The sequence below is a fragment of the Sycon ciliatum genome, unplaced genomic scaffold (assembly GCF_964019385.1).
Source record: "Sycon ciliatum unplaced genomic scaffold, ocSycCili1.1 SCAFFOLD_162, whole genome shotgun sequence".
Lineage (NCBI taxonomy): Eukaryota > Metazoa > Porifera > Calcarea > Leucosolenida > Sycettidae > Sycon > Sycon ciliatum.
In genome coordinates this window covers 10,775-82,863 of record NW_027044871.1, presented here as the reverse complement: position 1 = coordinate 82,863, position 72,089 = coordinate 10,775, and the positions used below count along the sequence as shown (strand labels likewise).

The 72,089-nt window shown below is 46.6% G+C and overlaps 3 protein-coding genes and 1 long non-coding RNA gene across 5 annotated transcripts; all 4 read left to right on the top strand.

Moving 5' to 3' along the window:
- The first annotated feature begins 40,280 nt into the window (after nt 1-40,280).
- LOC135830686 (homeobox protein Nkx-2.5-like) lies at nt 40,281-41,234 on the top strand. Its single transcript, XM_065342913.1, is given in 2 exon segments — nt 40,281-40,835; nt 41,043-41,234. Coding segments are annotated over 2 exon segments (747 nt in total).
- A 5,015-nt stretch (nt 41,235-46,249) lies between these two features.
- On the top strand, nt 46,250-51,260 carry LOC135830683 (homeobox protein HMX2-like). Of its 2 annotated transcripts, none has more exons than XM_065342908.1 (2): nt 46,250-46,590; nt 49,804-51,260. In XM_065342908.1, exons 1-2 carry the CDS (start codon nt 46,392-46,394, stop codon nt 50,646-50,648), a joined length of 1,044 nt encoding a protein of 347 aa, XP_065198980.1. In that variant the 5' UTR covers nt 46,250-46,391; the 3' UTR covers nt 50,649-51,260. The 2 variants fall into 2 exon arrangements, with proteins under 2 accessions (XP_065198980.1, XP_065198979.1); XM_065342907.1 differs by having other exon boundaries at nt 49,801-51,260.
- Nucleotides 51,261-57,420: 6,160 nt separating this feature from the next.
- LOC135830681 (homeobox protein Nkx-2.2-like) lies at nt 57,421-65,916 on the top strand. The gene is made up of 2 exons (XM_065342906.1): nt 57,421-57,809; nt 64,242-65,916. Exons 1-2 carry the CDS (start codon nt 57,530-57,532, stop codon nt 64,847-64,849), a joined length of 888 nt encoding a protein of 295 aa, XP_065198978.1. The 5' UTR covers nt 57,421-57,529; the 3' UTR covers nt 64,850-65,916.
- Nucleotides 58,188-59,598, top strand: LOC135830682 (uncharacterized). Its single transcript, XR_010556089.1, has 2 exons — nt 58,188-58,333; nt 58,485-59,598. It is a non-coding gene; the product is annotated as an uncharacterized LOC135830682 (long non-coding RNA).
- Nucleotides 65,917-72,089: the final 6,173 nt, after the last annotated feature.

Genomic DNA, 72,089 nt, shown 5'->3' with positions numbered 1-72,089 from the left:
GCCTAATTGGCTGGACTTTATACAGGGGGTGTTGTCCACATAAAGACTCTTTATAGTTGATTTCAAAGTTTGGACTCCGTACAGTTGATTTTGGACCAATGGACTCTATATAGGGGTGAAGCCAATTGGCTGGACTCTATACAGGGAGTGATGTCCATCGAAACTTTGAGCTCACAGTTGATTCCAAGTTTGGACTCTGTACAGTGGATTTTGGACCAATGGACTCTATATAGGGGTTGGACATCATATAGGGGCTGGACGCTCTACTGAGTCCAACATATATATTTATATATATACTCAATCTGCGGACACAACTGTATCGTCCTTTGTGGACTCGTCAGCGCAGCACAGAGGAAATAAGGCCGAACCTGATAGCAATGGAAATAAAACTTTCCAATCAGGCCCAAACGTACCTTGCCAGAGTGCTCAAACTGACAAGTCAGTGAGCTCTGCATAAAGCAAACAGCAAAGGCACTACCCCACGCAAGAGTGCTCAACTGCTACAAGAGCAGGAGCGAAATACTCAATCTGCGGACAGCATGCTGTTTCGTTCTTTTTGAACTCATCAGCGCAGCACAGAGGAAATGAGGCCGAACCTGATAGCAATGGAAATAAAAATTTCCAATCAGTATAAATATCCTGCTGTCCGCAGATTGAGTATATAATATATATCCATATAAAAATCGCTCTGTGAGCGGTTCTGAAAAACCTTTACTGGTACTGCCCCGTCGTAAAAGTAAGAAATTAGAACTGGCCCATTGTCCCCCCAAATGCGAACTGATCCACCTAAATCGCGAATGACGGGACCCGAACGCACCAGTAGCACGAGGTCGGGAGGGCACAGGATCACGGCAATTATCATAGGGTAACACCAGTAGTAGTAGTTGTAGAATTTATTATTTTGATAGGGAAGCCTACCGCTAGTATAGTACAGGACATGGCCTATGGTCCGGACCAACGTCCCCATCTGCATCCACAGGTAGGAACCTCGTGCTACTGGTGCGTTCGGGTCCCGTCATTCGCGATTTAGGTGGATCAGTTCGCATTTGGGGGGACAATGGGCCAGTTCTAATTTCTTACTTTTACGACGGGGCAGTACCAGTAAAGGTTTTTTAGAACCGCTCACAGAGCGATTTTTATATGGATAATTTCAGCTCTTTTTCCGTTCCCTCCCCACCCCAACCCCGAAGGGAAACATGATGACCACACGCGCGATGTACTGTATGTAGCCATGCGACTGCAATAACACACTGATACATACCAGCCCTCCCCGCCTCGCTACCCCGCACACAGATACACAAACATGTGTATGCACACGGCACACACACGTGGCCACGCACACATACGCACATGCACACGACACAAACAGGAAATTCTTCATGTATAATGCCATGCAAAGCAGTGGCCACCGTACTTGAGGAAGTCAGTTGTGAAACAAAAATAATTCAACTACAGCGTGTAGACAAGCTGACGGCCAAAGCACAACATAGCAAACATGACATTTGCCCAAGGATTGCAGTTTGCAGACCATGCCATATGGCCATGGAAGCAGCGAATACAGAATGTAATATCATACAAAGGGACAAGCAAGGACGTGGCCATCATACACCAGAAACTTGCAGAAAGTCACATATCCAACAGATAGAGAAGTGAACAGCAATCTGAAACAGCCCACACAGGACAAAGCGGACCTGATACTCGTCCCAGGATCGCAAGTGGCAAACCCTTTTCAATGCATAACATGCAGGTGTACGTTAGACGCATGAACATCTGACCGTGTCGCCAGCATACAATGTCATCACATGTTTACCCCACAAGTTACACACATGCACAGTAGAAGCACAATGAAAGCAATGGAAAAGTACGATGTGGTTGCTGAAGCATCTTCACACTTCAAATTCAGACTTCAATGTGGTCGTCACGGGATGATATACCTGCAAGATACAAGTGATGAAGAAAGAAAGCAGAAGGTCGTGAGGTAGGCTATGAGACACCACACCACAAACGGTTCACCTACATGTCTGTTCAGGGCCAGTGCACTCACACGGAGAATTGTCATAATCGAGCATTTCCCAAACTGAGAAGTGCAATGAAATCCACTTGCATGCACAGGAGCAATTTTGCAATAATTATTATGATGCGCAATTCGACACGATCTGCGATGCTGCGTGCGATGTGCCCTGCTGTCATGATAGTGACAGTCACCGCGGTATATTTTGTCAACGTCGCCCGTGCACTCTTCTGTCAAGTCCAAAGTGCTCACATATTTGGCAATGTTTTTGCAGTGATTAACTTTTATCCTAGTTATGTCACGGGTAACTTTAATGAAGTACCCGCAGGCCGTGTCGATCTGCACATCGTCCACTCTCTCATGTACTTGGCCTGCTTTGTCTGTGTATCCATTTCATGTGCGATCCACAAAATCGACTAGACAGTGGGTGCAATACGCTCTCTACCTGAAGACGTTCTTCTGGCGACATCTCGCCATGTACTTGGCCTGGCTTTGTCTGTGTATCCATTTCATGTTCGATCAACAAAATCTCAATGCACTACAGAGACTAGACAGTGGGTGCAATACGCTCTCTATCTGAAGACGTGAACCATTAATTTTTTTGGAAAAGTTATACGTACACCTGAAACGTAATGAAGTACAGGAATAGAGAGAGTGACTACAATACGCTCTCGACCTGATATAGTGATAACGTGAGTACAAGACACTCTCCACCTGATAACGTGTTAGAAGGTAACATGTCTACAGTCCCACCGTACCCTTCCGACACGACTGTGGACCATTAAATTTTTTTGAGAAGTTATACGTACACCTTAAACGTAATGAAGTACAGGAATAGAGAGAGCGACTACAATACGCTCTCGACCTGATAACGTGAGTACAAGACACTCTCCACCTGATAACGTGTTAGTAGAAGGTAACAGGTCTACAGTCCCACCGTACCCTTCATCATTCCTCATTCACCATCGCGCGATACCCTGGCACACACCGGCAACATATCAATGGGGTGCCTTACCGTCGTCTAGAGGAGACGTCTTCGCAGCAATATTTTCCCTCCTGCGCATTCAGTAGCCGACGCGACAGCGTTCACGGGGCCGTTCCAGTTGCGGAAGACATTCGATTCATCGGGCCAATTCAGAAACAGGGCCGTGGACACACAGGGGGCAGAGGAGAGACATTGTTAGTGGACAAGAAATATGCATTGGCAAGTGGCGAGTGCCGCATGGGTGTCATGTTGTCATGCACAATTCAGCTATTACTTACGGTCCAGCTAGTCCTGCCATTGCTCGCTCGTCCTGGTTCCTCCTCGTTCGTCTTCCTGCACGTCTGCACTTCTCCTTCCCCACCGTTGGCTTTGCGGTACGGGGGTGCCGGAAGGAATTCCCACCATGTATCCATGTACATGAAGTCCCACCATGACTCTCCATGTACATGTCCACGGCCACGTCAGCAGTTTGTATAGTACCGGAAGGAGTTCCCACGATGTCTCCAAAGGCCTAGAGCGGACGTCTTTGCAGCAATTCTTTTCGCCCTGCGCATTCAGTTCGCCGACGATGTCTCCAAAGGCAAAGGCCTAGAGCCTAGTAGAGGGGACGTCTTTGCAGCAATTCTTTTCACCCTAGTACCCTGCACATTCACTCCCCCGACACGACAGCGTTTACGGGGCCGTTCCAGGTGCAAAAAGGTCCACGTCAGCAGTTCTCAACTATTTCGCGTACGAGATAGTCGCCGCGACAGCGTTTAAGGGGTCGTTCCAGGTGCAAAAGGTATCCATCAATGGCACTTTGCAGTATGGGGTACGGAAAAAGGGGCCTCCTCGTTCGACTTCGTCAACTTCTGCAGTTCTCCTTCCCGTCAGGGGTACCGAAAGGGGCCTCCTCGCAGTTGTCCTTGCCGTCAGGTGAACGTCATGCAGTTCTCAACTATTTCGCGTACGGGATAGTCGTCTTTGTCGTACGCGACATCGGCGTTTACCGAGTGGCATTGGCACAAAGCAGACCGTTGACGGGGTCACGTGTCAAAAAAGTATCAACAAAGTGTCGACTACGTGTCGACCACGTGTATAGCGGTACACTCAGCGGTACACTAATTCTCGTGCCATTCTCGTGTCACAAAACTGGAACATCGAGTACCAGTATGGAAAGGCTTCAGACAGGAAGCCTTTCCAATATGGCTGGGAGCTCGGCCAATTTAGCTCGTAGCTGTACTGATGAGGCCTTTATGGCCGAAGCAGCTTGCTGTCTACAGCATTGGGTATCACGCTCCTCGGTTTTCGCCTTGTTGAGCACTCTCAGTAGGCTGCTCTAGGGCTGCTGCATCGCGCAATACCCGCTACTTTTTGTAGTTTGAGCACTTTGGCGCTAGAGCGACGAGGTATCTTAATGTCTATGGTGCCTCCTTTGCACCATGGCTGGTAGCTCGGCCTATTATTTTAGCTCGCAGCTGTACTGATGAGGCCTTTATGGCCGAAACAGCTTGCTGTCTACAGCATTGGGTATATTATATTATATACCCAATGCTATATATACCCAATGCTGTAGACAGCAAGCTGTTTCGGCCATAAAGACCTCATCAGTACAGCTACGAGCTAAATAGGCCGAGCTACCAGCCATGGTGCAAAGGAGGCACCACAGACATTCACAGTACGGAAGTACCGAGCCAGCGGAATACACAACAGGAACGTGAGACGAGGGACGGGAGGAGACGGGACCTGATTGCTCCAAGGCAGGACGTCGTTGAGGAGGATTCGGCCAGTGAGTCCGGTGAGTGGGAGAGCGAGAATGATTGTGTGAGTAAGAGTGGGTGCGAGCATGTGTTTTCTAGTAGGAAGTCATCAGTGTATAAGCATCTTGTATCTCGTCCTGATTGGTGCAAGGTTTACTCTGATTTTTTTTTTCTGTTTTGTGCCGTGCTCGTCATGGTTATAAGTTGCATTTGACTGTGTTAGAAGCTGTTTGTCAACGTATTCATAAGCCTAATCTGTGTGTCCTGAAGGACAGCATTATTCGTTTGAAATTGTTTTAGTAGCAGCTTGTTCTGTTTGTTTGGCCCTGGTTGGCCATGGTGTCATATCTTGTGTCACAGTATACTAGTAGTCCTTACAAGTTCGTTAAGTGCTTTCGCAGTTTTTCCTGTTATTACCTTAGTGCTAGGATTATCATTTTCATAGGTGTTTCTTCTCACTCCATTTCTCTGGATTGTTTTTCATTAGTACAACGTAGCTTCCTGAGGAGTGTTGTGCGAAAACTAGTTCGAAGTAAAACAATTTTGTTCATCATTTCTTCCATATCACATTTTTTCTTTCTTCCATGTTCTTCACTGCCTTCGTATTCTCTCTGGTTTTTATAATACAATAAAAGCCTTTGTGAAATGTCGGTTCAGCTCGTTCTGTTGATCGCAATTCTAAAATTATTTAATTCAAATAATCGACGTAGAGACAACAATTTTATAATAGCAATAAAGAGAACAAATTCTGCAGTCATCGCCACACTACAACGATGTCATGAAAGTGTTAGGTACCTCCTCCCGTACCTTTTCTAGCTGGCCTGCATGCACTTACGTACTCACCTTTTCTCTCCTTTTGTTCCGTTGGCCTGGGTAGCTACTTGCGCGCCCATATTTGCCATAGCTACCCAGGCCCTTTATCTTGCCGTTCAGACTTGATCTCTCTGTCTCTCTCTTTTCTCACTCGTCGATAATCACCATGCAATCGTTTCGTTCGTCTTGGTCTCTTGTCTCGTCGTCTATAATAAATGTCGTTCCCAATCCCAACCTACCTGTTCCCTTTGTAATGTCTGGATAATGTGTCGTCAGTCGTCCTGTTTCGAACTCAACATTGGCGCCCGATTATTGATCGACCCACGATCCTGAGATCATCCCATGCCCAGGCGTCCTCAATCGCCATTCGTCTCGTCTATGTCAACCTCGTCTCGTCCATGTCAGTCTCGTCTCTCCTACGCCAACCTCGTCTCGTCTCTATCAACCTCGTCTCTCCTACGCCAACCTCGTCTAGTCTCGTACAAGCCATGCAGGTCAGCTTTCTCTTTTTTTTTTTGTATGCGTTCCTTCTTCGTCAAATTTATTTTCGTGAATTTTTTTGTAGTGTGTGCGCGCGTGTATTCATAAAACATTACCAAGTTAGGGGTCCGATCATGGTGAGCCACGCTCTAATTTTTTGATGTTTAGCAAAAGTGTAACTAGGCTGTATTAGCTGTGCAAAATACTAGTAATTCACCTTCCTCGTCAAACTCCAATAGTTATTACACACTATAAGTAGTACAGGAATGATCTGTAGTGCATTTTTAGTATATACTTTCGTGAGATCCGTGCGCGCGCGCAGTATGTGTGTGTGTGTGTGTGTGTTTTCTCCTCCAGTTCATTTTTTAAAATCTTTTTCTCTCTTTTTTTTCTCTCCGCGAGGACGCGGGATTTTTTTCATGGAGGGGTGGTATGTTAAGTACCTCCTCCCGTACCTTTTCTAGCTGGCCTGCATGCACTTACGTACTCACCTTTTGTCTCCTTTTGTTCCGTTGGCCTGGGTAGCTACTTGCGCGCCCATATTTGCCATAGCTACCCAGCCCCTTTATCTTGCCGTTCAGACTTGATCTCTCTGTCTCTCTCTTTTCTCACTCGTCAATAATCACCATGTAGTCGTTTCGTTCGTCTTGGTCTCTTGTCTCGTCGTCTATAATAAATGTCGTTCCCAATCCCAACCTACCTGTTCCCGTTGTAATGTCTGGATAATGTGTCGTCAGTCGTCCTGTTTCGAACTCAACAAAAGTTTACCAGAATTGATTTTCTTCTCACATTCATCAGTGGAAAGTCCTGACTGAAGAGTAACCATGCTGAACAATGATTAAATATACATTCAATGATGTGTTACGAGAACAAAATACAGTGCCAAAATAGAATGAGGGAAGGTGAGACAATAGAAGTGAAGTGAGAGCTAAGTGCAACGGCGGGTGAGAAACTAATAATTATAGCGCTAAAACTGTGTAGTGAGACAAACAATCATGCTCTGCACCTACGAAAACAATTTTAACGCAACTACATGTTTCTTCTGCTTACAGAGATCAGGCTTATGCAAACGAATACAAACAGCCTCAAGTACTTTCAACTGACTAGCATACCGTGCACGACAAAGAACAGAAAAACTAAAATCATCATACACCTGTGACTTAGGGTGAGACAACAAGTGAAGAAAAACGGCAGACCTCTTATGATCACAATCACCATCTGATTCCTCGTCTCCAACAACCGCAACCTCGTCCTCCGTCTCATCTCCCACCTCGTCCTCAGTGTCGTCCTCCGTGTCATTCTCCTCATCAACACTGATCGGTCCCAGGCTCGCTTCATGTTGTTTAACCTCTGTTCGTTGACTCCTCCTTTGATCTTGATGGTAAATTGTTACCATTGTTGTTGTTGCTGTTGTTAAATCTTGTGTTCCCAGTGTCCTCTCCGGTGCTTGATCTCCAGTACGGTAATAATTAATTGAATAATTAGCCGTTGATCGTCTAGGTCTTTGAACGTTGATTGTGTTACTTTCTTTGTTGAATTCCGTTCCCTTCAGCCTTCTTTCTCGTTGTTCACGTTCAGTGCTTGCCTCATACATATATGCACGTGCCACCGACACCACAGACTCAGTCCCAGCACCGCCGATGATAGATGTAGGTGGCGGTTCTGGGGGAGGCAACGGCAAAGACGGCGATGAGGGCATTACCTCATCACAGCGTCCACTTTGGTCTTGAGCTGAATGTTGTTGTGGTGTGTTATCTTGTGTTGTTATGGTGCATTGTGTTGTGGTGACAATATGCCCATTACCCGACTCCAAGGCTCTCGATACGGGTAATGGAGGCACAATTGCCGATGACGGAAATTGTGCTAACGATGGCTGTGGCCGAGGGTTCTGCAGTGGCCTGGCGCGTTTGGGTCGCAGTGCCCGAGCCAGTCAGCATATGCAGTGGGACGTGCTGCTTGATACGTGCGTTCAGATGTTGAAGAGTCCTACCAACGTACCGACTACCGCATTGTCGGCACTCAAATTGGTATACCAATTTAGATGCAAGTTGGGTTGGTAGGACATCCTTCCTCACCGTGAACGCACGTACAGTTGTGAAAACGGGTACAAAATGTACCGCGTAGTAAGTTTGCTGTACAATTTTCCGTACCACGCGACTCATGGATAATGAGAGGTTACCTTTCCAGGGGAGAGAAAGATACGTGGGACATTTGTCCGGGCCAAAACGTTATTCCTTTTTATCCAGCCTTTCGCTCATGAGTTCCTTCAATAGATCGTCGGGGTACCCATTCTTTAGAAAAACGGACTTAAGGAAGTCCAGTTCCTCAGCTAGTTTGGAAGAGGAGCAAATACGCTCTGCTCGATCCACCAAGTTACGCACCAAATTCACCTTGTATTGGTACGAACAATACGAGTCAAACATTATGTACTGGCCTGTGAATGTAGGCTTTCTGTACACAGATGTTACGGTACCCTGACTAGACTTTTCCACAAGGACGTCTAGAAAGGGAAGTTTGTTCGCTTGTTCGTGTTCACACGTAAAACGTATGGAAGGATGTAGGTCATTTAGAATACCAAGAAAGATTTGGCTATCTTCAACAGAATCAAACCAGGTGAAGGAATCATCAACAAAACGAACGTACAATGCTGGCCACAACTGTTCTGCAATCAGTGACTCGCAGTAACCAACGAACACATTCGCTAAAACTGGACCCAATGGAGAGCCCATGGCTACCCCATCAACCTGCCTGTACATAATGTCAACGAAGGAAAACTCCACACCAGTCGTCACGAGCAACATCAGTTCCCGGAACGCCGTCTCCGATATCCATGGCGTGTCAACTTCATCATTTCGGTACAACACATCTAGGCAAATATTGATAGTCTCTTCTAACGGGACGTTCGTGAACAGACTCACAACATCAAACGAGCACATATGCGCGGAGGCCGGAACTGGGTGGGAGCGAAGGTCGTAAATGAATTCGAAGGTGTCTTTAACTGTATGTTTGCAATAGAACGTTTGCACGATGTCAAGCCAACCACACAGCCATTTAGAGATATTATATTGCGGTGATGCAACCATGGATAATATGGGGCGCAACGGACAGTTCGGTTTATGTATTTTTGGTAGCCCATAGAGACGTGGCCGGACGGAACCAATGGGCCGCATTTTGAAGAACTCTTCCTCCGATATCTGTTTATTTTCTTCAGTCTCTTGAGAAAACTATTCAACTTTTTCTCTACTCAAACTGTGTTGTCATGAGTAGATACCGGACCGAGTTGGACAAACTTACTCGTGTTCTCAAGGATGACCGCCATTTTCGTATTGTACTCTTGTGTGCTGATAATAACTGTAGCTTGACCCTTGTCTGGTCTTGCGATTCTAATATCGTTGTTGTTCGTAAGATGACGTCGAGCCTTAAAAGGTGTTCTCTGGATAATGAAAATGTGCTTCGGTCTGGAGATTTTTCTGCGTGTTCTTCGGCGATGGCTCGAAGATTAGCCGTACAGATAGCACGCTGATTTTCAGACACTGGTGTAAAATCCTTCATGTGTTTTTTGTGGAACATTTCGAATTGCGTAAGAACTATTTCCTTTCTGTTGTTAGAAGGAGGAATACCAAACTCCGTTCCCCGGCAAAGTAATTCCTTTTGCACAGGGATAGTTCGATGTTGGCCAGATTAATAATCGTGTCCATGTTGGGCTTAAAGGAGCCATACCGCTTTGCACGCAGCCATTTGATGTTTTTCTCGTACTTGGCGAGGAGTTTGACTTGCTGTTTGCTGTCATTCTCGGCCAGTAGTGTACTGAATCTGAGGTAGTCGTGATAGGAAAGGAACGAACGAGCCGAACTATACAGACGTTTAAATTGAGACTTAACAGAACATAATGTGTCACTAGAGCGCGCAATGTCGTCTTTGAGGAATACTCTTTCTATTGCTAATGAGTGATAAGCACGGGCTTTGTGCGTCCGATTCTGGATGGAAGTAGGCCACACTCCATTTTCCTTACAGCGCTTCAAAAAGATAATATTATGTGAGATGTTTCTAGCCAAGTAGCGTTTGCGCAGAGCATCATTCAGGGTTTCAACCTGACTCCTAGAGTATCTCCGTTTAAAATATGCAAATAATCGACGTGTTGTTTTCGTAGGTGCACAGCATGATTGTTTGTCTCACTACACAGTTTTAGCGTTATAATTATTTCTCACCCGCCGTTGCACTTAGCTCTCACTTCACTTCTATTGTCTCACCTTCCCTCATTCTATTTTGGCACTATATTTTGTTCTCGTAACACATCATTGAATGTATATTTATTCATTGTTCAGCATCGTTACTCTTCAGTCAGGACTTTCCACTGATGAATGTGACAAGAAAATCAATTCTGGTAAACTTTCATGACTTCGTTGTAGTGTGGCGATGACTGCAGAATTTGTTGTCTTTATTGCTTTCATAAAATTATTATTATTATTAATTTATACAAAGGAGAAAGACCAAGGAACTACAAGTTACGCTATACTGTCCACTAACACCACCAGTTACTAAACAATCAGGTCATGCGATAACATTGCACGAAACTGACCGACGGTACTGACGTTCTACAACTAACTGGCTAACAGCTCTAGCACATCTTGGATGCGCACTCCAACAGCCTTCCAACTTGGAAGGTTCAAAGTTATAGAAATAACATAAGGAGGGGAAGGTGAGCGCAAGCAAGATAAGCACGAGCTGAAAGTCTCAGCTGTGAAGGACGTTGGCGGATGTTCATGCATGTCGATGACGATACTGGCAAGACCATTGGACAATACGGTCAAACCACGATTCCAGAACGCAAAGCAACATCCCACACAACGTGTGTGGCTCAAGAGATGCGAAGATCAATAAAAGGGGAAGCTATGCGAACAAGAATCATGAAAAAACGAACACCTCAGTAAAACAGCACTGTACTTCGACTATGACAATTTAGATGGACAATAAGCAGCGGTAACAAGCAGCAGTTTCACACGACGATCGTTTCGCCGTATAGATAAAGACGGCTCATCAGGTGTGCAGGAATGTACTCAGATGGAGAGCCAAGGTTTAATTTATACAAAAGAGAAAGACCAAGGAACTACAAGTTACGCTATACTGTCCACTAACACCACCAGTTACTAAACAATCAGCTCATGCGATAACATTGCACGACACTGACCGACGGTACTGACGTTCTAAAACTAACTGGCTAACAGCTCTAGCACATCTTGGATGCGCACTCCAACAGCCTTCCAACTTGGAAGGTTCTAAGTTATAGAAATTACATAACATTGTTAGCCAGTTAGTTGTAGAACGTCAGTACCGTCGCTCAGTGTCCTGCAATGTTATCGCATGAGCTGATTGTTTAGTACCTGGTGGTGTTAGTGGACAGTATAGCGTAACTTATAGTTCCTTGGTCTTTCTCTTTTGTATAAATTAAACCTTGGCTCTCCATCTGAGTACATTTTGATTAATATTTACGAAATAGAGGTTGCGACTTCGGCGATGATTTTGTTTAGGAATGGGCTTGCTCCCACACTGGAGCTCGCGCTATTCCGCCGACGACTTGACACTTGACTGACTCACGACTGCCATCCAGAAAACACGAGAAGTCCATCGAACCTTCGACTCGGCAAACCTGCAAGAAAGCACCACTCCCTGCTCAATACACAGTGTTTCGGGGAATTCACCCCTCATCAGTTGAGCTTGAGTAGGCTGAGGAAGATTGTGCCCGAAGAGCACCACTTATATAGTGTTGTCCAGGCACAAACATCACCAGGGGTACAAACTTATAGAGACACTCCGTTTCCAACGCGACAAACACCTTGTGAACACCAGATAGCAGCGTGAGTCAGTTATCGCTCCTGGACGGTGAGAACAGACGTAGAGGACCCTCGGTCATTCACAACGCTGTCACCTCCAAACCAGCTAGTCGCACGCCCACGCTGGGCACAACAGTACGAAGTAGATGTTGCGACTTCGGCGATGATTTTGTTTAGGAATGGGTTTGCTCCCACACTGGACCTCGCGCTATTCCGCCGACGACTTGACACTTGACTGACTCACGACTGCCATCCAGAAAACACGAGAAGTCCATCGAACCTTCGACTCGGCAAACCTGCAAGAAAGCACCACTCCCTGCTCAATACACAGTGTTTCGGGGATTTCACCCCTCATCAGTTGAGCTTGAGTAGGCTTAGGAAGATTGTGCCTGAAGAGCACCACTTATATAGTGCTGTCCAGGCACGAACATCACCAAGGATACAAGAGAGAGAGAGAGAGAGCCCGAGAGAGAGAGACACACAGAGAGAGAGAGAGAGAGAGAGAGAGAGAGAGAGAGAGAGAGAGAGAGAGAGAGAGAGAGAGAGAGAGAGAGAGAGAGAGAGAGAGAGAGAGAGAGAGAGAGAGAGAGAGAGAGAGAGAGAGAGAGAGAGAGAGAGAGAGAGAGAGAGAGAGAGAGAGAGAGAGAGAGAGAGAGAGAGAGAGAGAGAGAGGTGATCTTAGGGTGCAGACATTTCCAGAGGGTGCTGTATTTATGGAAAAAGAGATTTGAACAGCGCGGTCCATGGTTTGTCAATATCAGCTTATTGGGACGTCGTGCACTGGTTGTGATATGTATACCAAAATTAGATAAGTAGAAGGGATAGACATTTTAAAATGTACTTGAAGAGAAGGACAAGAGAGATGTGTTGCCTTGTATAATGCAAAGACTCTAGAAAACATAGCTTATTAAGATTTTCCTTTGTTTCATGGTTGTCAAACTGAACCGCTTTCTTCCGCAAAAAGGCGCGGCATACCTTAGCCTGCAGAACATCCAATTCTGAAAGTTGCTGTGCAGTCATGCGGCAATGCCAGCCCGGAATTGCATATTCTAACGCAGGCCGAACATACTGTTTGTATAGCAATAATGTTATATATGGTGGTAGAGACCGTGCCATGAAGCATAGCAGATGCACTCTCCTCGAGAAAGAGGTGTGTAAGGAAGGTGTCGTAGTGGGCATCAAACTGCAGCACCGACGTCAGCTGCACACTTTTGGGCGATGTTTAGGTGCTTGGGCGTTATTTAGTCACTGATATGTTCAGTTTGTCCTTTTTGTACCAGTACAATCATACGCCGCTTACTTTTGCTGGGAATGGTGTGATGCTACTGGTTGGTTGGGGGGGGGGAGCGGGGATTATTATTATTATTATTTAAATTTTGAATAGGGCAATGCCCGCAGGCCTAAGGACTTTTTACAGGGTACCCTATGTGATCACGTACAGATTTGCGGAATAGTGAAAGCGAGGAGCAAGAGCGAATGTCAGCTGGAAGAGAATTCCAGGGGTCAGAAGCCAGAATGCTCAAAGCGAATAAGCCATAACGATTGCGTGCTTTAGGCAGAGGAAGTGCATCTATGGACTGGGAACGTGTACGGGCAGTTGTGTGTGTTGTGGCAGAACGAAGGCAGAAGCAATCAGAGAGCAGAGTGCTACACATGCCTCTTAGGGCCCGAAAGACAAGAATATACAGTTTAAGCTGATAGCGCAGTGCAATAGGAGCAAGGCCATATCTGGTGTGTAAGACTGAAACATCATAGTGCCAAAGGAAACCAAAAACAATCCTAACAGCGCGGTTAGCAATACGAGTTGGTTTATCATGTTGCGTGGTGTGAAGGCAGTGTACTAACGCATTAGAACCATCCTCAAGGTGTGCTTGAATAAATGAGCAGTAGAAGGTCTTTCTCGCAGCTGGTGTCAGATTGTCCCTGATCTTGCGGAACATGGCAAGTTTTGTTCCGACCTTTTACTCAACTTCAGTGACATATGAGGAGAAGGATAGATGTTCGTTAATGGTGAGACCAAGATACTTCACCGTTGGTGTTGGGGATATGAGGACATCGCCGAGCCGAGGGCAGATGTTAGGAGGACCACATTTTTTTGTCTTATGATGAAATTGAGTCTTGTAGTCATTAAGTTTGAGAGCTCGGTCACTTAGGTACTCTCTGATGACAGATATGTCAGCAGAGAGATCATCAGTGAGTTGCTGCAAGTTCCTGCCTGCCTTATACAATAGACACGTCCTCTGCAAACTGCCGAACCTTGCTCGTGATGGTACATGATGGCAGAGCTCGGACGGACAGGTTAAAGAGGACAGGACCCAGGATTGCAATGTTCTAGCCTGCTTCGTGTGTTTTTACTGCTCTTGTTGCGGCTTATGCTGCTGCTCTTGCTGCTTATGCTGCTGCTGTTGCTGCTGGTTTTGTTCGCGCTCTCTATTTCTTTTGGTGCTATTTTCCCATCGTTTTTGTCAGATATAATAACCATAGTCTTTGTTCTGGAATTATTCTTCCTGAAGATGGGCCTGGCCCGAAAATTTGGATTTTATTATTTTTGGAAGAATTTGTAGCCAAGAGACCGCCTTCGAGTACTGGTGTATAACTGTGTAAAATACCACTGTACATGACTGTACATTTATTGGTATGTACATAACTGCATTGCTACATACAGCGGACAAAGTGCTAAATGTGTTACGTGTCCACAAAGTCCTGTACGTACCCGTACAATGCGTTGCACTTACAGCTGCACCTTTTCAAGACCAGATGAGGGTCGGATCTCATGAGTTATGACTTCATGTAGCCTGTAATAACAATAATAGTTACAGTTCGCATGTCATTCTTGGTAGGATCCATGGGCTTAACCCATCTGTCAACGAAATCCAGGCAGAAGAGCCAACAAAAGGCATCTCATTATTGTTAGAACGTATCGCAGTAAGAACAACTACGCAAGCGCACCACATTTTTTCACAAGCATCAGCCATTTTCCCTTGTCTAGAGCCAGTTCAAAACAGTCAGAAATATCAATATTTGCGTGCTTTAGATCATTTTTTATACTTTCAGTCCATCTGAGATGGGGTCGGCGACGTGGGCGCTTGATGTCCCGGGTATTAATTGCCATTTCCAGTGCTTGGTATGACGCTGAGTTACGTCCTTCGCGAACAATATGGCCCAGCCAGAGCAGCCGACGTCTGCAACAGGTAGTGCTGACTGGGTCTTGTCGCGTTGAGGAGTACACCGTAGCATTCGACATGTGGTGAGGGTACAGAACACCAAGCAGGTATCGCAATTTTCTTTGGTACCATGCGTCCAGCCGATTACTGAGTTGCTGTGTCAGTTCCCACAGTCCGCAGTTATACAACAGGATAGGCAGAATGAGGGCAGAGAACATACAAAGCCTGGAGCTCAGTTTGTGACGCTCTATTCGCAGCACCTATTCTTGCCTGAATAATGAAGCCTATCCTCCTCATCATCATCATGTGACCAAGCCGCTTTTACGGGCAACAACATTATGAATATAAAACGCAAGGTATTGTAAGAGCAATTTTCTGAAAATAATGTTAAAACACGAAATATAAAAATGCATTATCACACCGTAGCCATTTTTTTGGGCAAATTCCAATACAAGGCAATAAGAAAACGAGGATGAAGTTAACCTTTTAACCCAAAGAAAAGACAAAAGATGTCAACAATAGAACTACAAATATAAAAAACAAACATCAGGTCATAAAAACTACTTTAAAACTTAACCAAATGACAGCAAAGCATGAAGAATGAGATTGACTTACAAAACAAAAGTAGTCCTACTATGCTTACAAAACAGAATCTACCTACACCACTAAAGAAGAAACGTTAAATGATTGCAGTCTCACAAACACCGGCCGCTATCTAACGACCCATCAAACAATAACTCCTGAAATTCTTGACGGACTTTTTCTGGTAGGAGCTACGGCAGCCACGAAAACATCATCATCATCATCATCATCATCATCATCATGTGACCAAGCCGCTTTTACGGGCAACAATATTTAGAATATAAAACGCAAGGTATTGTAAGAGCAATTTTCTGAAAATAATGTTAAAAACCGAAATATAAAAATGCATCATCATCATCATCATCATGTGGCCAAGCCGCTTTTACGGGCAACAATATTATGAATATGAAACGCAAGGTATTGTAAGAGCAATTTTCTGAAAATAATGTTAAAACACGAAATAATTTATAGAAATGCATTATCACACCGTAGCCACTTTTATGGGCAAATTCCAATACAAGGCAATAGGAACACGAGGATGAAGTTAACCTTTTAAAACCCAAAGAAAAGACAAAAGATGTCAACAATAGAACTACAAATATAAAAAACAAACATCAGGTCATAAAAACTACTTTAAAACATAACCAAAAGACAGCAAAGCGTGGAGAATGAGATTGACTTACAAAACAAAAGTAGTCCTACTATGCTTACAAAACAGAATCTACCTACACCACTAAGGAAGAAACATTAAATGATTGCAGTCTCACAAACACCGGCCTCTATCTAACGACCCATCAAACAATAGCTCCTGAAATTCTTGACTGACTTTTTCTGGTAGGAGCTACGGCAGCCGCGAAAACAGGTCACTGCCCAACGGAGTAAAGTGAACGAGAGCAGGCACCGCAATCGACCCATAACCAGCGAGTAGGCCAAGTCACTGTGTTTATCGACATACTGGGCTGCAAGACACTTGAGAAAGCGGTCTGCCTCCCGGCCACACATGCCATTCGTGGCGAAAACCAACGGGGTGAATGTGCCTCGGTCTATATTCACAACACGCGCTGATCATCATCATCATCATCATCATCATCATCATCATCTGCAGATGACTCGGCAGCTGCCGGAGGGCTCTCCCCATTGCGAAAGTGGTACAACCTCCTTAAGGAAGAGGGCCAAAAATACGGCTACAACATCAACGAAACAAAAACGCAACTACTCGTCAAGCCTGGCTTTGAGTCCTTGGCTGCCGAGACTTTTGGTGACACAACTATCCACGTCAAGTCTCGTGGCGTACAGTATCTGGGCGCTGCTATCGGGACTGAGGCATTCCTCGGAGAATTCAAAGAGACAAAAGTAGAAGAGTGGGTGAAACATACAGAGATTTTGGCAAATTATGCCGCATCAGAGCCGCATGCAGCATACTCTGCGTTGACCCATGGCTTAGTCAACAGATGGAACTATGTGTTTCGAACTATGTCTGTTTCTGCGGAGGACTTGGCGCCGTTGGAGCGGGAGCTTCACTCCTCACTTCTACCGGAGCTCGTGGGACAACCGAGCGTGCCTCTGAAAGACATTGATATTCTAAAGCTCCCGACACGGGATGGTGGGATGGCCCTTCCGGACCTCACGACTCGACCACGGTTTGAGCACCAGGGCTCCAAGCAAGTGTCCGGACCTATGGTGAAGGAGGTTCTGGGCGATTTCGCTAAGGATAGCGATCCAATTTCTCTCGCTGGAGATGTGCCGGCTTCTGCAGATACTGCTGACCGTGGTGGAGCGTCTCCCACTCCCACGATGACGGCAACGGAGGTGCAGCCGCGGGAGGTCGCTGGCAACTCAAACCCTGGACCGGATGTGGCTGCTGATGTTGCTGGTGCTGGTACCCCCTTTCAGAGGATGATCGATGAAATGCGTCACAAAAAGCGTGTCGTCCACACCGAAAACCGGGAGCGCGCAAAGGCAGCCAGGAACAAAATAGTGGACACGAGCGATGAGATGACGAAGCGACGAATAGAAGAACACACGGAGAAAGGATCATCCTCATGGCTGAGCGTGCTGCCCCTGGCGGAGCATGGCTTTCGTCTCACCAAGCGTGACTTCCGGGATGCTCTGGCATTGAGATATGCATGGCCGCTAGCCAATACACCAGCAACCTGTGTGTGTGGTGAGCTGTTCTCAGTTGAGCATCAGCTATGTTGCGCCAGGGGCGGCTTCCCGACACTTCGTCATAACGAGATACGTGACCTGCTGGCGAGGGAATTGACTGAAGTCTGCACTGCCGTTTCGACAGAACCAGCGCTGCAACCTCTTTCTGGTGAGAGGTTTCCTCTTCGGTCAACGAACCGCCGAGAGGATGCGCGCCTGGACATAGCCGCTCGAGGGTTTTGGACCCGTGGGGAGGAAGCTTTTTTTGATGTAAGGGTATTTTGCCCAGATGCTCCTTCCTACGGGTCCAGAACCCTTCCTGCATTGTACCAGCAGCACGAGCGGCGTAAGTGGAACGAATATGGGCCAAGAGTCACAAATGTAGAAAGAGCCGCTTTCACACCTCTCGTGTTCTCTGTGCATGGTGGTTGTGGGAGGCTGTGCAATGTGTTCCTCAAGAGACTGTGCCAGATGCAGGCCGAGTCATCGGGATCTCACTATTCCCAGGTCATTGGTTTACTCCGCTGTCGGCTGTCTTTTGCTTTGCTGCGTGCTGCTGTGTTGTGCATACGTGGGGCTCGGTCACGGTACCACCATCCGGCGAGATGTTTTCATGATGTCTCGATTGCCGTGGCCGAGTCAGGTCTAGTTTGTTAAGTATCGTGCTGTGTCCTGACTGTGCATGCGGGATTGGTATGGCGCTTACCCTTTTGTTGCTGTTTTGTTGCTTTCATGCCTTTAAGCATGTAATTAAGCATGTAATTGTGTTCAATTGTTGTATTTCATGGAAAAACGATCTTTGCGTTGGATTCATTTAAACTATTATTTGTGTAGGGTTCCACTCCTTCATCTTGGGAAATTGTGTTTTGTTTGCCCAAAAAAAAAAAAAAAAAAAAAAAAAAAAATCATCATCATCATCATGCCTGTGCCAGATGCAGGCCGAGTCATCGGGATCTCACTATTCCCAGGTCATTGGTTTGCTCCGCTGTCGGCTGTCTTTTGCTTTGCTGCGTGCTGCTGTGTTGTGCATACGTGGGGCTCGGTCACGGTACCACCATCCGGCGAGATGTTTTCATGATGTCTCGATTGCCGTGGCCGAGTCAGGTCTAGTTTGTTAAGTATCGTGCTGTGTCCTGACTGTGCATGCGGGATTGGTATGGCGCTTACCCTTTTGTTGCTGTTTTGTTGCTTTCATGCCTTTAAGCACGTAATGGTGTTCATTTGTTGTATTTCATGGAAAAACGATCTTTGCGTTGGATTCATTTAAACTATTATTTGTGTAGGGTTCCACTCCTTCATCTTGGGAAATTGTGTTTTGTTTGCCCAAAAATCATCATCATCATCATCATCATCATCATCATCATCATCATCATCATCATGAGAAAAGCCTCTTTTACGGGCAAAGCAAATGTATATCATTACAATATGTAAAGTGAACAGGGGAAATCAACACAAAACCAACCGGAAAATGATGAAACACAAAAGCAGTCAAGGAAGTAAATCAATACAAAAACAAGCAATGAACACAGAGTAATAAAAGGGGAAAAACCAAATAGCATTATATTAAGTTGAGGCCAAAGGCAGCACCCTACTCCGCCTGGCGGCACTGGGCCAGAAATGAGTTCGGCTGTCGCCTCTTGCCGTACGAACCGCGGCAACCGCGGAAGCAGGTGACTGCCCATCGCAGCAAGCAGAAAGACAAACGGGTGCGTAGTATGCCCATTACTAGTGGGTACTTCAGTTCAGTATGGCGCTCAACAAACAGGGAGGCCAATGATTTCAGGAATTGAGTAGTTTCTGGGCCACTAAAGCCGTACGTCGAGAACACAAGTGGCGTGAAGGAGCCGCGCTCCACGTTAACCACACGGCTGGCGTATTGATTTTTCTTGTTTCGCTCGTGAGACTTCAGCTGACTCAGGGCTTGTGATCGAGACAACACAGACGCTGCGGGATGAGTGATCCGCACATCAAAGTAAGCGTCCTGTTGCCACGACCAAAAGCCGCGATCATCATCATCATCATCATCATCATCATCATCATGTGACCAAGCCGCTTTTACGGGCAACAATATTATGAATATAAAACGCAAGGTATTGTAAGAGCAATTTTCTGAAAATAATGTTAAAACACGAAATATTAAAATGCATTATCACACCGTAGCCACTTTTATGGGCAAATTCCAATACAAGGCAATAAGAAAACGAGGATGAAGTTAACCTTTTAACCAAAAGAAAAGACAAAAGATGTCAACAATAGAACTACAAATATAAAAAACAAACATCAGGTCATAAAAACTACTTTAAAACATAACCAAATGACAGCAAAGCGTGGAGAATGAGATTGACTTACAAAACAAAAGTAGTCCTACTATGCTTACAAAACAGAATCTACCTACACCACTGAGGAAGAAACATTAAATGATTGCAGTCTCACAAACACCGGCCTCTATCTAACGACCCATCAAACAATAACTCCTGAAATTCTTGACTGACTTTTTCTGGTAGGAGCTACGGCAGCCACGAAAACAGGTCACTGCCCAACGGAGCAAAGTGAATGAGAGCAGGCACCGCAATCGACCCATAACCAGCGAGTAGGCCAAGTCACTGTGTTTATCGACATACTGGGCTGCAAGACACTTGAGAAAGCGGTCTGCCTCCCGGCCACACATGCCATTCGTGGCGAAAACCAACGGGGTGAACGTGCCTCGGTCTATATTCACAACACGCGCTCCGTATTCCCGCTTTTTCATGCCTTCATGCTTTTGGAGATGGCGCTGGACTTCTGGACGCGACAGCAGGTTTGGCTTTGGGTGAGTCACCCGAACATCAAAAAAAGCCTCCTGCTGCGTGGACCAGAAACCCCGCGCCCTCACATCGAGGCGAGCTTCGGATTTCCTGTTGGCTGTACGATGGGGAAGATCCTCCCCATCAAATGGCGCTAGCACTGGCTCCACCTCCACGTCAGGCAATACCTCCGACAGTACACCCGCCAGCAAATCGCGAACATCATTATGGCGTGCGATGGTGTAGCCGCCAGTAGGACAAGCCATTGCATGCTCAGTGGTTAGAGTTGCTCCACAAACACAAGTCTCAGGGAGGCCATCCAGCTCCAAACCGTATCGGAAGCAGAGAGCATCCCGGAAATCAGATTTATTGAGTATGGTTACTGGCTGATTGTATGACGGTTGGGCGGTCAGCCAGCTGGAGGTGCCTTTCTCACCCGCTGTTTCTAACAGTAGCCGCTGGCACGGAGACAATCCAGGGCCAATCTCTGCCTGCACACCACGCGAAATCTGGTCCCGCTGTGCTCTCACCTGGCGCAGCCCAGCACGCACCGCAGCAACAGCCTCAGCGACACCACACGGACCACTAGGATTAGTCTCGCCAGGCTCTTCGACGCCTAATCCCACGGCAACAGGCTCCGCACGCAGCGCAGAGAACGATACGGCATCAGGTAGTTGGTCAAGATCAGGCGGAGGCGGACCCGCAGGTGGAGGCGACAATGCGCCAGCATAATCAGGCGGAGGCGGTCGCACATGTGGCTGGTCTAGACCAGGCGGAGGCAGCGATGCACGAGCACAGTCAGGCAGAGGCGGTTCCGCAGGCGGAGGCAGTGACACGGCAGCACGGTCAGGCGAAGGCAGTCGCACCGGCGGTTTGTCTAAGCCAGGTAGGGGCCGTCCCACAGGTGGAGGCAGCGACGCACCAGCACAGTCAGGCGGAGGCGGCCGCGGAGGCCGAGGCAGCGACGCATCAGCACAGGCAGGCAAAGGCGACCCAGCAGGCAGAGGCGGTGACATATTAGCACAATGATGCGGGGGTGGTCCCATAGGTGGTTGGTTAAGATGACGCAGAGGCGGTCCCGCAGGCGGAGGCAGTGACGCACCAGCACAGTCAGGCGAAGGCGATGATAGCGCAAGCTGAACCAGAGGATCAGTGGCACTGACAGAGGCCTGATGTTCCCCAGCCGCCGTCTTCGACAATATGGGGACGGCGAGGCCCCCATGTCGGACAGGCAAAGCCATTAGCCGACGTTGGCGGCTGGCCTGCGCAATTCCATGACCCAGCAAAGCCGGCAGGAAATGGTCACTGAGGATCTCATCCAAGGCCTCCAAAACGCCTGTCGAGAACGGCATTGAGCGCAAGTGGTAAGTCCACCGTGATGACAGGGCCTTGGAGAAGACGGTATACGCCGCATGAGGTTGAGTCTGGGCGATCTCACACAAGGTGCGCAGGTCACCAGCCCATCTATCCGCCAACTGCCCCATATAAGAGCGGCAGAAATCTTCTGACCCTAGTGCGCCCCCGAGGAATCGGCCGCTAGCGGCGGTAATCTGGATGCCACTGTCGAAGAAGATTTCCCTGGCCCTATCCAGATGCTCTGGCTTTGTGATCAGAACAGTTTTGGACGCGTTCGGGTAGTAACCATAACCAGGGCCAATGGCCCGGAGTTCATCCCAGTAATTCCGAAGGCGAGCCAGAAGACCTGCACCCGAGTCATCATCCGCGAACCAAGATTGGACAACACTGGGGCATGTCGCAGCCAGGCGCCTGACCAGTGGCATGATCGCCACAGCATAGGCTGCCATAGCCAGTGGGTCGCCCTGAGCCGTGCCTTCACGCGATTCGATTTCACCTCCACCAGACACAAACAGGCGGGAAACTGATCCATACGTGTTACGAAACACCGTTGCAAGCGGGGGGCAGAGACGTGGAATGTTGTGTAGCGCAGCCTGCCTATTCAATGCATTAAATGCATTGGAGGCGTCCACAAGCAATACACCCTCAACACCCGGGCCAGCGAACAGACGAGACATTGTGTGTACGGCGGCTTCGCAGGCAGATGGAACGCCCACACAGAGTTGGACAGGAGCTGTTACACTCAGCACATCACTTTCCACTACTGACATCACGGCACGACCAATGATACGTTGGTACACTTCGCCCACAGCGATGGGGCGCACGCCAGGTTTCTTATCGAGGGGTATTAGGCGAGCGGATGTAAATCCAATCATCGCGCAACCGGCAAGGCGCTCGGTACATATGCACCTCCCCGCGGCAGCAAGGGATGAACACAAACGCCTTGACGAGGCGTCATAGCACGTCAGCATTCGGCACCACGCCTCAGCGCCCACGCCAGACGGTCCGGAGGAACCCTGCATGCCTCGACCGATTTTCTTTATTAGCTCAGGGGTTATTTGTTGAAAGATGACCTGGTTGACAATCTCGGGATCACCCGGCAAGAGAGCCGAGGCAGGCGGTGTAACAGATGGCGGATGCTTTTTCAACAGGGCGTCACGGACCGTCTCTCCCGTGGTATCATCCACAATGTCGTTCATGGAAAGGACTCCACCAGAAGCGTTTGGCGCCAGGTAGCGAACAGCAGAAGAAATCTTTCCGTTAAAAACGAGATTAGCGAACACCACGTCACTCTTCTCCTGTGAGGCGGGCCTGGGAGAGCCACCGCCCGGCGCCGGCAAGTGCGCCTGGATACAAAGGCACTCGCTCAGTAACTGTGGAATGTCGCAATCTCTCCACAGCACGAGACGTCTGCGAAGATGCTCACTATGGTTTTTCATTATCTTTGATTTGTGTGGTTTTTGCAAGAGAAGGTGACAAGCAACGCACACAGCTCTCCATGCGACATCTCTTTTACCGGAGTCATCCGCAAACCCAAGGATCAAAGACGCGAGCTCGTCAACAAAGGCTGCACCAGCGGATCCATGGGGTATAATGAACAGATTGCGTCTCCAGCCTACCACGACCTCGTAGGCATCAATGATTCTCGCGGAAAACGGATCCCTGGCTACGCTCGCAACTCCACTACCGGCATCCGCTGGGCTGGGGATAGGCCTCGACCGTGCCTGAGCGGTTGATTCCACATCCACCTGGCCGACACCAGCGCGGTGCTCCGTATTCATTCCACAATCCTCGGAGCTGTCAAGCACACTGCTTGGCTGGCTGCCACCGAGATCAGCCAGGAGCCGGGTATCCTCTCCAGGACCAGAGGGTAGGGTGGCACTTTGATTAACCGTGGCAAGGTGTGGGGAGCACTCATCACCCTCCTCGCCATTCTCACTAGAGCCGGAGACATTCTCACTAGAGCCGCCATCACCCTCCTGGCTGCTAATAACAGAGGCATCAAAAGCACTTGCCACGGTGAGAGGAGGTGCCAAATCCCGAGAGACAGAATGAACAACTGGAGGCCGCGACTGTAGACTTGCACCATCCACACCACAAGAGAGAGCTGGGTCCACACCAGCACTGGCGATAGATGGTGGTTGGCTGCGTAGCACTCCTGCAGCAGCTGCAGACACATTACAGCAAGTGCTGGGCGTAGACCTACTCGGGTAGCAATCGCTACAAACTCTCCCAGCCTTTACACACGAACATCGTGTACATGCTCTGCCCGTCTGGCACCTACAGCAAGGCATCAGGCCAACCACCCAGTCAGCGCGGAACACGGATAGCGCAGACCCCTGGCGACAGCCCGGCAAGGCAAGTGCCACGACCTGGACCAGCAACAGCAGGAGAAACATCCGTCACCAATAAGCGCCCATGAGTGGTGCAAGAACTTCACTTCAGCGCGTAATGCAGCGATGTAGGTAATCCAGGTAATCCAGCTTGGCGCAACGCACGACTCAGCCCTTGCGCTAAGGATCGAAGGATTCGACCACACCATGAGACTTCATCCAATGGCAGGACACTGCCAACCTAGCCAACTTGAAGAACTTGAAGATATAACAGCTGCTCCAGTCAACTCCAGACCAAACAGCAATCAAGCAGCTCAGCAGCCAAGCAAGCTTCTTCCTCCAACCAGAGCAGCCAAAAGTCCAACCGATCTCCGCAAGCGCATCCGAATCATGATCATCATCATCATCATCATCATCATGAGAAAAGCCTCTTTTACGGGCAAAGCAAATGTATATCATTACAATATGTAAAGTGAACAGGGGAAATCAACACAAAACCAACCGGAAAATGATGAAACACAAAAGCAGTCAAGGAAGTAAATCAATACAAAAACAAGCAATGAACACAGAGTAATAAAAGGGGAAAAAACCAAAATAGCATTATATTAAGTTGAGGCCAAAGGCAGCACCCTACTCCGCCTGGCGGCACTGGGCCAGAAATGAGTTCGGCTGTCGCCTCTTGCCGTACGAACCGCGGCAACCGCGGAAGCAGGTGACTGCCCATCGCAGCAAGCAGAAAGACAAACGGGTGCGTAGTATGCCCATTACTAGTGGGTACTTCAGTTCAGTATGGCGCTCAACAAACAGGGAGGCCAATGATTTCAGGAATTGAGTAGTTTCATCATCATCATCATCATCATCATCATCATCATCATCATCATGTGACCAAGCCGCTTTTACGGGCAACAATATTATGAATATAAAACGCAAGGTATTGTAAGAGCAATTTTCTGAAAATAATGTTAAAACACGAAATATTAAAATGCATTATCACACCGTAGCCACTTTTATGGGCAAATTCCAATACAAGGCAATAAGAAAACGAGGATGAAGTTAACCTTTTAACCCAAAGAAAAGACAAAAGATGTCAACAATAGAACTACAAATATAAAAAACAAACATCAGGTCATAAAAACTACTTTAAAACATAACGAAATGACAGCAAAGCGTGGAGAATGAGATTGACTTACAAAACAAAAGTAGTCCTACTACATGTATGCTTACAAAACAGAATCTACCTACACCACTGAGGAAGAAACATTAAATGATTGCAGTCTCACAAACACCGGCCTCTATCTAACGACCCATCAAACAATAACTCCTGAAATTCTTGACTGCATCATCATCATCATCATGAGACTGATCATCATCATCATCATCATCATCATCATCTGAACAGCCTCTTCTACGGGCAAGCAAAAACGCAATACATCAAAATTCAAATAGAATGAAAAAAGAGAGGAAAATGAACACAAAGTGCACTGGAACTCAATATAAAAAGGAACGCAAAGTGCAGTTGAACACAATGAGCATGGGGCATGGGGCCACCAATCGGAGAAGACCGGCTCATGATGGAAAATAAAAGAACAAACATAAGACACCCGTACACATCAACGTGCTCTAAGGGTATGGCAGCTTGTTAAAAAGCTGTGGCGCTGGCGCTTGTATGATGCCCGCGAACCACGTATGCAGGTAATACACCACCGGAGCAAACACAGCGACAATACAGATCGAAGTTGTCCCATGACTACAGAATAATGTAACTCAGGATTTTTCTCAACAACAAGCGATACCTAATTTTTCAAAAAACGAGACCCCTCTGGCCCACACATGCCTGAAGTTGAAAAAACTAACGGTGTAAATGATGCTCTCTCTCTCTACAATATTTACACGGGCACAATATTCTCTCTTTTTGGCCTGTTCATGGGTCTTCAGCTGACGCAGGACGTCTGTACGCGACAGCAGGCTTGCCTTCGGGTGTGTTACCCGTACATCAAAAAAGGCATCCTGCTGCCGGGTCCAGAAGCCCCGCGCCCTGATATCCAGACGCGCCTCCAAAGACCGGTTCGCAGTTCGATGTGGTAGTGTTTCTCCTTCGAACGGCTTGATGATGATCATCATCATCATCATCATTTGAACAGCCTCTTCTACGGGCAAGCAAAAACGCAATACATCAAAATTCAAATAGAATGAAAAAAGAGAGAAAAATGAACACAAAGTGCACTGGAACTCAATATAAAAAGGAACGCAAAGTGCAGTTGAACACAATGAGCATGGGGCACGGGGCCACCAATCGGAGAAGACCGGCTCATAATGGAAAATAAAAGAACAAACATAAGACATCCGTACACATCAACGTGCTCTAAGGGTATGGCAGCTTGTTAAAAAGCTGTGGCGCTGGCGCTTGTATGATGCCCGCGAACCACGTATGCAGGTAATACACCAGCGGAGCAAACACAGCGACAATACAGATCGAAGTTGTCCCATGACTACAGAATAATGTAACTCAGGATTTTTCTCAACAACAAGCGATACCAAATTTTTCAAAAAACGAGACCCCTCTGGTCCACACATGCCTGAAGTTGAAAAAACTAACGGTGTAAATGATGCTCTCTCTACAATATTTACACGGGCACAATATTCTCTCTTTTTGGCCTGTTCATGGGTCTTCAGCTGACGCAGGACGTCTGTACGCGACAGCAGGCTTGCCTTCGGGTGTGTTACCCGTACATCAAAAAGGCATCCTGCTGCCGGGTCCAGAAGCCCCGCGCCCTGATATCCAGACGCGCCTCCAAAGACCGGTTCGCAGTTCGATGTGGTAGTGTTTCTCCTTCAAACGGGTTGAGAAGAGGCTCCTTCTCCACATCTGGTAGTATTTCCCGAATAGCTTCTGACAGAATGTCCCGGATCTCGTTATGTCTTGCAATTGGGTAACCACCCGCCGGGCAACTCATGGCATGATCTATTGTCATGTCTTGCCCACAAATACAGGAACTAGACACTCCCTCCAATGACAAACCATATCGAATACAAACAGCATCACGAAAATCTGATTTGTTCAGGATTGAACTGGGCGTTATGAAAGACGGCATGGAGGATAACCAATTTGAAACACCCTTCTCACCAGCCGTTTCCAACAAAAGCTGTTGCGCCGGCGGTAGCATGGGGCGCAACTGTGCCACTCTTTCATCCTGTTTCTTTTGCCGCTGCTGACGTGACTGACATGCCCGCTGCCGAACATCCGCGATGGCATCAAGGGTAACATCTGCGCCCGAGCCTCCGGCTGCGTCATCCAGGTTAGTGATCCCCGGCCGTGGTACAGGATGTAGGCGGAAATCATCGGGTAGAGATGACGATAAAATCAACCCGGGAGAATGGCCCCGAACGTTGTGAGGCTGTTCCGCGCCCGCAACGGTCAGAGGCTGTGTGGAGGACTGGTATGGAGCAGCAGGTGCCTCTTCTGGAGGCGTTAATGTATCTGGCGGTACAATCAGGCGCACGAACGGCTCAGTGATCTTTGTTGAGGCCGCATACTCCACAGGCGCCAGGGAAGGCAGAATCGGCACAGCAAGACCACCACATCTCGTTGGCAGAGAGAGAAGCTCCCGCTATGAGCTATTGGGGTCGAACTCATGGCCCAGGAGAGCTGGCAAAAGCTCCGAATCGATAACCTGGCCAGGTACCTGAAGAACCTCAGGGCTGTGCTGTGTGGCACGGAGATGGTATTGCCACCGGCCAGCCAGACCCTTGGTTAACACCACGTATGCCGCGTGTGGCTGGGTCCTCGCCAGTCCAGCCAGAGACTTGAGTTCTTGTGCCCAGCAACGCGACTTTGCGGATATACATTCTTCGGTATACCTGGCCGATCCCAGCACACCGCCCAAGTATCGGGCTCCTTCGGCTGATATAGTCACCCCGGTACCGTCAAACACCTCTCTCGCTCGATCGAGGTGCTCTGGCTTCGTAACGAGGATGGTCTTGGCTGCATTGGCGTGGTAACCATATCCGCGGCCAGCCTGTTCCAGAGTATCCCAGTACTGTCGGAGCTGCAGGAGTCTATCCGCCGCCGCATCGTCATCTGCATACAGAGCGAGGACTGATTCTGAATGAGAAGAAGAGTCAAGTTCTCACAGTCTTTCCTGGTAGAGACGCTGGACTCCGGGTCACAGTCCTCTGTCGCAGCCAAGCTCTGCCGACAGTCACCAGCGCGAAGTACCTTGGCGTCATCATTGACGAGGGGCTGAACTTTCAGCAGCACCTGAAAGCCATTGCAGCAAAGGTGTCCCGCAAAGTAGGTGCCCTCTGGCGGACTCGGAGATGCTTGAGCCTGGCGGCCCGAGTCACCTACTTGAAGTCCGTGGTGATGCCGGATCTGACCTACGCATCAAGTTGTTTCTTGTTCTGTCTAACTGCCCAGCAAGCAACGGATCTCCAGACGCTGGAGAACAAAGCGGTTCGCGCAGTTTTTGGCGCTCGGCCATACGACTCTGCTCAACCTCTGCTCCAAAGGGTGGAACTCTACCGAATCTCAGAGTTACACAAGCAAAAGGCGCTATTGCTCACCTGGCGATGCATCCACGGCATTGCGGGGAACCGGCTCTGTGGACTGATTTCAAGGTCACCAGATCGGCGTACCCGCTTGCAGAAGGACATCGGAGCGCACATACCACCCGCCGCAAGCCGCGCTGGTCAGGCTAGGTTCTCTGTTGCCGCTCCCAAGCTGTGGAACGCACTACCCAGCGACATCCGCACCATCCCCCAACGCAGTGTGTTCAAGATGTCAGTCATCCCACATACGCTCGCTCCATGAAACGTATCACCCATTATTCCAGTCACTGTTGCTGTCGCATCCACTCGTATGTCGCATCCACTCGTAGTCCACGTCCACTGATGTCGACCGAGGTAGCTCTCTTGCTACTGTGTAATAGTGACATGTACCCAGGTAATGTCTCTGCTTCGTTCAGGGAATTCAGAATAGGAAGTCTGCTGTACCACCCGCTCTTTTCTTTTTACTTTTAAAAGCGATTATTTGTAACATGGAAATTTGTTCCTTGGCTCACCATCTGAGTTCTTAAAGCTATTATTCATTTTCTGCTGCCCCCGGTTATTTCTTTTATTAGTAATATTTTCTTTGCCTTCGCTTTCTTGTTATTGGGCAACTTGCCCGTTAGAATCTGCGAAGTAAAATAAACAACAACAACAACAACAACATACCAGGACTGGACGACCGACGGGCAAGCCGCTGCCAGGTGCTTCACCAGAGGTGCTGTGGCAACAGCATACACTGCCATTGCCAATGGGTCCCCTTGGCATGTCCCTTCCTGTGACAATATCTCACCGCCACCCGCAACGAAAAGGCGAATTGGCGAGCTGTAGGTGTTGGCAAACACTTTGCCTAGAGCAGGGCAAATGCGGGGAACGTTATGGAGTGCGGCCTGACGATTAAGCGAGTTGAATGCATTTGATGCGTCGACCAACAATACTCCTTCCGTATTTGGTCCAGCGAACATGGACGTCATTGCGTGAACTGAGGCTTCGCAGGCTGATGGAACACCAACACATGTCTGGTGGGGGGCAGTTACGCGGAGGACGTCGTGTTCCGTGATCCTCGCAATAGCTCTGCAGATCAGTCTCCTATGCACCTCACCGACCGCGATTGGGCGCACACCTGGTTGTTTGTCGAGTGGAATCAGGCGAGCCGATGTAAACCCCAACATTGATTCTGGCTCCACGGTCACCGTGCACAGACATTGTGCGGCAGCAGCCAATGCAGAGCAGAGAGTATCTGAAGCCTTCTTAAAACACGTCAGCATTCTACACCATGCATCAGAATCCAGGCCGGACGGGCCCGACGATCCGTGCATCCGCCCGCTTAATTTACGAATCAGCTCCGGTGTGATTCTCTGGAACAAGATGTTGCTGGCCCCGGCCGGATCACCAGGAAGGAGGACATCTTCGGAAGGCTGAGTCGCGATGGGGTGCTTCTCCAGCAATACCTCACGAACTGTAGCACCTGTGGACGGATTCCCAATTTCATCCATTCCCAGAACCCTTCCAGAGGATGCCGGGTCCAGATACGTGATGGCTGAATGGATGCGTCCTGAGAACACCAGCCTGCTGAACTTGACGTCATCCAGTTCCTCTGGGCGGTCCGGTGCCGTAGGGACACGCCTGGGAAGATGAGCCTGAATGCAGGCACACTCCTCGACTAGTTCCTTGATGGCTCCTCGTTGCCATAGACCCATACGGCGGCGCAGATGATCCGCCTGATTGCATTGCAGTCTCGAGTCGTGTGGCTGCTGTAGCAGGAGGTGGCAGGCAACTGATACAGCTCTCCAGGCCACACATCGTATATCTGAGCCATCAGCAAAACAATTAATGAGCCGAGACAATTCCCCAACAAATAGAATGCCAGCCGAGCCATGAGGAACAATGAATAGGTTGCGCCTCCACGTGACCACTACCTCATATGCTGCCTTCACCGACTGCACGAAATGGTCCCTTACACTTGCATCCTCCAAGCGCGATGTTGCATTCACTGGGCGTTGACTGTCAGCAAGACCAGCCAAGAACAATGTATCACCTCCAGGAGATTCATGCTCTGCCCCGACCGCAGAGATATTGGCAGGAGGTGGTGATGTCACATCTATTCCGTGAGGACGATCAGGGGTCGCACTTTGATTGACCGTGGCAAGGTGTGGGGAGCACTCATCACCCTCCTCGCCATTCTCACTAGAGCCGGAGGCTCTAGAGCAGGAGGCATTCTCACTAGAGCCGCCATCACCTTCCTGGCTGCTACTAACAGAGGCATCAAAAGCACTTGCCACGGTGAGAGGAGGTGCCAAATCCCGAGAGACAGAATGAATAACTGGAGGCCGCGACTGTAGACTTGCACCATCCACACCACAAGAGAGAGCTGGGTCCACACCAGCACTGGCGATAGGCGGTGGTTGGCTGCGTAGCACTCTGGCAGCTGCAGACACATTACAGCAAGTGCTGGGCGTAGACCTACTCGGGTAGCAATCGCTACAAACTCTCCCAGCCTTCACACACGAACATCGTGTACATGCTCTGCCCGTCTGGCACCTACAGCAAGGCATCAGGCCAACCACCCAGTCAGCGCGGAACACGGATAGCGCAGACCCCTGGTGACAGCCCGGCAAGGCAAGTGCCACGACCTGGACCAGCAACAGCAGGAGAAACATCCGTCACTAATAAGCGCCCATGAGTGGCGCAAGCACTTCACCTCAGCGCGTGATGCAGCGTGATGCAGCGATGTAGCTAATCCAGCTTGGCGCAACGCACGACTCAGCCCTTGCGCTAAGGATTCGACCAGACCTGGACCAGGAGACTTCATCCAATGGCATCATCATCATCATCATCATTGGAAACGGCCTCTTGTACGGGCTTGAAACGGTGATAACCGAGATTATGTGCAAAAATCGTGATAGATATTCAGGTAAAATATGACATTTAACAGTTGAATGATTAGTACCAAATAGATATTCAAATGCTGATTATTTTACCAGATCATCATCATCATCATCATCATGGTGCATGGTGGTTGTGGGAGGCTGTGCAATGTGTTCCTCAAGAGACTGTGCCAGATGCAGGCCGAGTCATCGGGATCTCACTATTCCCAGGTCATTGGTTTACTCCGCTGTCGGCTGTCTTTTGCTTTGCTGCGTGCTGCTGTGTTGTGCATACGTGGGGCTCGGTCACGGTACCACCATCCGGCGAGATGTTTTCATGATGTCTCGATTGCCGTGGCCGAGTCAGGTCTAGTTTGTTAAGTATCGTGCTGTGTCCTGACTGTGCATGCGGGATTGGTATGGCGCTTACCCTTTTGTTGCTGTTTTGTTGCTTTCATGCCTTTAAGCATGTAATTGTGTTCATTTGTTGTATTTCATGGAAAAACGATCTTTGCGTTGGATTCATTTAAACTATTATTTGTGTAGGGTTCCACTCCTTCATCTTGGGAAATTGTGTTTTGTTTGCCCAAAGAAGTGGCTTCATCATCATCAAAAAAAAAATCATCATCATCATCATCATGTGACCAAGCCGCTTTTACGGGCAACAATATTATGAATATAAACGCAAGGTGTTGTAAGAGCAATTTTCTGAAAATAATGTTAAAACACGAAATATTAAAATGCATTATCACACCGTAGCCACTTTTATGGGCAAATTCCAATACAAGGCAATAAGAAAACGAGGATGAAGTTAACCTTTTAACCCAAAGAAAAGACAAAAAGATGTCAACAATAGAACTACAAATATAAAAAACAAACATCAGGTCATAAAAACTACTTTAAAACATAACCAAATGACAGCAAAGCGTGGAGAATGAGATTGACTTACAAAACAAAAGTAGTCCTACTATGCTTACAAAACAGAATCTACCTACACCACTGAGGAAGAAACATTAAATGATTGCAGTCTCACAAACACCGGCCTCTATCTAACGACCCATCAAACAATAACTCCTGAAATTCTTGAATCATCATCATCATCATCATCATCATCAGTTGAACAGCCTCTTGTACGGGCAAGCAACAAACGCAATACATCAAAATTCAAATAGAATGAAAAAAGAGAGGAAAATGAACACAAAGTGCACTGGAACTCAATATAAAAAGGAACGCAAAGTGCAGTTGAAAACAATGAGCATGGGGCATGGGGCCACCAATCGGAGAAGACCGGCTCATAATGGAAAATAAAAGAACAAACATAAGACACCCGTACACATCAACGTGCTCTAAGGGTATGGCAGCTTGTTAAAAAGCTGTGGCGCTGATCATCATCATCATCATCATCATCATCATGTGACCAAGCCGCTTTTACGGGCAACAATATTATGAATATAAAACGCAAGGTATTGTAAGAGCAATTTTCTGAAAATAATGTTAAAACACGAAATAATTTATAGAAATCATCATCATCATCATCATCATCATCATCATAATCATCATCATCATTGGAAACGGCCTCTTGTACGGGCTTGAAACGGTGATAACCGAGATTATGTGCAAAAATCGTGATAGATATTCAGGTAAAATATGACATTTAACAGTTGAATGATTAGTACCAAATAGATATTCAAATGCTGATTATTTTACCAGATAGATATTGAATGACAGATGATGTTACTTTACCAAATAGTTATTTAAAAAAATGTGATGTTATCCATAGTGATATTGTTGAGAGGCATAGCATAAAAATTCACTATGCGGCCAAACGACACTGGGCCACAAAGGAATCCACCCGCCGTCTGTTATAAGACCCTCGGCAACCACGAAAGCACGTAATGGCCCACCTCAAGAGCCAAAACGACAGGCGGGTACGCAACATACCCATGACAACAGGATATTTGAGATCCTGGCTTCTCTCTACAAAGAGAGAGGCAAGAGACTTTAGGAATTGAGTTGTCTCAGGCCCGCTGAAACCATAAGTCGAGAACACCAGTGGGGTGAACGATCCTCGCTCGACATTCACAACGCGGCTGGCATATTGATTCTTTTTTGCCCGTTCATGGGATCATCATCATCATCATCATCATCATCATCATCATTGGAAACGGCCTCTTGTACGGGCTTGAAACGGTGATAACCGAGATTATGTGCAAAAGTCGTGATAGATATTCAGGTAAAAATATGACATTTAACAGTTGAATGATTAGTACCAAGTAGATATTCAAATGCTGATTATTTTACCAGATAGATATTGAATGACAGATGATGTTACTTTACCAAATAGTTATTTAAAAAATGTGATGTTATCCATAGTGATATTGTTGAGAGGCATAGCATAAAAATTCACTATGCGGCCAAACGACACTGGGCCACAAAGGAATTCACCCGCCGTCTGTTATAAGACCCTCGGCAACCACGAAAGCACGTAATGGCCCACCTCAAGAGGCAAAACGACAGGCGGGTACGCAACATACCCATGACAACAGGATATTTGAGATCCTGGCTTCTCTCTACAAAGAGAGAGGCAAGAGACTTTAGGAATTGAGTTGTCTCAGGCCCGCTGAAACCATAAGTCGAGAACACCAGTGGGGTGAACGATCCTCGCTCGACATTCACAACGCGGCTGGCATATTGATTCTTTTTTGCCCGTTCATGGGACTTCAGCTGACTCAAGGCTTTTGATCGAGACAACACGGACGCTGCGGGATGGGTAATCCGCACATCAAAAAAAGCGTCTTGTTGCCACGACCAAAAGCCCCGAGCCCGCACGTCAAGACGAGCCTCAGTACTTCTGTTGAGCGAACGCCCTCCTGGTAGATCCTCATCACCGCACGGCAATAATCTAGGCTCGGTCTCGACGTCAACAACACCTGCCTCTCTCAGGAGACCGGCGACAAGGTCTCTCACCTCATTGTGCCTCATCATCATCATCATCATCATCATCAGCCCTTTCGCGTTGGCATCGGCGTTAGCCTAGCCTTCGCTTGGGCCACACCCAATGTTAGACATGATACCAGAAGAGAAGGGGAGAAAAAGAGAAAGAAAGCAAAACCAAAAACGAAAGAAGGGAAAATATAGGTGAACAAACACTTGATCATACGCATACTATTGAAAGACACTAACAATGCAACACGCTGGTGCAGCACTAGCACATTGCAAGTAGCCATAAGTAAGTTAGACCTGTTCAGTGGTACACATATTTCTTGTCGATGATGTCACCAACCAGATGACGCCACCCGGATCTCGTGCGCGCAATTTCGCGCACTTTGCAGAGAATGTAGCCTATTGTTGCGAAAAATCAGGGATTCCCCGATATCATCCTCTATGCGACTCGTAATGCCACTCAAACCTTACAATGTAAGGTTTGAGTCATAATGCTCGTTTTGTTCCAATCTTATGCTCCATAATGCTCTGATGCCCCATCATCATTCATCACCCAGTTTCATTAGTACATCATCATACACAATAAAACCCCTTGAGCGCGGGGCTGTTTGTCAGTGCACCACGTAAGAAAATGGTCTTTTTTGAAAATTTTCAAACCTTGGCTATGTCAAGTCGCGAAATATTTGGGAGCCACAACCACAGGCAGTGGTAGGCTGGACCCAGACCCGCACTCGATAACAAGAACAAAAGCGAAAATCGGCCAAGGCACGCCAGGCCGAGCGGCATACTCAGGTCGATTTTTGAGAAATTGCACCAATTGCGTGGTATTATTATTATTATTATTATTATTATTATTATTATACGCATTTCCGCGGCAGCGTCAATCAAGCAGTTATGCTTGATCCACACGTTCGCTTATGCTGGACATTGAAACAGAGCAGATATAGATAATATCTCCTAGAGAATGAGGCTTTACAAACCAATGACCAAAGTTAGTACTTCAGTAACATAGAGTAACATATCACGTATCAGACAACATGTGCCGTTGCACTTATTACCACCAGCAGCCAGGGCAAAGCGGCCAAAGCGTGGTAGGCCGTGTAAGAACCCAGTTAGCTCAGTAGACAAACACGCTGTGCCGACAGCACCGCCTGTTCCCGTGCCACCACCGGCCCCACCACCTGGGGTGCCGTGGGTGGCTGGGGCTGGGGTGGGTTTGCCATCAGTGACCTGGCCACCACTTCTCGACCCACGGCGAACAGCAGCGGAGCCTACTCTAGCACAAAATCATCGTCCTGGGATGGAGGAGGGGCCACCGAGAGACACTGAACCCTCACCTCGGCAGTTGCCCTTGCCTCCGCCTGAGCCACCCAATTTACATTTGGTGACTACCGAGACGGTGGTCCCCCGGTGCTGGGATCCACGGTGCCGACGGTGTCTGGACAGAGAGGGAGATCATCGACAAACCAAAATGAAACCAATATCCTTACCCATAGACCCAGAAGAAGCACAGCTAACTATTCACTTGAAATTTATGCACGGAATGGACTTGGCCCACGCAAAATGGACAGTGGAAATGGGTGTGTAGTAGCTGAGAACCCAGCAACGGTGACGCGGAGCAGCGGTCAAACGACTTGTGATGCTGGTGGAGATGATGGAGCCATGTTGGAGGCTGATAAGGAGTGCAGTGAGACTGAGCATCAAACGGATGATGAGGAAGTGACTGATGATGATGATGGTGGTGATGAAGATGAGATGGAGGACGAGGATGAGGAGGAGGAGGTTGAAGGAAAGGAGCGAGATGAGAGCGACGTGAGCAAAAAGTCAGATGTATTTTGTCACTTGTTATCACGTCCAGATTGTCTTAGTGTGTACGATGATTCTCACTTTACTGTTTTGTGCCGTGCAAGTTATGTTAAGCAGTTGAAGGTTCTGGAAGCTGTATGTATTCGTGTGCATAATCCTGTTCTTTGTAAACAAAAGAAGCATGTAGTCGCGCTTAAGTTGTTCTCGTAGCTGGTTATCAGAATAAATGTCGTGTCATACTGCACTGTATCACCTCATGCCTTGTGCCGGCACTCATTATGTTAGCACTATGTTTGACACCTATTATGTAATGCTGTAGCACTTCCTTTGTTGTTCACACTTGCGTGGTATGCGCGCATAAAAAAGAGAAAAAAGAGCTGTACTGATTGCTGTACATCGATAGCTGGGAATTGAACCCGGGACCTCTCTTACACAATGCATAGACACTACCAATCGGCAAACAGACCTGAAGACTGAAGATAGGTGCCATTAGTTTGTATATAAGCGCATGACGTACTAGAACGTCATCCGTGGGGCACTGTGAGGTTTTATGACGTACTAGTACGTCAACCGCGCTCAAGTCAAGGGGTTAACAGCTTGCAAGGCTCTCTTACCGGCATGCAAGCCCACTATTAATAATTTTCATTGTGCTGTGGTGGACATGGAAATCCAGTCGATTGACGGAGGCGCGTACAGAACGCCCTTGCACGCAGTGTACATGTTGATCCGATGCGACCAGCGAGCTGCAACGCATACATGCATACGTGTACTACTTATCCACGGCTGCATGGCCTGCGCCCTGGGTCAGCTAAACGTGCGACTGGATTTGAGTGTCGACGACAGAATCCTCCGCGCTCGGTCACTACTACAAGTCCTTAGACAAGTGTTAGTTAGTAGAGCACATTTTCTCTTTGCCCTTTCCGTGTTTGGAGTTCGATTGTGCTACTCCTTGTCTCAAGGTGTCTTGTATCGTCCAGTTTAGCAGTGCCGTGTGTCGTCTTGCATCGCCTTGTGTGTCGCCTTTCTACGTTAATCTCGGCCCAGCTACAGAGCAACAGCCCCACAGGTAAGGTAAGCGACTGTGTGTGTGTGTGTTTTTTTTTGTGTGCTATAACTACTACAGTACCTTAAAGTACCGCCAGAGCCCTTTCCTAAAGATGTCAAAATATTTCGCAACTTATGCTTTTCGCAACCATGCCAAAACAAGCGAAAGTTGCTGAAAAAGCATCCATATTTTCAGAAAAAGCTCGAAAGTTGCTGATATCACAACTCAAAATGAGCGAGTTCTTGTGCATAATATCATAGCATCATTGATTAGTGCTTGCTACAACCATCTGCGCCTTGGATCCTAGAGTGTGGTGACGTTCCCACGGCGGATGCGGAAAACTCCGCTTCCAGCCCAGGCTCACGCGAACCGTGAATTTTTTTATACTTCGAGTATTTTTTACTTCAACCATCCACGGTTGGCAGAGCCGGTTCAAATGATTGATTGATTTTATTTTACTTCGCAAGTTCAAACGGGTTCCAGGCCCAGTTATATGAAAGCGAAGGATAGAATTTGCCAAAATCCTAATGAGCAACAGCATAGGCAATATTATCATAGAAGTGGAGTACTATGCGAGCGAGAATACTGAGAAGAAAAGGAACATGTCAAAACCTGACGAAACACAACTTATTCCAGGCATACATAAGGAAGGCAGGCTAGCTTAAAATCTTGAAATATGGATACGGTGTGCACCTCTCTATGCAAACTGTTCCACAGCAATGCTCCTACGGTGGCGAATCTCGTTTGGCCACACCAACTGCAAGCTGGCTGGCTGAGTAGAAATGGTCGCAAGACTGAGGCTCTGCCAACCGTGGATGGTTGTAGCAAGGTCACTGTTTCCAAACACAGTGGTCCTCCGCCTTGTAACATGTTGTTGTTGACTTTCATTTTTACTTCACCAATGGCACAGGCATGATTGCCTTCTCACCGTCCCATAGGTCCGGTTCTCACAGAAAAATGAAGGATGCTGTCAACCTACAATGTATGTATAATTATGTACATGACTTTCGTTACATTTGGTAGATGTTCTTCGAGAAGTACACTTGTTATGATGATTTGATGCAATTGTTCAGCGCTTCTTGTTGAAGCGGAGCATCACGGACACTTCAATGGTCTCCTCCAAAGCGCTTCTCTGCTCACGGTTGCGGAAAGTTGCGAAGTAGTTCGTGAAAATGAAGAAAGTTGCGAAAGTTGCGATCTCTTCCAAAACAACCAAAAGTTGCGAAATGAGTGGCGAGCATCTTTGGGAAAGGGCTAGCCCCGTCTCGCGAAACGCCCGCCTAGATTTTACAGCCAGGGATAGGAAAATATGTGAGTTAGTTGAGTGTTTACACCTTGCGCCGGTATCGTCTCTATAAAATAGCATCATTGAAAGTCGATAACTCTATCCTTTATCGGCGAATCTAATGCATCGATAAATGCTTCCTTCGCAATATTGTCCATGACTTCTGATGTCGCGGAAGGATACGCACGAGCAGTCATCAGTCTTATGTCAGTGGCGAGTTTTACTAAGCATTTGTTTGGGGATAGTCTACGATGGCGCAAAGACGAGTTCTCCTTTGGCAAGAAATGGTGGATGCAGGCGGAAACAAGTCGGACTTAATTGGCTCGGCTGTAGTACAGGCATCCAACAGCTAGCACCTTGACAAATTGCACACACTGCCCCACTATGCAATAGTCATCTAGCACTCAGCTTCACACAATTCTCAGCCGGCCAGTTGGCCCATTGATTACATGTCAGGGGTCCCGCTAAGCCTTACATTTGTGTCTGCCTGCATCCACCTTAAATTCCCATTATGCTTTGACCAGTCTGCATTGAATATTGTTTGCCTGATGATTGCACACGGTGCATGATACTCAGAGTAGCAAAACACTACGAGTGATCCATTGTTTGTTGACATGTGTCATTGCTCCCCCAAGAAATTGGATGTTGAGCACTTTTTCTGCAGCTGCAGGCATAGTCTTACTGAGTATGTATGTATGTATGTATGTAGATGTATCCTTGATTTTACTTCGCAAAATCAAACGGGATCGCCGCCCAATAGTACTTTGACAGCATATGTTTTATTAAAACTATTATCTCCACGGAAATTGTTTGTATATTTTAAGTCGAGATACACGAGACAACAGAAACACATTCTGAAAAATGCCCTGCGAAAGCGCCATGTTTGTAATTGTCTTTCACTGAATGTTTCAATAATATTATTTTTATAAAAAACACATACATGTCGAACAAGTAACGTAGTTGCGTGATGTCTGCGGCCTTCATCCTATTCATAGCTATAGCATGATGGCCTTTTTCAATCTGCACATAATGACAACTCCATTCACGATCATCTTATACCCATACTCATCTATGCTCTCCGCAATCCGTAAATGTGACCAGCTCACATAGCCTCGCCTTGCTTGCCGGATCCCTGCCAGCTAGGCTTGCACTTGCACGCACGACCCCAACGCACCTCACTCTGTCTGTGAAATTAGCTCTCCTTCAGTCCTTCCCTCCCCTTTTCGATCTAAAATAAACAATTGAAGTTAGACAAAGTTACCCGCTCCTTTGGAGATGTATTCTTTTGCCTCAGGATGGTATGTCCCGGGAACCAGCTGTCTCCACGTGAGTCGATAGGACCTCTCCCATCTTGGTTGCCTAAAGTAGTAGTACAATAACATACTGTACGTTCAGGCATGAGATAATACCCAACGGAACGTGATCAATTATTTCAGGAGACGCAAAACACCAAGTTGTGTTGCAGCAGAAACGCTTATCCGATTTTCGATTTGCTATTTTCCCTCTGAATTCTCTCTGTACAGCAGTTTCCGCTCCTTTAACTCCAACAGCTCCTTCCCAGACAACGATGGTCACGCCAGTTGATGATGTCAGGGTGGAGGTTGGAAAGAGCCAATCCGCTGCATCCACTTCCACAGAGGATGGACCCTGTCGGGCTGCAGGTAACGTAAAGTTGCGGAAACATAGAGCTGTGTTCCCACAGAAAACAGTCAAGAGGTTGGAGTACATCTTCAAAATCCAGAAACAGATATCCGCAGTGGAACGACGGGCACTGGCGAAAGTACTGAATCTAACGGAGACCCAAGTCAAGACCTGGTTCCAGACTCGACGCTACAAAGAGAAGAAAAGTTCCAAGGAGTCAACAACCAATGGTGAGGATATTGCCCATACAACTGTAATGGGCGGGCCAGCTGCTTATGGCAGTTATGCCAACCATTATCCCCGGCCACCACACATGCACTACCCAGCTCCAATATATGGTATGAATACTATGTTCAGTGGTTACCAGTTCAGCCACGGGCAACTGCAAGCAGCACAACCTGGATTGGCTCAAGGGCAGGCTGGCGTTGCCATGGCAGCAGCCATGCCACAAATGCCAATGACAGCACAGCAGCAAATGCAGGTCAAGACATCAGCTATGTCTGGAGCTCATGGAGCTCCGCCTTCTGCCATGGCAGCAGCCATGCCACAAATGCCTATGACACCACAGCAGCAAATGCAGTTCCAGACATCACCTATGTCTTGGGCTCGTGGAGCTCATGGAGCTCCGCCCTCTGCCATGGCAGCAGCCATGCCACAAATGCCAATGACAGCACAGCAGCAAATGCAGTTCCAGACATCACCTATGTCTGGGGCTCGTGGTGCTCCACCGTCTGCCATAATGCAGCAGCAGTAATACGCAATGCAGATGCCACCTCCAAGAACAACCAGTTCACCACAAACTGCATATACGCACTCCAGTGGCTCGTGTCACATATGTGACATCATTGCCCGAGGTTTGGATTTCAGATTAGCACAGTGACAGACTGGTCTTATGGAGTACCACAGGGGTTGGTTTTATCTCCACTATTCTTCAGCCTGCTGTATCTATGTATTTATTTATTTATTTTATTATATAATATTTTTGTATTTGGTGCTTGATCCTGCCGTTGATCCCGAGACCCATGGTCGGGGGAGGTAGGCCCAATTCACCAGCACGCTGCTCCGGCTTCCCACTGTATTGTCATGTCTCCCCTTTGGTTCTGTCTTTCCATTCCGTCTCTGCTGGACTGTGTATTTCAGTATAAATTTATATTTCTCGCGCAACAAAATTATTTATCTTGCGAATACGGAATCTGGTGTTTTCTCTTTTTGTTGCTGTTAATTTTGATTGACTCCTTCAGTCAGTTTTTTTGTGTCTCATCAGTGTCCCCACCCTCCAACCCTTCATGTCAACCCATCGAACTTCCCTTTCTTTCTTGGCTGTAGATATGTTGTGCATCGTTTTATGCTGCCATGTTGCCACTTGGGGTTATACACCCGGTGTTTTCCCTCATCCGTGCGTCCGTCGGCGCGAGGGTTTTTTCCCGGCTGGCTCGGTCCAGAGAAATTAATCTGACGGTCCCAGGTGGTGCTTGTTCTGCCTTATTTATGTTAGGCAAATGTACTCATTCTTTCTTCCTTGTGTCTTTCCCCCTGTTGTTGCTCCTAGTTTTCTTCTGCATTCCCGTTCACATCTGGCTGCGGCCTACTACCCTCACCCTGTGTGCTCCTGTCTCTGTTGTCTGGGTCCATGTCGTTATGTCGGTGTACATAGAGCGAGAACAATAATATTGTTTTATATAATACATATAATTGTTCTACCCAATGCTGTAGACAGCAAGCTGTTTCGGTCATATAGGCCTCATCAGTACAGCTACCAGATAAGTAGGCCGAGCTACCAGCCGTGGTGCAAAGGAGGCACGACAAACATTAAGGGGGCAGACTGGTCGTAAAATCCTTGAAAAGTCGAATTTGTAAATTCATATCGAGTGCTACATCAGTTGAAAGAGCATGAATAGCTGCAAAATCTCTGAAAAGTTTGTCTCGATCTGACTACTTGTAGCTGTTCAAGAGTTATGGCCGAAAATGTGCCCTTGCAAGGAAAGATGTTTTTGTTGCGCGCTGTTATTTTTTGGCAGCACTGTATTTGAATCTGAGCAGACCGTGCGCAACTTGTCGTATCATAGAAACACGCGAAAGTTTGCAGAGGTTTGCTCCAAGTCCAAAAACATCACGTTTTTAGCCACGTGTTGGGCTGCACGGACTTTTGCCAACACTCTCGTGACGTTGCAGATATGTGGCTTGATTTTTGTTATTGACGTTGATTTGGTGCCTTTGGCAACTTTGAGTCGTGTCAAGAAGTCAGGTAGGATTCAGTATACTAGGCAGTAGAGGAACGTGAGTGGAAGTCTTTGCCGATTTTTGAGGGTATCCTGCATTTGGTGTGCATCGCTGTGGAATTGGCTTGCTGTGGAGGTCCCAGCACCGGATGATGTGTCAAAGGGACGACCTCGTAGTACGTGCTAAACCTAAAAAAAATTCAAAAATTTACTTGGGTCTGTGGGAGTCTGTGAGAGAACGCCCACTCGTTCCTTTGTGACAGATTCCAGGGCCACGTTGAGGGGCCTACCCTACCACCCATGGCTGCTTCTGGACTTGTTTTAGGTTTGGATCCCGCGCACGGACAGAATGGGCACGAAAATGTGAAAATATTGTAAATGCAAATAATCTAGAAGAGAAAAGGACATAATAATGGATACGAGTTAAGAGTAACTCTTCATCACTGTAACATGATACTATATACAGTCAGAAAGTGCAATAACTAGGCACAAAACTGACAGAGTACTGAAACATTCGACGTCCTGACACCTAACTTCAAGGTTATGGAAAGACCAAAGAGGGGAAGTTTTGTGCCTAGTTATTGCACTTTCTGAGTGTATATAGTATCATGTTACAGTGATGGAGAGTTACTCCTAACTCGTATCCATATGTCCTTTTCTCTTCTACATTTATTTATGGCTCAATATCCGAGTTGCAAATAATCTACGTGGAGATGAAAGTTTAATAATAGCTATGAAAAGTATGAATGGATTTTGGAATTTTGGAATTACACAAAACCAAACCTTGAACAAATTGTCATGTTTCGTGGTGATGTCTGCGGCATTCATAATTTTCATAGCTAATATTGTAAATGCATTTTATTTGCTCCTGGGTGGCTCGTACACCGTGGCACTATGCCGGAATTTTGAGTTTTTCCGGTCTGGAAAGCCTTTCAGTGAGGTGCAAGAACTTGTAAATCATATCCAAAGGACCGCATAGTGGCAGGAGTGTGTGGTGAAATTTTCACTCAAATCCATTGAGAGACACCAAATTTACGGTCAATTGAATGTCATAGGAAATGTATGGGTAGGCTGCCCGCTATATTAAAAGATGGCGCGTCGCTCTAGCGCCAGAGTGTTCAAACTACAAAACGTAGCGGGCATTGCGCGATGCAGCAGCACTAGAGCAGCCTATTGAGAGTGCTCAACAAGGCGAAATGCTGTAGACAGCAAGCTGTTTCGGCCATAAGGGTCTCATCAGTACAGCTACGAGCTAAGTAGGTGGAGCTACCAGCCGTTATGCACCGGCGGATTATGCCGGCATAATGCTGTAGACAGCAAGCTGTTTCGGCCATAAGGGTCTCATCAGAACAGCTACGAGCTAAGTAGGCGGAGCTACCAGCCGTTATGCTCCGGCGGATTATGCCGGCATAATTATTGGCATAATTTGGTGGATGAAAATTTGGAGCATAATTTGGCATCCTTTCGGAGGGAGGAGCATAACTACATGATTTTACTAAAGTTCTAGTATGTAGGCTACACAATTGTGTACAATGCACCTGATCAGTGCTGGTGGTATGCAGGGTAGAGGGATCGGAGGTCATACAGTCAGTATTTTTAGTGAAAAGCTGGCTAGAAATTATGACAATGCTGTTGTATGCTCGATATCATTTTGTGTGCCTAATTTCATGTCGAAATCCATTTTAGCAATCCGCATATCTCTCCCCCCCCCCCCTCTCTGTGTCTCTGTCTCTGACACACACACACACACACACACACACACACACACACACACACACACACACACACACACACACTCTCTCTCTCTCTCTCTGTCTTGTTGTTGTTGTTTCAAATCTCTCTTCAAACCATCTAATTCGCAAGCCCGCGCTGAGGACAACAAAATTGAAGAAGAGGTTGGTGCAACTTCGGCGATACATGGGGAATTGGGTGTTACTCCCTGCATGGGAGCTAGCGCTATTCCTGCCGACTTCAATTTTCATTTGACTGACTCGCGACTGCCATGCCATCCAGAGTACACGAGAAGTCCATCGAACCGTCCACTCTGCAAACCTGCAAGAAATCACCACTACCTGCTCAATACACAGTGTTTCGGGGAATTCACCCCTCATCAGTTGAGCTTGAGCAGGCTGAGGAAGATTGTGCCTCACGTACACCGAACGAGACTGATCGAAGAATCGCTAAGATCGCCGATTTTGGAGAGTTCCTTTTAGAATCACCGAAAATCTACCAAATGTAGTTGCAAAGTGCGTTCACGAACAAAATTTAATCATGTTGCTGCAATGCCCGCTCGAGCTCTCTACTTCAGTACTTGTAGTACTAGTGCGTTGACGTCATGTGACACGTGTCCTTTTGGACCTCCTCTCAAAGAAACATTAGTCATTAGGAAGATCATTACTAGTAAAATCCCCAAATCGGCCGCCCGTAAATTCGCCGAAAACGAGACTTATCGAAAAATGGCAAAGCTTTTCGCGGATTTTGGAGGGTTTCTCTGAAAATCGCCGAAATCTACCAAATCTTCCAATATCTCACCAATTTTGGGGACAATATGCCAACAATTCTTTTAGCCGAGTTTCCAATATATTCCAATTTTGCAGCCGATTTTCGAGCAATCAGCTGATTTTGCAGCTGAACCTGATGTATTTTGACCTTAGCGAGAAGCCGAATAGGCGAAAAACGGGTCAATGTTGGGAAATCCTATCCACCAGTACTTTTGTCATGGCCAAGAGAAGGTCTTGACAACCTTTATGATGTTGTTGGGATGTCAGTTTTTGTGTTTTGTTTGTTTGTTCAGTGGTAGAGGCACATGTATTTTATGGAGTGATCCGGGAATTTTTACTTCTCATCATCACTAGTTCCGTACATGTAGCTACTTTCGTGTGTATAGCCTGCGTTCTTGATATCGAGGTCAAACATGGTTCAGCTTGTATTCCGTATTCGTTGTATTCATTATATTTTCGAACATTGCACTCATTGTGTTTTTTCCCGTGGAAGAGGTCCATTGAATCTCCCGTGGAAGAGGTCCATTGAATCCTATTTTGTAACTAAACTTGTACTTCAGGTACTATGATTCACTGAAAACTGGAGAACAGTCACAGAGCTGGAGCAAGAAACATTGGACGTGAATCTAAAACATACGTGGCGTAGCTTGTGACATGCAGAGAGAACAAAGACAAAATGGTGCAGAGTGCTTTACGAATAGGTTTTTCATTTGACCCGAGGAGAACACACGACGCTAGGAGACAACAGCACGAACGGTTCACCAGCCATATACCACGAAAGCAAGTAACTTAGTGTTACTCCTGACAAGGCTTGCTTCGTTCCATAAAGATACCGGGAACTCGTCAGAGGTGAAGCAGTGGTGGAATGAATGGGGTTAAACGATACTGGCGCAAGGTGTGAACACTCAGCTAACTCACATATGTGACAAATCAGCACAAAAGGAATAGTGTAGAATGGAGGCGTTATGAACCCTACCAGACATAACTATCACAAGTGCTAAGTCAATTAGAATGAGAGGGAGATGTACACAGGAATAGGTGGTGCTAGTTTACACGTCACAAAGAGAACTGGGGTGGGGACAAAGAAAGGTGAAAAGTAGACGCCAAGTATTCCGAACAGCACCTCCATTCTAAACTATTCCTTTTGTTACCAAGAGGCAATGGCAGTCCCGAAGCTGAATTTGATCAAGTGTGTGTGTTTACTTCGCTCTTGAGGCATTGTTTGATTCATTCAGTTTGGAGAAAGATACTTAGTTCCAATTGTCCAACAGCCGAAATGTCAATAACGCGGTTCGGATAACCCAGCCACCTTCCACCATGTCCATACCGCCAGTCAAGAACTGGGCTGCACCTTCCCAAGACATCACGATTGCAATTGCGGACAACAAGGGTACCGTCATTCCGACGCCGCATTCGTTTGTTTTGCCACCGCAACAGCCCACTCCGTTCAGTGGCAATGCTGAGACGCCTGTGAACGCCGACGTCAGACGAGATGAGCTCAATCGACATCAATCTGGTGAGGCATCGCTTTGCGTTTCGTTTCTTAATTAAAGTCTGTTCGGATGCAAGCCACTAGCAGTATAACTTTGCGGCCTGTAGTTGAGCACTACCAGCTAGGCACCGGCGGATTATGCTGTCATAATTATTGCCATAATTTGGTGGTTGAAATATTGCTGCATATTTTGGCACCCTTTCGGTGGTAGGAGCATAACTACATGTACATGATGGTACCATAGTTCTAGTATGTAGGCTACACAATTGTGTACAATACACCTGATCAGTGCTGGTGGTCTGCGTGGAAAAGGGTTCAGAGGTCATGCAGATAGTTTTTTCAATGAAAAGCATGGCATTACATTATTGTATGCTCGAACTCGTCTTCTTCAAAGTTCTTTCTCACACTAATACAGGACTTGTAGCAGAATATGTGTGTGAATCAGCCTTTATCAGGTATCCTGGTGCGGACTAGATAGTGACGGGTAGTCCGCAAAACTCCGCGTACATGTACAATTATGCATGATACGAAGTCATAACCGTTCTGGCTCTGGATTTTGGCAGCCATGACTGTGCAGGCTATGGATATTGCTCTGATATTTAAAAAAAATGATGACTGTGTTGTTGTTGTTGTTGTTGTTGTTGAAATCTTTGACATCATTACGTGCATTGTACGTAATATGTGTCACCAAGCTATTACACATAACCTTCCATGTACCACACACTGCATATTTGGCATTATTTGCACGCCAACGTCATACATTCACGTAGGTCCGCTTCTCTTGTGGTTTGCTCTGCTTGACCAAGGGCAGTGCTTACGCAATCCCCGCTAGTGCTACGCTGCATCTTAGTGTATCATTGTAATTTAGAATAATTCTCTTACACAGGCAGTGACTAGGCACTGCCGGATTATGCCGGCATAATTCTTGGCATAATTTGGTGGTTGAAAATTTGGAGCATAATTTGGCATCCTTTCGGAGGTAGGAGCATAATAACATTATTGTATCACAGTTCTAGTATGTAGGCGACACAATTGTGTACAATGCACCTTATTAGTGCTGGTGGTCTGCATGGTAAAGGGTTCGGAGGTTATGCAGATAGTGTTTTCAATGAAAAGCAGGGTAGAAATCATGGAATACATTTTGTGTGCTCGAACTCGTCTTCTCAAAGTTCTTTCTCACCCTGATACAGTACATGTGGCAGAAGATGCGAGTGAATCAGCCTTTATCAGGTATCCCGGGGTGGACGAGATAGTGATGGGTAGTCCACAAAACTCCGCGTACATGTACACTAAGCTTGTTACGAAGTCATGACGTCTGGATCTTAGCAGCTATGACTGTGCAGGCTATGGATATTGCTCTAATAAGTAATAACTAAACAAATTGAGGTATAGTTGATGTTCAGTAATGATGGAAGGAGAGCTGGAGCTACGGGAGAGATGAGCTGATTATGAGAATTCGCAGGGTTAGGGTGACATCGGTTGGACGAGTATGACGATTACAAAGACAGTTGATCATGACAGTTTTCAAAGGTAAGGAAAAAATCTTTCAAAGCAAATGAATAGAAGAAGTAATGATTTCTCTTTTCCGGATTGATCTCTAGTATGCATGGACACCTTGGTATGGGGATACTCATGTATTTTTTGTACTTGCAAGTGCGAAAATGTCACAATTTTCCTAACTTTGAGGCTCCATAAGCACAACAAAGTGAATATGTATCCCCGCGTGCCAAAGCATAATATGAGGATTTTGCGAGCATAATGCGAGAATCCATGAAAGCATAATTCCGTTATTTCGCGGGCATAATCCGCCGGTGCCTAGCAGTGACAGAACATGATATCACTGACCTGACCTAACATTTACAAAGAAAAAGCAAAACACGATTTATAGTGAAGAAAAAAGGATCAAGAAAGCACAAGTTACTAAACAATCAGCTCATGCGATAACGTTGCACGAAACTGACCGCCGGTACGGACGGTCTACAACTAACTGGCTAACAGCTCTAGCACAGCTTGGATGCGCACTCCAACAGCCTGCCAACGTACTTGGAAGGTTCTAAGTTATAGAAATAACATGAGCAGGGGAAGGTGAGCGCCACCAAGACAAGCAACGAGCTGTAAGTCTTAGCTGTGAAGGACATTGGCGGATGTTCATGCATGTTGATGACGATACTGGCAAGTCCACTGGACAATACGGTCAAACCACGGTTCAAGAACCCAAAGCAACATTCCACACAACTTGTGTGACTCAAAGATGCGAAGATCATGTTATTGTTATGACATAGAACCTTCCAATTAGGAAGGCTGTTGGAGTGCACCTCCAAGATGTGCTAGAACTGTTACCCAGGTAGTTGTAGAATGTCAGTAACGTCGGTCGGTGCCGTGCAATGTTATGGCAGGAGCTGATTGTTAAGTAACTGGTGGTGTTGGCGGACATTATAGCGTAACTTGTGGTTTCTTGGTCCTTTTTTTCTTTACTGTAAAATTATCCTTGGCTCTCAATACTAGTCAAGACACGATTGTTGTTTAAAGAAAAAGAAGATGAAACTTGACAATCTGCCCATAATGACAACTGCAGTGAAACCTGTCTAAGACGACCGCTCAAGGGACCTTCAAAATGTGGTCTCCGTTACCAAATGGTTTCCTTGTCCATGGTCAGTTGACTGCAAATAGAATCCCTTGGTCCTGGCTGCAGTGGTTTTCTAGGACAGGTGGTCGCCTTATCCGAGTGGTCGCATTGACAGGTTTTACTGTACATTCATGATAGTCTTATACCCCATACTCGTCTACGCTCTTAGCAATCCGTAAATGAGACCAGCTCACCTAGCCTCGCTTTTACAGCCTCATCCTTGCGGGCTAGGTTTTTGCTTGCATACATGACCCCAATGCACTTCACACTGTCCGTAAAATCATCTCTCCTTCAGTCCTTTCTTCCTCTTTTTGCTGTAAAATAAACAACTGTCGTTAGACAAAATTGCCTTCTACCTTGGATTTGTGTTCTTAGGCCCCAGGATTATATGTCCCGGGAACCAGCTGTCTGCACGTGAACAGATAGGACCTCTGCCATCTTCGGTGCGTAAAGTGGTATTGCAATAACATGCTGTACTTTCAGACATAAGATAATACCCAACGGTACGTGATAAATTCAAGAGACGCAAAACATCAGGTTGTGCTGTAGCAGAAACGCTTATCCTATTTTTCGATTTGCTATCTCCACTCTTGGTTCTCTCTGTGCAGCAGCTTCCGCTCCTGTCACTGCCACAGCCACTCCCTGGGCAACGCCGGTCGCGCCTGGAAATGATGTCAGGGTGGAGGTTGGAAAGAGCCAATCCGCCTCGTCCACTTCCACAAAGGATGGATCCTGTCGGGCTGCAGGTAAATTAAAGTTGCGGAAACATAGAGTTCTGTTCCCACAGAAAACAGTCAAGAGGTTGGAGTACATCTTCAAAATCCAGAAACAGATATCCGCAGTGGAACGACGGGCACTGGCTAAAGTACTGAATCTAACGGAGACCCAAGTCAAGACCTGGTTCCAGAATCGACGCTACAAGGAGAAGAAAAGTTCCATGGAGTCAACAACCAATGGTGAGGATATTTCCCATACAACAGGAATGGGCGGACCAGCTGCTTATGGCAGTTGCGCCAGCCCTTATTATCCCCGGCCACCACACGTGCACTACCCAGCTCCACCATGTGGTATGAATGCTATGTTTAGTGGTTACCAGTTTAGCCACGGGCAACTGCAAACAGCACAACCTGCATTAGCTCAGGGACAGGCTGGCGTTTCCATGGCAGCACCCATCCCACAAATGCCAATGCAAGCACAGCAGCAAATGCAGTTCCAGGTATCAGCTATGTCTGGGGCTCATGGAGCGCCACCCTGTGCCATGGCAGCAGCCATTCCACAAATGCCAATGCCAGCACAACAGCAAGTGGAGTTCCAGGCATCAGCTATGTCGGGGGTTCATGGAGCTCCACCCTCTGCCATGATGCAGCAACAGCAACAGGCATTCCAGATGCAACCTCCTGGAGCACCCGGTTCAGCAGCAACTATGCCAAGTCCCTCTTCGTACTCTACTCCTTAGTAGTGTTGAGAACTCGCGGCCCACACGCAGGCAACAGAAGGAGAAGTTCTTGCTTACACGAAAGACTTGAGATTAAGAGAATGAGAGAGCACGAAATACTGAAGTAATTGAAGGTTATCAAGGGCCTGTATTACGAAATACCGTTCGTCTATTATTTAACCATGTCGCATTTGGTTCTTGTCTCGTGGAGTCCCGTGTCTTATGTCATAATAATATGGTTTAAGTGTCCGTGCGAGTATGGTATGATGTGTGACGTTTATGGTACAGTATGTGGTACATGCAAGAGTACGCGCTGTCAGAGTGTGAGAATCTGCTTCCGAGTGACAGTGACTGTCAAGTGAATGCTGTACGTGGGCAATGCTAGTTTGGACTGGGAGTGAGAGTGATTTGTGATTCGTCCGTGGTCAAGTTGTTTTGGTCTTGGTCATGTGTTCTGTACGTAATTCGTCCCTGATTGGTCGTCCCGATTTGTCGTCTCTTTATTACTGCTTGTTCTTTGTTGTTTCTTGGTGTTTTTCCTTGTCTTTTTGTCGTGTATTGTTTCGTCTTTCTCCTCCTGCGCCCTCACCGTTTATTATTAATTTTTTATAATATTTTTAATAGTCCACTATATTCCCGAGTATGTGCGAGAAGTGGTGGCGGGGCCAGGCTGCTCTGCCGACCTTAAATGTCTCAGCATCTACGCAGACAAAGCGCGCTATAATGCAGCAAAACCATGAGGAGGGGAGGAAGAGAGGAAATGAATAATACTGTAGTGAGGAACGAGGACAATGGGTAGATGGTCGTGAGAGACGCAGAGTGAAAGATAGCCTCACTTTTTGGTGGGGGGGGGGGAGGGCGGAGGATGCTATTGAGGCGCTGGTCTAAACCGTTTCATAGGGCGTCGGTGGTTGCTTGCCAGTTCAAGTGCAGCAGATACTTGTCGCATTTTTCCTTGAAGGATTGGAGCTGTTTGGAATGCGGCCGTTCTGGTAGAATGGTCGCTGGTAGGCTGTTCCACAAGAGAATGATGCAGTCTGGGTAGGAACCCTGGAGGCTGCTACGAATGCGCACGAGCAGCGTCGACTTGAATTGGAGCGGGTGGTAGTTGGCAGTCTCCGTGGGTAACCTAGTGGATCGACCACCCACTGGGCGGGGGTTAGCTGGAGGTGGGAGGATGGGCTTCAGGGGGCTTGTTGTTGGAAGGTAGGATAGCTTGAAAGTGAACGAAAGCGCAGCAACCAATGGGCGGTGTTTCAGGCTGGGGAGCCAGGCGCCTGGGTCAATCACCTTCAGTGCCTTGAGCTGTATGTTGTCCAGCCTCGAAGTGCATGATCCCATCCCCACCAGGCAGCAGTATTCCATTGTTGGCCGCACGAAGCCTTTGTAGACTGCCGTGCGGCCGCTAGAGGCCAACAGGTGTGCAACTTTTCTCAGGAAGTGTAGGCGTTGGGCAGCCTTTGAGGCCACGGCGCGGAGGTGTGATGAGTAGGACAGTTGCGATTCGAATGTCATGCCGAGAAATTCAATTTCCTTCTCTTCAGGAACAGTCACTCTATTGAAGAGCGCTGGGGGAGGCTTGAGGTGGTCGATGATGAGGGCCTAAGATTTGGATGGCTCGAAGGTGACCTTCCACTTGGAACCCCAGTGGGAGACGGCGTCCACTGCTTCCTGGAGTTGTGCTGCAGAGTCGGATATGCGGGCGGTGGCAGAGATGCACTGATACAGTGTCGTGTCATCTGCATAGGTGGCAAGCTCAGCACCAACAGGCAAGGTGTCCTCGCAGTCATTTACATGCAGGAGGAATAACGTAGGTCCAAGGATGCTACCTTGTGGTACCCCTGCTTCGATATGGTGTCAGCATGCGCCGCTTACTTCCGCACCATGCTCTCCTTATTTCAATGTGCACTGCAGCCATGTAGAACTAGGTGGCTTTCCCTTTTGGTATACATGTAGTTGTACCAGGACCCTATTCAGCATGTCAGCAGTTTCGTCGTTCCTTGCCTTTTGCCTTGCTCCCATTATTTGTCTCTCTCCCTCTTCGTGAGCCGGTTGGTTGCGCTTGTAGATCTCTCTGCGTTTTGCAGTTATGATTACCGTTTCAATCAAATCGTTGTGTGAATACGGGCAAGGACTATGACTGTAAGAGTTGTTGTGTATCACACAGTGTTGCAACGTTTACAACCAGTCACTGTTGCTGTCGCATCCACTCGTATGTCGCATCTACTCGTAGTCCACGTCCACTGATGCCGACCGAGGTAGCTCTCTTGCTACTGTGCTGCTGTGTAATACTGACATGTACCCAGCTAAAGTCTCTGCTTCGTTCAGGGAATTCAGAATAGAAAGACTTCTGTATCACCCGCTCTTTTCTTTTTACTTCTAAAAGCGATTATTTGTATTATGGAAATTTGTTCCTTGGCTCACCATCTGAGTTCTTAAAGCTATTATTCATTTTCTGCTGCTCCCGGGTATTTCTTTTATTATTATTTTCTTTTTCTTCGCTTTCTTGTTATTAGGCAACTTGCCCGTTAGAATCTGCGAAGTAAAATAAAAAACAACAACAACAACAACAACAACAACAACAACAATCTTGCGAAATTTCCTCCTACTTTATCGGAATCAAGACTTTGGTAGAATTGTGTAGCTGGAAGACTGATTACATGTTCATGTAATATTTCTGAACACGGCGTTCAAACTTTTGATAGCCGTTGGCTTGTTCACATCAGTATCTACACTTCCCAACCATGTTCCTCTGGGACCATGGTTACACAACTGGAATTTAGTGTGTGCAAGCCTTTTTCATAATCGTGTCTCTCGTCATATTAAGAATTATCTTTATAATGGAATTTGATCATAGGAGATAGGACAGAAGCGGAACGTATAATTATTATTATTATTATTATTATTATTTGAAACTCGGGTATTGAGCCAATAATAAAAGTAGAAAGGAAAAGGACATATGGAAACGAGTTAAGAGTAACTATCCACCACTGTAACAAGATACTATATACAGTCAGAAAGTGCAACAACTAGGCACAACACTGACAGAGTACTGAGACATTCGACGTCCTGACACCTAGCTTCAACATATCCCCATAGCGCTAACCGACAGCTTTCCAACTTGGCAGGTTCAAGGTTATGGAAAGACCAAAGAGGGGAAGGCAAGCGCAACGAAAACGAGCACAAGCTAGCACAAGCTTGTTACTGGAAGATAACGAGACCAGTAGGCGATTTTTTTGGAAAAATACAAGACCGTCTCCGATTAGAAGACCGGGCCTACTAAATGAGTATGAGAAAAATAGAAGACCGTGCTCAAAATGCTCGTTTTGTTCCAATCTTATGCTCCATAATGCTCTGATGCCCCATCATCATTCATCACCCAGTTTCATTAGTACATCATCATATAGCCGCCTTTGTAGAATAGCAAAGTTGAAACTGTGCAGGAATTGCACCCATAGATCTACACACCTATATTTTTCCCTGTTAAAACAGGGAAAAATATATGTAGGACTCAGTATAGAGTCCATGCACTATATGATGTCCACCACCCTATATGGAGTCCATTGGTCCAAAATCCACTATACATAGTCCAGGAGTCCACTCAGTTTTGATCAGCTTCATCCTGCCGCGCAATCCCCTATAAGGAGTACACTTTTTCTACAAGTCCCCTATTCACGGTCCAGAAGTCCAGTTTATCCAGTCACGCCGTCCTGTGTGTTGTGCCCGAAAGAGAACAGACACCTTTTCAGTTTTGCTTGCCTCATGGCAGCGCATTCCTTTCTTTACTTCAGCCATGGCTGCCAGTTCTGCTGTGCAGTTGCTGACAGTAATCTGTCTCGAGGTAACCAAGGAGGATAAGGAGACGTTCAAAATCAAATCTGGAAAGCGTCTTGTGGTTCTCTGAAGACGTTTCAGCAATGCGCGGGATGAAAGCAGAAATTGCAGAACGAGAAAAGTTCAGCACAATTCAAATCTGACGAGTCAGGTACATTGACACTCTCTTTCGTTCGACGCCACAAGGATCCCCTGTTTGGCTGGCCATTGCTGCCAGCAAGGCGTTTGAACGGTTTCATCAGAGCGAGGGATGAAAGCAGAAAGCGGAGAACGAGAAAAGTTCAGCACAGTTCCAATCTGACGAGTCAGATACACTGACACTCTCTTTCGTTCGACGCCACAAGGATACCCTGTTTGACTGGACAAGAGCTGCCTGTACCACCGTGTCAAAAGGCTGTCCAACTACATGGCAGGACGATGACTGAGGTAAGGAAGCTTTTACTCGTTTCGACTGGTCTGCTGTTCTGTCGTTATGCTTGAATTTTTTTCCATTTTCAAGGATCGTATCGCGTTTGTTTGATGTTGCTTGAATGAATGCCCTAAAAGTAATCAACCACTTCGTAATAGTCCTCAAGGACTGCAAGGAATTTGCATCAATCGTATACGATCGTCTAGCTATCATCAATTATTATTTTATTTCATGAGAAATGTATTTTTATCCCTGTGATAATTATGTGAACTCCACGACACTCTTCCTCTACTAGGCTCTAGTATGATGTCAAATACAATGGGATCCACAAGCGCAGTGCCAGTGTACTAGTAGTGGTAGTAGGAGGAGGATTTCTTGTATGCCTATGACAAGAAAAAGCTTCTCAAGCTAATACATGTACTCGTATTCCATGAAGTAACCGTTTTGATGTCACAAACATGACATTGTGTCAGTGAAACTGCCTCGTGACAACAAATCATTGCATTTCCATCTTGGGGAAGACTGACTGACTGCAACGCTGTACAGATTGTTTAAATCATCTCATTTCAATTTAGTTGCAGTGAAGTGAAACACTGTGTACACTACATGTATGGTGGTGTGTCTGTGCGTCTTGAGTGTGCACAAACGATCTTATTCCTCGTATTACTAATAGATTATTGTCCCCACCGTCACCTGTTCACAGGTCTTTGTGTGGATGGATTTTCATTGAGCATCACATTCGTTGAGAACTTGGTAGTTGTGTGCTCCCATGCATCATTACGGTACTAAGCGTATCCTTGTGCTATCTACTTGTTGCAGGTGAGCTGATCTTCAGAAGCTTGCGGAACTGAGTGCTGCTGAACATTTGCATGGCCATAAGCAATGGTGAAGCTTGCTATTGCACTCTCAGCATGTGCTAGTATTATGCTGACTACTGCACTATGTTACTCTCTTACACTACTACATGTATGTAAACGTGCGTGCATCCGCCCACGTATGCATTCGTTTCGTATAATTATTTGTTATTCCTCTTGACTTTACGTGTAAATGGGTGGACCTTTGCATGGCTGTTGGAGTTGCGTGTGTATTGTGTCTCTACTCTTTTCTTGGTGTTTTCTTGGCGTTGTATAAATTTGTGTGTGTGTGGTTGTGTGTGTGTGTGTGCGTGCGTGTGTGTGTGTGCGTGTGTGTGTGTGTGTGTGTGTGTGCGCGCGCGCGCGCACAATAATTTGAAAACAAATAATTAATCCTTGGCTCTCCATTATTCTCTTTCGATTATTGGTTTTTTCTAGGTATTTTGTTGGCGTTGTGTGGGTGTGTGCATGTGTGTGTGTGCGTGCACAATAATTTGGCCACACTACATAATTGAGATATTTTGCAGCGTCTGCGAAGAGACCACTTGATTTGAGGATGGTGTTTGTAGGGTTTTTCATGTAATGAAATGGCTGCAGTGGCGCCTCAATACTTATTTTTTATCTTGAGAAGTAAATGATGTAAAGGATTAAAGGGAGAGGCCGTTTTCTGGTTAATATTCACTGCTTACAGCAGATCCTATGTCTAATTTCGAGCTCTGGATAGGGGGTGCCTAATTGGCTGGACTTTATACAGGGAGTGTTGTCCACATAAAGCCTCCTTATAGTTGATTTCAAAGTTTGGACTCCATACAGTTGATTTTGGACCAATGGACTCTATATAGGGGTGAAGCCAATTGGCTGGACTCTATACAGGGAGTGATGTCCATCTAAACTTTGAGCTCACAGTTGATTCCAAGTTTGGACTTCGTACAGTGGATTTTGGACCAATGGACTCTATATAGGGGTTGGACATCATATAGGGGCTGGACGCTCTACTGAGTCCAACATATAGGTGAACAAACACTTGATCATACGCATACTATTCAAAGACACTAACAATGCAACACGATGGTGCAGCACTAGCACATTGCAAGTAGCAATAAGTAAGTTAGACCTGTTCAGTGGTACACATATTTCTTGTCGATGATGTCACCAGCCAGATGACGCCACCCGGATCTCGTGCGCGCAATTTCACGCAATCTGCAGAGAATGTAGAGAAGCACACAGCAGGAGAAGCACACAAAATGGCGCAGAGTGCTTTACTAATAGGTTTTTCATTTGACCCGAGGAGAACACACGACGCTAGGAGACAACAGCACGAACAGTTCACCAGCCACATACCACGAAAGCAAGTAACTTAGTGTTACTCCTGACAAGGCTTGTTTCGTTCCATAAAGATACCGGGAACTCGTCAGAGGAGAAGCAGTGGTTGAATGAATGGGGTTAAACGATACTGGCGCAAGGTGTGAACACTCAGCTAACTCACATAATGTGACAAATCAGCACAAAAGGAATAGTGTGGAATGGAGGTGTTATGAACCCTATCGGACATCACTATCACAAGTGCTAAGTCAATCAGAATGAGAGGGAGATGTACACAGGAATAGGTGGTGCTAGTTTACACGTCACCAAGCGAACTGGGGTGGGGACAAAGAAAGGTGAAAAGTAGATGCCAAGTATTTCGAGCAGCACCTCCATTCTAAACTATTCCTTTTGTTACCAAGAGGCAATGGCAGTCCTGAAGCTGAATTTGATCAAGTGTGTGTGTTTACTTCGCTCTTCAGGCATTGTTTGATTCATTCAGTATGGAGAAAGATACTTCGTTCCAATTGTCCAACAGCCGAAATGTCAATAACGCTGGTCGGATAGCCCAGCCACCTTCCACCATGTCCATGCCGCCAGTCAGGAACTGGGCTGCACTTTCCCAAGACACCACGATGGCAATTGCGGACAACAAGGGTACCGTCATTCTAACGCCGCATTCGTTTGTTTTGCCACCGCAACAGCCCACTCCGTCCAGTGGCAATGCTGAGACGCCTGTGAACGCCGACGTCAGAGGAGATGAGCTCAATCGACATCAATCTGGTGAGGCATCGCTTTGCGTTTCGTTTCTTAATTAAAGTCTGTTCGGATGCAAGCTTCTAGCAGTATAACTTTGCGGCCTGTAGTTGAGCACTACCAGCTAGGCACCGGCGGATTATGCTGTCATAATTATTGCCATAATTTGGTGGTTGAAATATTGCTGCATATTTTGGCACCCTTTCGGTGGTAGGAGCATAACTACATGTACATGATGGTACCATAGTTCTAGTATGTAGGCTACACAATAGACCGATCCCCTTATTATACTGGGTTCGAGCACGGGGGCAACCTCACTCGCGATCGAGCTAGTTTTTGAACGTGACAGCATCTTTGACAGTGTGTTTCAGGTTTGTTTTGGAATGTCTTCTGCTTAGATCAAGTAGTTTGCGATGGCTTCGAGCGGTGCTAAACCTCCTGCTGGTAGGAGCAGAGTCTCCGAGAGAGACATGGACTGTGATGCCGCTGCAGGATTTTTTCAAGGCGCGGGAGGGAACGATCTCGGGCCACAAACAGGAGTTACTCCAGAGGTGAGTTTTTTTGTTGTTGAAATATTCGAATCGCGAATCGTGTTGTGAGATTTATTTTGTGCCTAGGCTACAGCAGACCACATTTCTTTCTCCTTGCGATCGGTGCTGAAGATAATATTAACCTTTTTCTGGTCTGTCTTTTCCTCTCCAGAGCCATCTTCTATGAAGGTAACCGTGGTGCTGCCAAGTCACCAAGTCGCGATCAGCAGCCCTGAAGTGGAAAATCGATTTTCCAACGATCTGGTTGGACATCAGCCACTAAAGTACTTCTGATTTGCCTGTAATGACAACAGCAGCCATCCTTGGACACCTTGCAAAGACAGGAAAAGCCACTGGTGGAAGCGACTGCTATGAGGTGACGATAGCAGTGCAGTGGTGATCGCTGTTTTGTCAAGTCGAAGGGCTAGCCAACCCAGAGGAAGCATAAAAAAACGATGAGCAGTGCGTGTTATTTGTTGAGCGTGAAGAGCTAGAGGAGGACAGTGCAAACACATGGACGGAGTGGATGGTGTTTGAAGAACAGTGTGCTGTGTGCCGGCTGGTGGTGATGGTGGTCTTTGTCAGCATGTATTCGTGCTGCTTCTTGTGCTGGAACAGTTCTCGCCCAGGAAGGCAGATTGCGTGCTCCCTGGCCCTCAGTTGGCTATGGGGCATTTGTTCCAGGAACATTACCCCAGAGCCAATGATGAGTCGTACCTTTGAAAAGTCGAAGCTTGCTGTTAATCGCAAGCGTAGCGCAGTGGATTGCTCCCTCTTCGAAGCACGAGGGCCAAAGCTTGCCGCTGTCTGCAGCAAAGTGTGTGTGCAGTTCTTTCGAACCTATGAATATACCCCCCTGCACGTTCAGAGTGAACTATTTTCTAGTATATTTAACATCCTCAACCCGCCACCACCATGCGCTCTTGGCCGAACTAATGCACGAAGCATAAACACACCAGCACAGCAAGGACACTTCCGTTGACAGATATTGTTTACGCCTCTAGACCGCTGTTTCTTTTCTTCGAGCTCATCGTTAGAGGAGGATAGTAGCGGGATACTAATGATGATATAATAGAAGATGATAGACGGTTTATGGTCCGATATTGATGATTGGAGATCTAAGAAAGCAATGACAGTGATTGTGAAATGGATAATATTATCATGATTATATGCCAGTCTGGTAATGCGTTGTACTAGTGGACAGTATTGAAATCATCACTGCATTCGATGCAAATATTGGTATACCTTTGGTTTCAGTATTGGAAAAAAAGAGTAAGAGAACCTGGTTGATTTGGTTGCATCTGCGACTGGCTACCGGGTGTTGTGATCAGCAATGTTACCATGGGAGAAAATAAGAGCGCAAGGATCTGTTGGGTCTTGTTGTGCCGGTGAGAGAACCCTAAGTGCATGGCAAAATAGAACTGTTTCATCCACAATGCAGAATGTCTTGCGGTACATGGCATTGATGACTGAACGCCAGCTCGCCCAAATGGGGATCATGCCCAAACGGAGGAACAAGACAACTTTCCAGCTCAGCTAGCTATATAGTATATACCGTGAAACGGATGATTAACTTGTGCCACGCATTACAGCTTCTGTCCCATTCGGCCCAGGCTTAGACACATCAATGCCAATAGCAGCTGATCCTCCATTACATGCTCATTGGCGATTTACGGCCACCTCCAACTGTATCCGCCGTCCCTCAGCTTCCGTCTTCGCAGATCTGGCTCGGCGCAGTACATTTTCTCGGCTAGGCTCAAAGAAGTCCCACAGAGCGGTCCAAACACCTGAAGGCAAACCAGTCAGAAACTGGCGCGGCTCAGAGTCTTTCTTTATGTTATTGTACGTAAGCTGTTTTTCGGCTTTCTTCACCCCATCGTCCAACTGCTCCACGAGACTCTGTACACGAGCTCTACTTGCTGCCAACTCCTGATGCAGATGCTGCACTCCCATTACAGGACCAAACTGCACTAAGCCAGGTTCCTTTCCAACTCAAAATGCCGTTGCCTCTCAGCAAAATACTGGTTTGCGAGCATGGGAAGCTCGTGATGCAGATGCACTTCCATGACCGAACTGCACTAGGCTCAGCAAATACTGTTTTGCGAGCATGGGGAGCAGAGCGTCCAGACTCCACTCTCTTGCGAAAAGCAAACCTGGTACCGTAGGACAGCTGTTTGGTTTCCTGGACTCATCCTGCCCTTGTAGAGCTGGGCAAAACGATTTCGACTTCGGGATCGAAATGATCGCTGCATCTCAAATATTCAGAGTGACCCTAAAACTACGTCCTTCCTCACGGGGAATAGCCTGGATCCGCTTGCTCCAGGCCGCTGTGGCTCCACACGACGAAAGGAGTGAAATGACTTGTTTGCTTCGTCCTCCTGTTCTGACAGTGAGGAACGCAGCAATGATCCTGAGAAGGCATCCTGAAGTCGTAAAAAGGAAGACGTCTAAACAAAAACAAAACAGCTCAAATCAAAAGTCCTTGTGGCATTTTTTGTAGGCAGGCTTGCACTGCGTGTAGATTTCGCGTGCTCTGCACTTCGCATGCGAGAAGTCACGCAAAGCCGAGGTGAGGTTGGTCGCGTGTGTGCAGCAGGATCCCACGCGACTGCGGAGTTGCCCCCTTGCTCGAACCCAGACAATAATAAGGGGATCGGTCTATTGTGTACAATACACCTGATCAGTGCTGGTGGTCTGCGTGGAAAAGGGTTCAGAGGTCAAGCAGATAGTTTTTTTCAATGAAAAGCATGGCATTACATTATTGTATGCTCAAACTCATCTTCTTCAAAGTTCTTTCTCACACTAATACAGGACTTGTAGCAGAATATGTGTGTGAATCAACCTGTATCAGGTATCCTGGTGCGGACTAGATAGTGACGGGTAGTCCGCAAAACTCCGCGTACATGTACCATTATGCATGATACGAAGTCATAACCGTTCTGGCTCTGGATTGTGGCAGCCATGACTGTGCAGGCTATGGATATTGCTCTAATATTTAAAAAAAATGATGACTGTGTTGTTGTTGTTGTTTTTGTTGAAATCTTTGACATCATTACGTGCATTGTACGTAATATGTGTCACCAAGCTATTACACATAACCTTCCATGTACCACACACTGCATATTTGGCATTATTTGCACGCCAACGTCATACATTCACGTAGGTCCGCTTCTCTTGTGGTTTGCTCTGCTTGACCAAGGGCAGTGCTTACGCAATCCCCGCTAGTGCTACGCTGCATCTTAGTGTATCATTGTAATTTAGAATAATTCTCTTACACAGGCAGTGACTAGGCACTGCCGGATTATGCCGGCATAATTATTGGCATAATTTGGTGGTTGAAAATTTGGAACATAATTTGGCATCCTTTCGGAGGTAGAAGCATAATAACATTATTGTATCACAGTTCTAGTATGTAGGCGACACAATTGTGTACAATGCACCTTATTAGTGCTGGTGGTCTGCATGGTAAAGGGCTCGGAGGTTATGCAGATAGTGTTTTCAATGAAAAGCAGGGTAGAAATCATGGAATACATTTTGTGAGCTCGAACTCGTCTTCTCAAAGTTCTTTCTCACCCTGATACAGTACATGTGGCAGAAGATGCGAGTGAATCAGCCTTTATCAGGTATCCCGGGGTGGACGAGATAGTGATGGGTAGTCCACAAAACTCCGCGTACATGTACACTAAGCTTGGTACGAAGTCATGACGTCTGGATCTTAGCAGCTATGACTGTGCAGGCTATGGACATTGCTCTAATAAGTAATAACTAAACAAATTGAGGTATAGTTGATGTTCGGTAATGATGAAAGGAAAGCTGGAGCTACGGGAGAGATGAGCTGATTATGAGAATTCGCAGGGTTAGGGTGACATCTGTTGGACGAGTATGACGATTACAAAGACAGTTGATCATGACAGTTTTCAAAGGTGAGGAAAAAATCTTTCAAAGCAAATGAATAGAAGAAGTAATGATTTCTCTTTTCCGGGTTGATCTCTAGTATGCATGGACACCTTGGACTGGGGATACTCATGTATTTTGTTGTACTTGCAAGTGCGAAAATGGCACAATTTTCCTAACTTTGAGGCTCCATAAGCACAACAAAGTGAATATGTATCCCCGCGTGCCAAAGCATAATATGAGGATTTTGCGAGCATAATGCGAGAATCCATGAAAGCATAATTCCGTTATTTCGCGGGCATAATCTGCCGGTGCCTAGCAGTGACAGAACATGATATCACTGACCTGACCTAACATTTACAAAGAAAAAGCAAAACACGATTTATAGTGAAGAAAAAAGGATCAAGAAAGCACAAGTTACTAAACAATCAGCTCATGCGATAACGTTGCACGAAACTGACCGCCGGTACGGACGGTCTACAACTAACTGGCTAACAGCTCTAGCACAGCTTGGATGCGCACTCCAACAGCCTGCCAACGTTAATATGAGGATTTTGCGAGCATAATGCGAGAATCCATGAAAGCATAATTCCGTTATTTCGCGGGCATAATCCGCCGGTGCCTAGCAGTGACAGAACATGATATCACTGACCAGATCTAACATTTACAAAGAAAAAGCAAAACACGATTTATAGTGAAGAAAAAAGGATCAAGAAAACACAAGTTACTATAATGTCCCCTGACACCACTAGTCACTAAACAATCAGCTCATGCGATAACGTTGCACGAAACTGACCGCCGGTACGGACGGTCTACAACTAACAGCCTGCCAACGTACTTGGAAGGTTCTAAGTTATAGAAATAACATGAGCAGGGGAAGGTGAGCGCCACCAAGACAAGCAACGAGCTGTAAGTCTTAGCTGTGAAGGACGTTGGCGGATGTTCATGCATGTTGATGACGATACTGGCAAGACCACTGGACAATACGGTCAAACCACGGTTCAAGAACCCAAAGCAACATTCCACACAACTTGTGTGACTCAAAGATGCGAAGATCATGTTATTGTTATGACTTAGAACCTTCCAATTTGGAAGGCTGTTGGAGTGCACCTCCAAGATGTGCTAGAACTGTTACTCAGTTAGTTGTAGAATGTCAGTAACGTCGGTTGGTGCCGTGCAATGTTATGGCAGGAGCTGATTGTTAAGTAACTGGTGGTGTTGGCGGACATTAAAGCGTAACTTTTGGTTTCTTGGTCCTTTTTTCTTTACTGTAGGATTATCCTTTGCTCTCAATCCTAGTCAAGACACGATTGTTGTTTAAAGAAAAAGAAGATGAAACTTGACAATCTGCCCATAATGACAACAAGAACTGCAGTGAAACCTGTCTGAGACGACCGCTCAAGGGACCTTCAAAAACGTGGTCGCCTTTACCAGGTGGTCTCCTTATCAAGGGCCAGTTGACTGCAAATAACATCCCTTGGTCCTGGCTGCAGTGTTTTTCTAGGACAGGTGGTCGCCTTATCCGAGTGGTCGCATTGACAGGTTTTACTGTACATTCATGATAGTCTTATACCCAATACTCGTCTACGCTCTTAGCAATCCGTAAATGAGACCAGCTCACCTAACCTCGATTTTACAGCCTCATCTTTGCGGGCTAGGTTTTTGCTTGCATACATGACCCCAACGCACCTCACACTGTCCGTAAAATCAACTCTCCTTCAGTCCTTTCTTCCTCTTTTTGCTCCAAAATTAACAACTGGCGTTAGACAAAGTTGCCTTCTCCCTTGGATTTGTGTTCTTAGGCCCCAGGATTGTATGTCCCGGGAACCAGCTGTCTGCACGTGAACAGATAGGACCTCTGCCATCTTGGGTGCGTAAAGTGGTATTGCAATAACATGCTGCACGTTCAGACATGAGATAATACCCAACGGTACGTGATAAATTCATGAGACACAAAACACCAGGCTGTGCTGTAGCAGAAACGCTTATCCTATTTTTCGATTTGCTATTTCCACTCTCAATTCTCTCTTTACAGCAGCTTCCGCTCCTGTCACTGCCACAGCAACTCCCAGGGCAACGCCGGTCACGCCTGGAAATGATGTCAGGGTGGGGGTTGGAAAGAGCCAATCTGCTGCATCCACTTCCACAAAGGATGGACCCAATCGAGACACAGGGAACGTAGAGTGGCGAAATCCATATCTGTTGCCAAAGTCAACAGTCATGAAGTTGGAGTGCATATTCAGAACCAAGATATACATATCCAAAGTGGAACGCCAGGAACTGGCAAACAGGCTGAATCTAACGATGAGCCAAGTCAGGATGTGGTTCGCGAGGCGCCGCAAAAAGTTGAGGAGCAGTTTCATGGAGTCAACAACCAATGGTGAGGATATTTCCCATACAACAGGTATGGGCGGACCAGCTGGTATGAATCCTATGTTTGGTGGTTACCACGGACACCTGCAAGCAGCACAACCTGCATTGGCTCAGAGACAGGCTGGCATTTCCATGGCAGCAGCCATCCCACAAATGCCAATGCCAGCACAGCAGCAAATGCAGTTCCATGCATCAGCTATGTCTGGGTCTCATGGAGCTCCACCCTCTGCCATGGCAGCAGCCATACCACAAATGCCAATGCCAGGATAACAGCAAAACGAGTTCCAGGCATCAGCTATGTCTGGGGCTCATGGATCTCCACCCTCTGCCAGGATGCAGCAGCAGCAACAAGCAATGCAGATGCCACCTCCAAGAGCAACGAGTTCATCACAATCTGCATGTACGCACTCCAGTGGCTCGTGTGACATATGTGACATCATTGCCAGAGGTTTGGACTCCAGATTAGCACAGCAAAAAATGCATTTCCAGGTATCAGCTATGTCTGGGGCTCATGGAGCGCCACCCTCTGCCATGGCAGCAGCCTTACCACAAATGCCAATGCCAGCACAACAGCAAATGGAGTTCCAGGCATCAGCTATGTCGGGGGTTCATGGAGCTCCACCCTCTGCCATGATGCAGCAGCAGCAACAGGCATTCCAGATGCAACCTCCTGGAGCACCCGGTTCAGCAGCAACTATGCCAATTCCCTCTTCGTACTCTACTCCTTACTAGCGTTGAGAACTCGCGGCACGCACGCAGGCAACAGAAGGAGAAATTCTTGCTCACACGAGGGACTCGAGATTACGAGATTGAGAGAGAACGAAATAATGAAGTAAATGAAGGTTATCAAGGGCCTGTTACACGAAATACCGTTCGTCTATCATTTAACCATGTCGCATTTGGTTCTTGTCTCGTGGAGTCCCGTGTCTTATGTCATAATTAATATTATGGTCTAAGTGTACGTGCGAGTATGGTATGATGTGTGACGTTTATGGTACAGTATGTGGTGCATGCAAGGGTACGCGTTGTCAGAGTGTGAGAATCTGCTTCCGTGTGACAGTGACTGTCAAGTGAATGCTGTACATGGGCAATGCTAATTTGGACTGGGAGTGAGAGTGATGTGTGATTCGTCCGTGGTCTAGTTGTCTTGGTCTTGGTCATGTGTTCTGTACGTAATTGGTCCCTGATTGGTCGTCCCGATTTGTCGTCTCTTTATTACTGCTTGTTCTTTGTTGTTTCTTGGTGTTTTTTCCTTGTCTTTTTGTCGTGTATTGTTTTCTTCTTTCTCCTCCTGCGCCCTCACCGTTTATTATTAATTTTTTATAATATTTTCAATACGAAAGTCCACTATATTCCCGAGTATGTGCGAGAAGTGGTAGCGGGGCCAGGCTGCTCTGCCGACCTTAAATGTCTCGACGTCTACGCAGACAAAGCGCGCCATAATGCAGCAAAACCATGAGGAGGGGAGGAAGAGAGGAAATGAATAATACTGTAGTGAGGAACGAAGACAATGGGTAGATGGTCGTGAGAGATGCAGAGTGAAAGATAACGTCACATTGTGGTAGGGGGGGGGGGGGGGTGTTAGTGAGGCGCTGGTCTAAACCGTTTCATAGGGCGTCGGTGGTTGCTTGCCAGTCCAAGTGCAGCAGATACTTGTCGCATTTTTCCTTGAAGGATTGGAGCTGTTTGGAATGCGGCCGTTCTGGTAGAATGGTCGCTGGTAAGCTGTTCCACAAAGGAATGATGCAGTCTGGGTAGGAACCCTGGAGGCTGCTACGAATGCGCACGGGCAGCGCCGACTTGAGCTGGAGCGGGTGGCAGTTGGCAGTCTCCGTGGGTAACCTAGTGGATCGACCACCCACTAGCTGGAGTTGGGAGGATGGGCTTCAGGGGGCTTGTTGTTAGAAGGTAGGATAGCTTGAAAGTGAACGAAAGCGCAGCAAACAGTGGGCGGTGTTTCAGGCTGGGGAGCCAGGCGCCTGGGCCAATCACCTTCAGTGCCTTGAGCTGTATGTTGTCCAGCCTCGAAGTGCATGACCCCATCCCCACCAGGCAGCAGTATTCCATTGTTGGCCGCACGAAGCCTTTGTAGACTGCCGTGCGGCCGCTAGAGGCCAACAGGTGTGCAACTTTTCTCAGTAAGTGTAGGCGTTGGGCAGCCTTTGAGGCCACGGCGCGGAGGTGTGATGAGTAGGACAGTTGCGAGTCGAATGTCATGTCCAGAAATTCAATTTCCTTCTCTTCAGGAACAGTCACTCCATTGAAGAGCGCTGGGGGAGGCTTGCGGCGGTCGATGATGAGGGCCTGAGATTTGGATGGCTCGAAGGTGACCTTCCACTTGGAACCCCAGTGGGAGACGGCGTCCACTGCTTCCTGGAGTTGTGCTGCAGAGTCGGATATGCGGGCGGTGGCAGAGATGCACTGATACAGTGTCGTGTCATCTGCATAGGTGGCAAGCTCAGCACAAGCAGGCAAGATGTCCTCGCAGTCATTTACGTGCAGGAGGAATAACGTAGGTCCAAGGATGCTACCTTGTGGTACCCCTGCTTGGATATGGTGTCAGCATGCGCCGCTTACTTCCGCACCATGCTCTCCTTATTTCAATGTGCACTGCAGCCATGTAGAACTAGGTGGCGTTCCCTTTGGGTATACATGTAGTTGTACCAGGACCCTATTCAGCATGTCAGCAGTTTCGTCGTTCCTTGCCTTTTGCCTTGCTCCCATTATTTGTCTCTCTCCCTCTTCGTGAGCCGGTTGGTTGCGCTTGTAGATCTCTCTGCGTTTTGCAGTTATGATTCCCGTTTCAATCAAATCGTTGTGTGAATACGGGCAAGGACTATGACTGTAAGAGTTGTTGTGTATCACACAGTTTTGCAACGTTTACAACCAGTCACTGTTGCTGTCGCATCCACTCGTATGTCGCATCTACTCGTAGTCCACGTCCACTGATGCCGACCGAGGTAGCTCTCTTGCTACTGTGCTGCTGTGTAATATTGACATGTACCCAGCTAAAGTCTCTGCTTCGTTCAGGGAATTCAGAATAGAAAGACTTCTGTACCACCCGCTCTTTTCTTTTTACTTTTAAAAGCGATTTTTTGTAACATGGAAATTTGTTCCTTGGCTCACCATCTGAGTTCTTAAAGCTATTATTCATTTTCTGCTGCTCCCGGTTATTTTTTTTATTATTATTTTCTTTTTCTTCGCTTTCTTGTTATTGGGCAACTTGCCCGTTAGAATCTGCGAAGTAAAATAAAAAACAACAACAACAACAACAACAATCTTGCTAAATTACCTCCTAATTTATCGTAATCAAGACTTTGGTAGAATTGTGTAGCTGGTAGACTGATTACATGTTCATGTAATATTTCTGAACACGGCGTTCAAACTTTTGATAGCCGTTGGCTTGGTCACGTCAGTATCCACACTTCCCAACCATGTTCCTCTGGGACCATGGTTACACAACTGGAATTTAGTGTGTGCAAGCCTTTTTCATAATCGTGTCTCTCGTCATATTAAGAATTGTCTTGATAATGGAATTTGATCATAGGAGATAGGACAGAAGCGGAACGTATAATTATTATTAATATTTGAAACTCGGGTATTGAGCCAATAATAAAAGTAGAAAGGAAAAGGACATAATTAAACGAGTTAAGAGTAACTATCCACTACTGTAACTAGATACTATATACAGTCAGAAAGTGCAATAACTAGGCACAAAACTGACGGAGTACTGAGACATTCGACGTCCTGACACCTAGCTTCAACACATCTCCGTAGCGCTAACCGACAGCCTTCTAACTTGGCTTTGTCAAATCGCCTACTGGTCTCGTCATCGTCCAGTAACAATCCACATTCTTTGTTCCGTTGGGACTGTAGCTTGTGCTCGTTTTCGTTGCGCTTGCCTTCTTCTCTTTGGTCTTTCCATAACCTTGAACCTTCCAAGTTGGAAGGCTGTTGGTTAGCGCTACGGAGATGTGTTGAAGCTAGGTGTCAGGACGTCGAATGTCTCAGTACTCTGTCAGTGATGTGCCTAGTTATTGCACTTTCTGACTGTATATAGTATCTAGCTACAGTTGTGGATAGTTACTCTTTAACCCGTTTCCATTATGTCCTTTTCCTTTCTACTTTTTTTTTTTTTTTTTGGAAAAAATACAAGACCGTCTCCGATTAGAAGACCGGGCCTACTAGATGATTATGAGAAAAATAGAAGACCGTGCTCAAACTGTGTAGAAGAAAATGGAAGAACGGGGGTAAAACTGTGTGGCGAAAAATAGAAGACCGGAGGGTCAAACTGGGTTGAGAGAATAAAAGACCGTCCTCGACAACAAGACCGTCCTCAATTATAAGGCCGGGTTAGGGCTAGGCACCGGCGGATTATGCTGGCATAATTATTGGCATAATTTGGAGGTTGAAAATTTGGAGCATAATGAGGCATCCTTTCGGAGGTAGGAGCATAACTACATGGTTGTACCACAATTCCAGTATGTAAGCTACACAACTGTGTACAATGCAACTGATCAGTGCTGGTGGTCCGCATGGTAAAGGGTTCGGAGTAGCCCTTTTCCAAAGATGCTGGCCACGTTTTTCGCAACTTTCCGTTGTTTTGCAAGAAATCACAACTTTCTTCATTTTCACAAACTACTTCGCAACTTTTCCGAAAAGGTGTGCAGACTCCCACTCTCTTAACATTGGCCGGTGTTTCCACCGAGTCTTGAGATGTTGTAATAAATAGAAATAATTAATAAATGTTTCATTGGTTCTGGTTGCTTGTAATTCATTTGAAGAGAATGCCCGAAAACTAGTTCATGAATTTTGGAGCCCTTATCGATGATGATCTGTCGACAATGTAAGGACACATAAAAAATAATATGCAAGTAAAAAAATTGTAACTCGGATGGTGAGCCAATTAAATTATTGTGCAAAGAAGAAGGACAACATGTTACGAGTTATGACTAACTGCCATTTTGTCGCACTCGCTGACTGTATCAGATCTGGTTACGTTGGTGGACAGTTAGTCATAACTCGTAACATTTTGTCCTTCTTTTCACAAAAAATATATTACACTCAGTTACTGATTATAGTCATTTGCCATTTGCCTTCTCCATTCTTGTGCAATCATGCATACTTTATTATGTAGGCAGGTAGGTTCTCTTCATCTTATTGTGACATATTTCATGTTACATTGATGAGCGTCTGAACTTCGACCTGGTCTCCCTAGATTTCTGCAAGGCATTTGACAGAGTAAGCCACTCAACTCTCCTCCGTCAAGTCAGCAAATTCTCGGACCATAAAGTCACTGCCTGGACTAAGAGTTATTTGCAGGATCGAAGCATAGCCGTGAAGATTGAGTCATGCATGTCAGTGCCCAAAGTCACCAACTGTGGTGTTCCCCAGGGATCGCATCTGTCTCCTCTACTGTTCGTGATCTACATTAATGACCTACCAGAAGCCATACATCATTCGCACACCTTCTTGTTTGCGGATGATGTCACTCTACTTTTGCCGTACAAAGGCTCTCTGTCAAGTCCTGGTATCCAAGCGGACATTCATGCATGTCAAAACTGGGCCAGGGAAAGAGGCGGAGAGTTTTGGCCCTCAAAAACTTCTGTTTTAAGCTTCCGTTATAAGCCAGCGGCAGCATCATCACCAGCACCAACATCTGCCACCTACACTATGGAGGGTCTACCTCTTCCCAGTATTGACATCCTCAAACATCTGGGAGTTCGCTTCAGTGCAGACCTAAACTTCCGTCAACACTACCTTGACATCAGTCGCAAATTCAAGCAGAGAGTAAGCCTACTTTGTCACATGGCACATCGTCTTACACCGCAGGCCATGATGCTCCTCTACAAGTGCTATGTTAGACCTGTGATTGAGTATAGCGTCGTAGTGTGGTCCTTTCGTCTTCGTTCAAGCGACTTGACTGAGCTGGATAGAGTCCAGGCCAGGTTTGCAAGATCCTACCTTAGGAAACGCAAAATCCAAATCGACTTTAATACACCCAAGCAGGATCTTAATAAAAAAGCTAACATTGAATCCCTTCTTTACCGCAGGCAGTTTTTAAGCTTGGTTACCATGCACAAATTTATTTTCAAGTATCGACGTTGCCTAGCTTCATTCCATTTCAATATCACGCAGAGTGCGAGACGCACCAACAAAATTATTCTCCCTAAAGCAAATACCACATCAAAATCGTTGTTTCTCTTCCAAACCTCCCTCTTATGGAACTGCCTCCCACCAAGACTAACTGCAGAACCATCCATTATTGTTTTCAAGAATGAGCTTCGCAAACTCACTTGCAAACATAGTGCTTCGCTCTCCGGTATGCCTACGCCATGTACATAACCCCCCCCCCGTGTGCTCCCCAACGCATTCACGCTGCACAACTTTTCACTACTTTCACTTTAGCTCATACGTGTACATGTACATCCCTCAAAGCGGTGAACCCCTTGATAGGCGACAAGCCTCTGGGTCATCCTAATAAAGATATTATTATTATTATTATTAGATGGTTTTTGCCATGCTGCTGGACCAGTGCTGGTAGGCCTGGGCGGATAATGCTAGCATTATAAGCAGCATTATAGGGTGCAATTTGCAACGAGCAATATGCTAGCATTATAACACTACATTCCCACAAAAGTGGCATTACATGTATTATACTCAAATGGCCCAACTTCTTTGAAAACCAAGCTTAGGCACATGTATACATGTAGTGTGAAAATCATTTTTTGAGAAAATGATGTTTTGTAAATACTAAAAAGGTTGTGTCGCGTGGACACTCGAATACTGAGAAGTGGAACCAAAGAGAATCTCGCTTGTTTGAAGAAGTAGCAGTCATGGCAGGAAGGGTTTCAGCAGTCTGGGAAGTCAAAGGGCTTCCGGTAGAATATTCCCTGCTACTCCTCTAGGCTCTAGTCACAACGAAGAGTTTTTGAGCTGATCGAACGGATTCCATCTCCTACACTCAGGGATGGCGAAATTTCTGCGCTAGCTGCTGCTTGCGGAAAATGGTGAAGAAATCGTCTCCAGTTAGAGTCGTGATGGCGATAGCGAGGAGAACCTGGACGACATCGATCCAGCCAATCGAAGTACAGAGATACTAGCTGTTTCTGGGCCTCACACAAAGGGAAAACGCGCAGCAGAGCTCATACGTTTGCAGCAAGTTCACGAGGAAATAGGCTTGAAGCGCAGTGCGAAAACTGTTTTGAATTGAAGTCCTTGGCGATGAAGTGCTACTGAATGCCTGGCGAATGAGCGAGCAGATCGAGAGGCCTCCACTCGAGACTTTCCTCGCTGGACAGCTACATGTAGCTGCAAGGGATTGTATGGAGCAATAGAAGCATAAAATTAGCATTATGATCATGATAATCTAGCATTTTCCATGCCGTCTACGTAGAACTACGAAACGTGCACAATACTGCCCAAATCAAGCCATTTTTCCATACTTACTACTGGTGAATTGCTGGCATTACAGAGGAACAGCAGTATTATAAGTAGCATTATGATTCAG

What these genes read in the sequence shown, in the direction of transcription:
- LOC135830683 (XM_065342907.1), top strand. Translation starts at nt 46,392, where the DNA reads ATGTCCATACCGCCAGTCAAGAACTGGGCTGCACCTTCCCAAGACATC. An exon ending in GCTCAATCGACATCAATCTG is followed by an intron (nt 46,591 to 49,800) that starts GTGAGGCATCGC and finishes CTCTCTGTGCAG; the next exon opens with CAGCTTCCGCTCCTGTCACT.
- LOC135830681 (XM_065342906.1), top strand. Translation starts at nt 57,530, where the DNA reads ATGGAGAAAGATACTTCGTTCCAATTGTCCAACAGCCGAAATGTCAAT. An exon ending in GCTCAATCGACATCAATCTG is followed by an intron (nt 57,810 to 64,241) that starts GTGAGGCATCGC and finishes CTCTCTTTACAG; the next exon opens with CAGCTTCCGCTCCTGTCACT.